This window comes from Carcharhinus amblyrhynchos, chromosome 13, assembly GCF_965287045.1.
Source record: "Carcharhinus amblyrhynchos chromosome 13, sCarAmb.v2.hapA, whole genome shotgun sequence".
In the NCBI taxonomy this organism is placed as follows: Eukaryota; Metazoa; Chordata; class Chondrichthyes; order Carcharhiniformes; family Carcharhinidae; genus Carcharhinus; species Carcharhinus amblyrhynchos.
Genome location: NC_137336.1, coordinates 32,154,489 through 32,219,705, shown reverse-complemented (window position 1 = coordinate 32,219,705; position 65,217 = coordinate 32,154,489). Strand labels below are relative to the sequence as shown.

Here is a 65,217-nt window from a genome sequence, read left to right as displayed (position 1 = left end):
GAAGATAAATCCCCATGACCTGATGAAGTGCAGCCCAAGACATTGTGGGAGTCTTGGGAGGATAGCAGAGATATTGAATCAATGCTAGTCACAGGTGAGGTGCCTGAAGATTGGAGGGTAGCAAATGTTGTGTCTTTGTTTAAAAATGGCTGCAAGGAAAAGCCTGGGAACTACAGGCCAGTGAGCCTCACATCTGTGGTGGATACATTTTTGGAAGGTATTTTGAGATCTACAGGCATTTAGAGATGCAAAGACTGATTAGGGACAGTCAGCATGGCTTTGTGAGTGGAGAATCATGTCTCACATTTGATTGAGTTTTTTGAAAGGGTAACCAAGAAGGTAGATGAGGGCAGTGCAGTTGTTGTTGTCTACATGGACTTTAGCAAGGCTTTTGACAAGGTACCGCATGGGAGGTTGTTGCATAAGGTTAAATCTCACGGGATCCAGGGTGACGTAGCTAAATGGATACAAAATTGGCTTGATGACAGAAGCCAGAGGGTGGCTGTAGAATGATGTTTTTCAAATTGGAGAGCTGTGATCAGTGGTGTGCCTCAGTACTGGGTCTGCTGTTATGTCATTTATATTAAAGATTTGGATGAAAATATAGGAGGTACGGTTACTAAGTTTGCAGATGACACCAAGAATGGTGGCATAGTGAATACTGAAGAAAGTTATCTCTGACTGCAATGGGAACTTGATCAATTGGGCCAGCAGTCTGACAAATGGCAAATGGAGTTTAATTTAGATAAATGCAAAGTGATGCATTTTGGTAGATTGAACCAGGGCAGGACTTATTCAGTTAATGATAGGGCATTGGGAAGAGTTACAGAAGGAAGAGATCTAGGAGTACAGGTTCATAGCTCCTTGAAAGTAGAGTTACAAGTGGACAAAGTGGTGAAGAAGACATTCAGCATGCTAGGTTTCATTGGTCAGAACATTGAATACAGGAGTTGGTACGTCTTGTTGACGTTGTACAAGACATTGGTAAGTCCACACTTGGAATACTGTGTACAGTTCTGGTCACCCTATTATAGAAAGGATATTATTAAACTAGAAAGAGTACAGAATAGATTTACTAAGCTGCTACTGGGACTTGATGGTTTGAGTTATAAGGAGAGGCTGAACAGACTGGGACTTTTTTCTCTGGAGCATAGGAGGCTGAGGGGCAATATTATAGAGGTCTATAAAATAATGGGGGGCATAGATCAGCTAGTCAATATTTTTTCCAAAGATAGGGGAAGCTAGAACCAGAGGGCATAGATTTAAGGGGAGAGATACAAAGTGTCCAGAGGAGAAATTGTTTCATACAGAGAGTCCTGAGTGTCTGGAATAAGCTGACAGGGGTAGTAGTAGAGGCAGGTACAATTTTGTCTTTTAAAAGGCATATAGGGATATGGACCAAATGCGGGCAATTGGGATTAGCTTAGGGGTTTGAAAAAAGGGTGGCATGGACGTTGAGCTTCAGGGCCTGTTTCCATGCTGTTTCTGTCTTCACGGAGGAGGACGTGAATAATTTGCCGGGTGTTAGCGATGGAAAGGTGGTAGGACTGGAGGGTCTTAATGACATTACTGTTACTAGAGAGGTGGTGCGCGACAGACTGGAGGGGCTGATTGTGGACAAGTCCCCAGGACCGGATGGAATGCATCCGAGGGTTCTGAAAGAAATGGCGGAGGTGATAGTGGATGCCTTGGTGGTTATTTTCCAGACGTCGCTGGATTCCGGGGAAGTGCCGGAGGATTGGAAAACGGCTAATGTTACGCCGTTGTTTAAGAAGGGTGCCAGGCAAAAGGCGGGGAATTACAGGCCGGTTAGTTTAACGTCTGTGGTAGGTAAAATGTTAGAATCCGTCATTAAGGAGGAAATTGCGAGGCATCTTGAAGGGAATTGCTTGATAGGGCAGACGCAACACGGTTTCATTAAAGGGAAGTCGTGTCTGACAAATTTACTGGAGTTCTATGAGGATGTGTCTAGGGCGGTGGATAGAGGAGAGCCGGTGGATGTGGTCTTTCTGGATTTTCAGAAGGCGTTTGATAAGGTACCTCACAAGAGGTTACTGCAGAAGGTCAGAGGACATGGAGTTGGGGGTAGGGTGTTAGCGTGGATAGAGGATTGGTTGTCAAATAGGAGGCAGAGAGTGGGGGTCAATGGGTGCTATTCGGATTGGCGGTTGGTGACTAGTGGGGTGCCCCAGGGGTCGGTGCTGGGGCCTCAGCTATTTACCATTTATATAGATGATCTGGAGGAGGGAACCGAGTGTAGGGTGTCGAAATTTGCTGATGACACCAAGCTTGGGGGAAAGGCAAATTGTGCGGAGGGTGTGGAGAGTCTGCAGAAGGATCTAGATAGGCTGGGTGAATGGGCCAGGAAATGGCAAATGGAATTTAATGTTGGCAAGTGTGAGGTGGTCCACTTTGGTAGGAAGAATGGTAGGAAGGACTATTACTTACGTGGCGAAAAACTGCAGCAGGCGACGGTGCAGAGGGACCTCGGGGTCCTTGTGCATGAGTCGCAAAAACCCAGCCTGCAGGTGCAGCAGGTGGTCAGGAAGGCGAATGGGATGCTGGCCTTCATAGCGAGGGGGATTGAATATAAAAGTAGGGAGGTCTTGCTGCAGCTGTATAGGGCATTGGTGAGGCCGCAGCTGGAGTACTGTGTGCAGTTTTGGGCGCCGCACCTGCGCAAGGATATTTTGGCCTTGGAGGGAGTGCAGAGGAGGTTTACTAGGCTGATACCGGAGTTGAGGGGGTTGAGCTATGAGGAGAGGCTGAATAAACTAGGCTTGTACTCGTTAGAGTTTAGAAGAATGAGGGGAGATCTCATTGAGACGTATAAGATGATGAATGGGATGGATAGGATAGAGGTGGAAAGACTCTTCCCGCTCAAAAAAGACAGTAGGACTAGGGGGCACAGCCTCAAGATAAAGGGGGGGCAGTTCAGAACGGAGTTGAGGAGGAACTTCTTCACTCAAAGGGTGGTGAATCTCTGGAATTCTCTGCCCGTTGAAGTGGTGGAGGCTGCCTCGCTAAATATTTTTAAGAAGCGGGTTGATGGGTTTTTGATAAGAGAGGGGATTAAGGGTTATGGGGAGAGGGCGGGAAAGTGGAACTGAGCCACGACAGATCAGCCATGATCTTATTGAATGGCGGGGCAGGCTCGAAGGGCCAGATGGCCTACTCCTGCTCCTATTTCTTATGTTCTTATGTAAACCACTATGACTCTATATATGCCAGGATTGAAGCTTAAATTCTTAATTGCTTCAATTCCTACTCTGACCATACAGAATTCTGGGCTTCTACAACTTATTCAATGTGAGAATGGAATTGTTAAATAGAATAAGTGGCACATTGTCCTTTTATTTTGGAGACCTGGATTGACATCTAGTTGTGACTGAAGCAGTAAACATTTCTCTCTGTAAAAAAATTGGAAATGCTTAACTAGAACATCAGAAATTCAGAGAAAATTTTCTGTAGTACAACATATTTTGGTAGTTCCACTCGAGATCAAACACATTAAAAATAGCCCCATTCCATTTGCCATTGATGCAATGGAATTTTATGAGAACCATTTAGCGCACATATATAGTTCAGTCTTGTTATATTATTCATTAATGGGACATGGGCGTCGCTAGCTGGCCAGCACTTATTGCCCATCCCTAGTTGCCCTTGAAAAGATGATAGTGAGCTGCTTTCTTGAATTGCTACAGTCCATGTGCTGTGGGTTGACCCATATTGCTGTTAAGGAGGGAACTGCAGGATTTTGACCCAGCGACTGTGAAGGAATGGTGATATATTTAAGTCATGATGGGGAATAGCTTGGAGGGAAACTTGTGATCCCGTGTATCTGCTGCCCTTGTCCTTCGAGACGGAAGTGGTCGTGGGTTTGGAAGATGCTGTTTATGGATCTTTGGTGAATTGCTGCAATGCATCTTGTAGATAGTATACACTGCTTGTCGAATGCAAAGCAATTTAAACAAAAATCTACAATAAAAATTACTTACAGAGCTACTTTCTTGTTAATGGGAATTTTAGCTCATTTTCATTTTGCTTTTAATTTTAAATTGTAACAAGTTAGTGAGTGTAACACTTATGAATCTACCAATTGACTGCCAACTGAACCTCTTGATTTAACACTTAACTCGTTCACTGCTATTCAAGTTTTTGCTTTTTCTTTCTAAAGACTATACCAAGATAGAGCATGGTGCAGAAGATTGATGCATAAGGTAACCTGTCAATATCACTAACCATATAATTATTCAGGGTAGGAGTCATACATTACTGATCCAATAATGATCAACAAAACGGTGAGATGAATAGTTTTTCAGTTTGTGTTTGTACAACAAATATGGACTAGTCAGTCACATTACATTGAACGTGAAATGATGTTAGTTGACAATTTTCGGTTGAAGTTTCACTTTTGTCTAAGTTAAAGGTTTGTAGGTTCAAACTCCACTTTGGAGAGGAGTACTGAATCCAGGTTGCCACTACAATGTACCACTAAGGGAGTGATATTTTCATCTTTAGTTAAGACGTTAACTCATGGTGGACATAAAACAACATATGCCACTGGAAGAGTTCAAACATCATGGAAACAGATTATTTGGCAATTTTGGTGATTGGGGTATCTTGTGGTGTACACATTGCATGTCACATTCATCTACAGTACAAATGGGACTACACTTCAAAAATACATAATTGGATGTAGTGTGCTTTGGGTTGTGAGGAATACTTTATAAATGCAAATTCTTTCTTTACAGAGATAATTTCTATTATAATTATCACAACTTGTATGGGACATAAAAACGTAAGAACACAATATAGTAATTTCAAATAGACTGCAAACTACAATTATGATTTCATCCAATTATTCCCTGGCCGCAACTTCTCCTCCAACTGAAGATGGCACTCGGTTTTGTCTTTGCATGCACACAATACTCATTGGAATGCAGTTGGTATGTATAAGCATAGGTCGACGGCAGACATTAACTGCAGAATTTGCTGATTTATTCAATGACACTCAATCATGGGATAAATTCTATATTCAGTGACTTATTGCTTAACCTATTTTGCACATTATTTAGTTTATTAGCCATTACCTAGTAAACACCAAGAAAATGTATTATTCAGTAATAGAAAAAGTTTTACAGAAAGGAAGTTTACATAAGATTCCACTTTACAAGTTGAACATAAATACGATGACGAAAGTATTTTCAAGCAATGATTTCCTTTAATCATGAAGAACAGATAGATTTTTGAAAGTCTTGAAAAAAAAAACAAGGAATTATAAAGTTCTTGTAGTTTTTTTTAAACAAATGAAGCCATGGAAAGATAGCTATAGCAGACATTAAATGAAAATGCAGAATATTTATAGCAAGTTTTATTTTCCTGCATTCCTTGGTGACCAATTTCCTGAAATTTAAAAGTAAAGTAAATATGATTTTCTCCAGGCAACAGTGGACTCAGTCAAGGGAAGCAGCCACTTTAATTTGCAAGAGTTAATGAATAGGAATTCAAATAACTGACAATGAAGCATCATCCAACAGCTGGATACATATGCAACAATGCTGCTGGAGTTGTTAAAGAATTTATCTCAATTTGGGATAATACAATATAAATGGGTTGCACAACTAGATAACAGGACAGCAAAAGAACAGGTTTCAAAACTCAAAAACCTTTTTTCCCTCTATATGGAAAAAGGGCAAATAACAATTTAACGTTGCTGCTCCAAAAATACTTCATCCCAGTTATGGAGTGGTATCAATACAAGTTATGCAAAACAAAAACACCTTGCATTTATAGAAGCATCTTATCTTGTTTTACATACAGAGGTGGAGATGTTGGCATTGATGAACTGGGCACAGTAGGAAGTCTCACAAAACCAGGTTGAAGTCCAACAGGGTTATTTGGAATCACGAGCTTTCAGAGCACTGCTCCTTCATCAGGCAACTCCTGATGGAGGAGCAGTGCTCCGAAAGCTTGAGATTCCAAATAGCCTTGTTGGATTTTAACCTGGTGTTGTGAGTTGTTTTACGTAGAGACACAGTTACCACAACATGCACATTTCAGTCAAAAGCTGGTCGATACGCAATTGTATTTCAAGTGTGGTGAACTGCAGTTGCTGTGACACAAGAGGGTCTAGCTTATCTAATTTTAAAAGTATTTGTTGAAAGAAGAATGTCAGCCAAGGAATTGAAATGGTTCTCTTCTGTTTTAATAGTGCCACAATAGCTTGAACTATAGAATTAGAAATTTTTGGGAGAACTGCGCTCAGAGCCTACGCGTCATCCTGGTGGTAAAAGCAGTGTGATTTCTGCTGGGTGGGTCACCACAGTCCAGATCGCAATCCACCCATACTTAGACCTTTTATTTGGAGCTTGGGTGATTTCCACTGGGAAAGAAATGTGCAGGACCTAAAGCGGTTGGCACAGCTAGCTCCTCAGAGATCAGGGTGCCTTCTTTGAAAGAAATTCCAGCCATGTCCCTGACCACCCAGGACTTTAATGGCCCCCCAGCATGGTCATCACACCTGATCTGCATTTGTGGAGACCAGAAAGGATTCCCCTGGCTTCATGTTGTGATAGCATGAGGGAGAATTGAAGGGGCATGGTGAATTTGGCTTAAAGCTAGACATGTTAATGATTTAAATATGCTAATTTGGTTCACACCCTCTCTGGGCATTAACCAGATTACACGCCGACCAGGGAGAATCTCAAAAGTAGTTGTCCGTGGCACAAATGACATTTGGTCCCACTCGCGGGAGTCGCCGGCTATAATGCGATTCGTGCCTGTGCATATCAGGCTGGAGAATCGCCCCCTATACCTTAGTAATACAGCTCATCTGAATCCGCTAGACTTCTCACAACGTTGATTTTGTGTTTAACTACATGTCAATTCTCAGTGCAATTCACAGTAATTAATTACATTTCTTTGAAATATTTGAGGTACACACCAAGAAAATATAGACAAACCTAAAAGTGCATTTAGTTAAATAATCAGCCTGGCACAGCAAAAAAAAAACTGGTGGCATAGTATTCTATTACAGTTTAGTCCCTTTCGTACATTCTCCATTACTGTATATAGTTATATAAAAGTTGATCTCCTGTTGACCCCAGGTTTTTCAGGGAATTAATCCCAAAAATTTCAGAACCAAAAGAATAATCTTGAAGATGTCGGTGATTTGATTTCATTATTAATGTATAAATACTAATGAAAATGTGCACTGGTAAATAAATGCTTAAAACATCTAAATGTTTAAATTTGTTTTTATTCATGGTTTGTAATGTTCTAAAATAAATAAAATGTTAGTTAATTAATATGAATGTTTTTTGTTTTTTAAATTTTATTCCATAATAATGGTCTTTTTTGAATCTTTTATCCAAATCAAGCACATATCAATCCCTCGAAAGTAATAGCCATGTAAAAGTCTACCCCGGTGACTTTTGGCCTAAAATGTTGGCCTCAAATGTTTGACTTTGATGTATGTGTATACAGCACTTCATAATTCACACTATAATCGCAAATCAATATTTCATACTGTAAGAATGAAAATATTTGTATTGCTATTACTTTACGCTGGATATTAAAAAACAAATGGAGGCAATTAATTACAGAGAGCATGAAAGTTTCAATCACTCAAAAACAAAAGTTCTGATTTTAAGAAAATCTAGCAGCATGCTGAACTTTACTATCTGAATACTGTGGTACATTCCTGCAGAATTGGGATTGAATAAAGATAAACATTTAAAAACAACAATGTATTCTTCAAGTTTATTCTGAGCAGGAATTTTTTTCTTCTCTCTATTGAAGTTCATTCCTCTCAGAATCTGTGTCTAAAACAGCCCCGATTGTTGCAAAATGCATCCTAAAATAATCCACAGTGACAGTTTTTTTTGGCATATAATTCACACAGATTTCATATCAGACAAGTAGATTAGACCAGTCAGTGTGCAGTGGTGTCCAAGCGAATCTGGATTTGAGATATTTGAAGAACTGGAAGCAGGAGCTGGAATGCGTCCTGAATGTAAGTTGCACTGTTGGAAGCCTGGAAAGGAAGTTTAAACATAATATGAAATGCTGCAGCAGAGATTTGCTTTTGGCCAAAAGAATTACTTCCAGATATTCACAAGCATGACAGCAGGATGATAAACACATGAGTTATACAATCCTGCCTCTGCATTTGAGTTACTGGATGAATTTTACTAGCATAATGAGAGCTGAGCTTTTATTGAATGCTGAGGCTTGTTTTGCTTTCTCCTTAGCTTTATTTTACAACTAAACCAGAGTGAAGGATAAACACTGGTGATCAGGCAGCAGAGAAGCTGCAGTTGAGAGAAGACCAGATAAATTAGGAAATTGTGATCAAGCCAAGGATTTTAAAAACGCCAAGGTTGTGACAGATAGCAAACATTGAGGAAGTCGAGAGCTGACAGTTTTACATTCCAAGAGCAGCATTTCACACAACCTGCAGCTACTTTCCACATTTGGTTCTACAAATAATTTGATCTTTTCTCCTATTGACTGGTTTACACAAAGCAGTTGTTTAAATTAGCAGTCTGCTTTTATAGAGCTCTCAAAGAATGACAGAAATGGAAGATGTACATTTCAACTATTCACCAGACTGAAATATTAAAAGTTATAAGCATATAAGCACATTATTTGGTAATCTATTATGAAAGATAGATTTGAAAAACAAAGGGCAATGGACCACTGACAGATAATAGATAATTTTGGATTAATCTGTATATTTCATGCCATATTTCAAAAGTAAATTCTCTGCTTTGGCAAGCTGCTAAAATTTCCTCTGTCTTTTATAGCATTCTATTTGCGCCTGCTGTATGTACGTGTCTTGCTGTAGACAAATATATTTTGTACAGAATGCATTTGCAATATTTTTCTGTAATGGTAACTTAAAAAAAAAAGAACTTTGATTTACGTTGGTTATCTTATTCTTAGGATGTTTAAAACACTTGGGGCAGCACAGTGGTTAACACTGCTACGGACTCAGGTTTGATTCCCAACTTGGGTCGCTGTCTGTGTGGTGCCTGCACGTTCTCCCTGTGTCTGCGTGGATTTCCTCCAGATGCTCAGCTTCTCTCCCACAGTTTGAAAGACATGCTGGTTAGGTGCATTGACCCGAACAGGCACCAGAGTGTGGTGACTAGGGGATTTTCACAGTAACTTCATTGCAGTATTAATGTCAGCCTACTTATGACTGATAAATAGAACTTTAATCCTAGGAACATAGGATTGAGAACAAGAGTAGGCCATTCAGTCCCTAATCTGATAGTAACCACAAATCTGCATCCTGCCTACTCCTGTGCTTCAAGCACTGCTTTGGAATATTTTATTTCCACCTCAGTAGTAGGTGGGGTCTTAATTTGACATTAGCGGAGGTGCTGCCTCACAAAAACAATGTGTCACCCCTTCGGTGCACTGATATGTCACTCTACACTGTGCTCAGGTTCTGAAGTTTGGCTTCAATCCACAATCTTCGGATTCAGAGACAAGACTGCTGTCAGTCAATCTGATGCATATGTAGTGAAACTTATATTTATGTATGATGAGTTTAACTAGTTACAATGCATAAATTGATTTAGATAAAATTTACCTCTAAAAATACTCCAGTAATTAATGGATTAAGAACCTCTACCTTCTCTTTAGCCTGTAAAGAAAACAGAGCAAGATGTTTTGTGTGTGTACACTTGCACAGAAAACCTTCAAAGGTAATTATTGAAAGGACAGTAATAACATATTACAAAAACCAAGTCATAACGAAGAAACAGGTCACATATAACTTGTCTCACCAAATGGAGAGTGTAATCCTGACCATAGGCTTCATCATCACTGCCAAGGAGTGAATGAGCACTTGCTGCAGAATCAGATTAACATTTAATTTTGTTTCTCCTTTCCCAAGTTACGAAATTCCAGTAATGAAGCTCACTTAACAAAACATCCCAAATATGACAAGCTGACCAAATCTCGCTGGATGTAACCCACAGCCATCTGCTTGGGACATTAATGTTGTCATTTCTGTACCACATCTCCAACCACCAACAGATTTTATAGTTCTATTTTAAGTTCTGCATCAGAGGAAGAAACTCAATTCCTTACCCCCATTCTTGTCAAGCAGGAGGTAAATTGTTTAGAAAGAACAGCCACTTCCTTACACAAGGCAACAGTCACTCTGTGAACAGAAAATGGAATTAAAAAATGTTCAACAATTCAAAAGAAATATAAAAACATCTGCCCTTGAAATTTTCCCAGGTCATTCTCCCTTCCTCCTGACCCTAAAAAAGTATTTTATCTTTTTCCACTATGGTCCATTTGGGAGTGAGGGATAATCCAACATAGGGTAATAAATGAGAAGCGTAAGAAGAAAAAAGATGGACATTATCAGTTTGCTTCCAATTGTAAGCTGGAATGCTATTGTGGTACATTCCAGAAATTGTGATGCGGTCGACATTTTAGCATCCCAGGTTGTCTCCGAAAGCATTTGGTCATTCACAAGATGGAAAACGATGCCAAAATTACATTTTTAAAGGTTAAGGGTGGAATTTTACTGTCGTGCCCGCCACGGGAATTGCAGTACGCAGGACATGGACCATGCAAAAGATCCACTGACCTGGGGTGGGATTTTCTTGGAAAAAATCCCACACTTGGAGGTGAGTATGGCCAGAAAATCCCACCCTATGTGTTAAGCCATTTCTGATTTTAGTGCCCTTTCTATAATAGATATTCCAAATTTGCATGCAACACGAAGTGGTTTAACCATCCTTTTGCATAAGTGTTCCACTGTTTCTTTACTTTCTATGTCCCTTTTTATAAAAAATATAACTAATATAAATGACAAATAACAGTGGACCCAGTACTGATCCCTGAGGCACACCACTGGTCACAGGCCTCCAGTCTGAAAAACAACCCTCTACAACCACTTTCTGGCTTCTGTCAAGAAGCCAATTTTGTATCCATTTAGATATCTCACCCAGGATCCTGTGAGATTTAACCTTATGCAACAACCCACTTTGGGTATCTTGTCAAAGACCTTGCTGAAGTCCAGGTAGACAACATCAACTGCATTGCCCTCATCTATCTTCTTGGCTACCCCTTCAAAAAACTCAATCAAATTTGAGAGACATGATTTTCCACTATCAAAGCCATGCTAACTGTCCCTAATCAGTCCTTGCATCTCTAAATGCCTGCAGACCTTGTCTCTCAAAATATATACCAATAACTTACCCACCACAGATGTGAGGCTCACTGGCCTGTTCTTCCCAGGTTTTTCCTTGCAGCCCAACATTTGCCACTCTCCCATCTTCAAGCACCTCACCCATGTCTATCGATGATTCAAATATCTTGGCTAGGGGACCCGCAATTTCCTCCCGAGCTTCCCACAATGCCCTGGGATATGCTTCATCAGGTCCCAGGGATTTATCTACCTTGATGAGCTTTCAGATTTCCAGAACCTCCTTCTGTAATATGTACACTCCTAAGACATCACTATTTATTTCCCCAAGTTCCCTAACATCCATGCTTTTCTCAGCAGTAAATACTGATGAGAAATATTCATTTAGAGGCTCATCCAGCTCTTGTGGATCTGCATACAGATGACCTTGTTGATCCTTAAGAGGCCCTACTCTCTTCTTTGTTACTCTTTTGCCCTTTATTTGTAGAAGCTCTTTGGATTCTCCTTTGCCTGACGTGCCAAAAACAATTTAGTGTTCCTTTCTTTGCCCTCTTGATTTCTCTCTTAACTCTACTTCTACGCTCCCTATACTCTTCAAGGGATTCACTTGATCCCAGCTGCCTTCACACGTCATGTACCTCTTTCTTCTTCTTGACCAGGGCCTCAATATCCCAAGTCATCCAGGGTTACCTACTTCTGCCAGCCTTGCCTTTCACTCTAAGAGGTATGTATTTACCCTGATCCCTGGTTAACACACTTTTGAAAGCCTGCCACTTACCAGATGTCCTTCTGCCTTCCCACAGCCTCCTCCAATTAACTTTTGGAAGTTCCTGCCTGATACCATCAAACTTGACCTTGGCCCTATTCAGAATTTTAACTTTTGGCCAGACCTATCATTCTTCATAGCTACCTTAAAACTAATAAAATTATAGTTACTTGTCCTAAAGTGATCCCTCACTAACACTTCTGTCACCTGCCCTTCCTCATTTCCCAAGAGGTGGTCAATTTTTGCCCCCTTTCTAGTCGGGCCACATACTGAATGAGAAATTCCTCCTGATTATACTCAAATTTCTCTCCATCCAATCCTAATACTATGGCTGTCCCAGTCAATGTTGGGAAAGTTAAATTCTCTGATTATTACTACCCTATTTTTCTTGGAGCTATCTGTAATCTCCTTACATATTTGCTCAATTTCCTGTCAACTATTTGGGGACCTATAGTACAACTCTATCAAAGTGATTTCCCCCTTCTTATTTCTCAGTTCTACCCATATAGACACAGTGGCCGAACCCTTGGATATATCCCATCTCAGTATGGCCAAGATGTTTTCCCTAATCAAAAGTGCAACTTCCCCTCCTCTCTTACCTCCTGTTCTATCTTTCCCATAGCATTTGTACACTGGAACATTGACCTGCCAATCCTGTCCCTCCTTGGCCTTGTTTCAGTAATTGCTATAATATCCGAGTCCCACGTACCCATCCCGTGCCCTGCGTTCATCTGCCTTGCCTATCTGGTTTCTTGCATTGAAATAAATGCAGTTTAATCTGGACTTCCATTGCTCCTCACCAGCACCCCCCCCCCCAAAAAAAAACTAGTTTCCTCCTGAGTGGCTCTAGCACATCTCCCCAATATGTTAGTCCCCCTCCAGTTCAGGTGTAACCCGTCCCTCTTGAACAGGTCAGCCCTTCCCCAGAAAAAATCCCAATGATCCAAAAATCTAAATTCCTGCCCCCTGCACCAGCAGTGCAAAATGCACAACAGCAAATCAACATCACATTTCATACTTTGTCTTTAATAGAAAATTTCAGGCTAAGTATAAATGGGCTGTCAACTAATAACTAGCCAACTTCAGCAATTATGTGTTTGTTTCCTCAGCTCATTCTATTCCTCTACTTCGCTACAGCATCTAGCGACATATCTGGGAATGAAGCTCACAATATTCCATTTGAAATATATGCACTTTAACTTAAAAATACCAAGCACATCTTCTAAACTATCACAACTTTCATATAACAGAAAATTCTAGAAATACTTAGTCAGGAAGTATTTGTGTGGAGAGAAACAGTAAACATTTCAGGTCAATTACCTTTTATCAAAAAACTGGAAATAATTAGAAATGTAATAGATTTGAAGAAGCTGGAAGAGGGGTGGGCTGAAAAAAAAAGGGAAGATCTATGATATGAAAGAAGAGTTGGGTGATGGAAGCTAAAGGGAGTGGTAATGGAACAAGAAACAAAAAGTGTGTCTCGAAGAAACGTGAAAGGGAGAATGATAAAAACTGCTGTCCGAAAACAAAAACAAGAGAAAACAGATGAAAACCAAATGCTACAAAGCAAAAGGGAACAAATTGCGGCAGAGATTGAAATTGTTGAACTCAATGTTGAGTCTGAATGGCTGTAAAGTGTCTAATTGAAAGACGTGCTGTTAGTTCTCAAGTTTGTATTGTGTTTGAACGCTCAATCTGATGTGAACATTGTAGGAGGTCGAGGACAGAGGCTGGCATGAGAGCATAAATTCAGGGTCATGTTTGTGAACTGAAGTGTGGTGTTCTGCAAAACTGTCATCCAATCCATGTGTGGTCTCCCTAAAGTAAAGTCCAACTGCATTTTAAGTAATGAACACAGTACACTAAATTGACAGAAAAACATAAATCACAGTTTCACCTGGAAGGACCATTTGGAGCCTTGACGAGTGATGAGAGAGAGTAGATAATAAGACAGGTGTTGCATCCACTGCTCTTGCATGGAAAGGAGGCATGGAAAGGGACAGAGAGTTTAGAGTGATGAGGGCTGGACCAGGGTCTTATGGAGGACATGGGCTCGTCAGAACACAAAGGAGGAGGAGAGGGAAAGATGTGTTTTGATGTCACAGAAATGGTGGAGGATGACCTGTTCAATATGGAGGCTGGCGGGAATATGGTTCTGGGAGGGATGGGAAGAGGCAAGTAGGAAATGCACGATATAGTTGAGGGTCCCATCAACAATGGCAGAGAGAATTCTAGATTGAACAAAAACAGAAGACATATCAGAAGCACAAGAAAAGATGCGATGGAGATAAAGGAACTGTACTGAAATGGGGTCATTATAGGAAATGAGCCAGAGGATGTGGAATCCCCTAGTTAAATTATCCTTTTTGTAGGGTACCTGGAATATTCCTCATTCCAGTCCTACTCGGAACCCCTTCTCTCCTTTTTTCCCGGTACATCGATGACAGTATTGATACCATTTCCAGCTCTTGCCTTCAACTGGCAAATTTCAACTAATATGCTTCTAATTTCTACACGTTTCTTGCCTCCACATTGAGCACTTGTCTTTCCTTCCTCAACTTTTTTGTCGTGATTTTCGCAGTTATGTCATCAATCAATATTCACTGCAGGCCAAGTGACTCCCACAACTCCTTGACCACACTGCTTCTCACCTTCCTTCCTGTAACGATTATTCGATTCTTTCAGCTATCCATCTCTGTCACACCTATTCTAAGATACAATTATCCATATCAGAACTCTGTATATGCCTTTTATATTCTCAACTAAGGAATCACCCCACCCCATCATGGTTGACAACATGACTGTGTCCATCCCATTTCCAGCAGTTCTGCACTCACCCTTTCTCTTCCTTCTCAGAACCATGTCCTTGCTTTCTTCCCCACCAGGCTCCATATCCAACTGATCATCCTTTGCCATTTTCCAGCACGATGCTACCACTAAATGCATCTTCCCCTTCCCTCCCTTTCCAGCATTTTGAAGGCACTGTTTCCTCCTCAATCCCTCCCAGCTGCACTTTTCCACGCAAGTGCATTTCACTTCATTTTACTTTTTCACTCCTCACTGTCCAAGGCCCCAAATACTCCTTCCAGGTGAAACAATGTTTTGTGTACTTTGTTCAATTTAGTACACCGTATTCATTGCTCACAATGTAATCTATTCTACATAGTGGAGACTACTTTGAGTGCCTGCTTTAATGGTCAACGTGCATTCCTGACTGGAGCTTTCCGTGGTCTTTCATTTTCGTTCTCCATCTTGCTCTCACACAGACTTCGCTGTCCTGGGCCTCCTGCAGAATTCCAGTGAAACTCAACGCAAGTTCGAATAACAACATTTCATTTTTCAGTTAAGTACTTTATAGTCTTTTGGACTCAGCATTAATTTCAACAACTTTACATTGAAATCTCTGCACCAATACCAATACCAGTTGTGGGTGAGGTTGGAGAATCCCAGCTGAAATATTTACTCAGCTTCTCTGTCTCCACAGCTGATGCCAGTCCTGCTGAAAATTTCCTGCATCTTTGGTTGACATTTAGGATTTCTGCAGCATTTTACTTCTGTTAAAGTTAAAATCTCATACTTAGACAGAGTTTTGGCAGAGTCCAGTGCGCCCACATCTTTCTCCTGACTATGAAGAACGAGTACTGCCACTTTATGGAACTGTTCAATGGATTGAGCAGTGAGTTCTGCCAGGCTTCTGACAGCATACGCATGGATATTCTGTGAACCACACAAACAAATGATAAATTTTGAGGTTAGAACAAACACTGTCCTGACTTTTGCCCCGCAATGAATTCAGATATTTAAAAGCAAGAACAGTTAAACCAAAATATGGTTTGCTTATTAGGTAGCAAGATTTAATGACACAGATTCTGATTACAAATCATTGTTTTCCCTGTTGCATACCATGCAGCAGGAAATGGGAAAAGTACCGAATCACATACGTAAATACAATGGATGTTTTTCAAGATGCGTAATTTGTTTGTTTGCAATACAAGGATACTCTGTTGGTGTGTATGTGTTGCAAGACTGCGTGGACAATTAAAGAACTGTTCTGCACATTCTGTCCAACAAATGGTGGCATGGCAATTAGCACTGCTGTCTCAATGCCAGAGTCCCAGGTCCAATTCCAGCCTTGGGTCCCTGTCTATGTGGAGTTTGCACATTCTCCCCATGTGTCTGCGTGGGTTTCATAGAACATTACAGTGCAGTACAGGCCCCTTTCCTCCGGGTGCTCTGGTTTTCTCCCACACTCCAAAGACGTGCGGGTTAAGTTGATTGCCCCTTAGTGTCAAGGGGTTAGCAAGGTAAAGAAGTGAGGTTATGGATGGGATTGTGGTCAGTGCAGACTCAATGGGCCAAATGCACTGTAGAGATTCTATGGTAACATGCTCACTTAATAAGCAATGCATACTGCGTGTGTTTGCTGAATGTATTTCTAAGCACTTGTGTGAACAAAACAATAAATATGCACAGACTTACTTCATTGGGGACATCATCAGCAATGAGTCATTAAGCAGAGCCATTTTCTTGTTACGATATTCAAATACCACTGCATCAATAACCTGCTGACTCCCAATTTATTCAGTAAGCCTGTCTAAGCCAGCAACTATATTGAGCCAGAATTTGCTATCAGCTGGACTCAGACTCTGGTTCAAACATGTTTTCGCCTACAAAGCTGCAGAAAATTCCAAGCTGACAAAGTGACAATGAGAAAAACAGACCATCTTGGATCAGAGTGTGCAGAGCAGCCTCCCCTCAACCAAAGCAATTTCAGGACTGAGAAATAAACACAGGAAAGAACTAGGAGGAGGCAAATTCAATCTCAAAGCAGATACAGAGTCAGAAATGAAGAAAGGGAAACAATGATTAAATTAAAAGACAGGAAAATAAAAAGGAAAAGAAAGAACTTTATTTGTAAAATTTCCTCAAAAATTCAAAACTTGAAGAAAAGAAAGAAACATCACCCTTGTAACAGTTAATTTTCAATGTCAGGAGGTTGACTAACATTAATGCTTATTTCATGAGGAGAGGCTGAATAAACTAGTCTTGTACTCGTTAGAGTTTAGAAGAATGAGGGGAGATCTCATTGAGACGTATAAGATGATGAATGGGATGGATAGGATAGAGGTGGAGAGACTCTTCCCGCTCAAAAAAGACAGTAGGACTAGGGGGCACAGCCTCAAGATAAAAGGGGGGGTGGTTTAGAACGGAGTTGAGGAGGAACTTCTTCACTCAAAGGGTGGTGAATCTCCGGAATTCTCTGCCCGTTGAAGTGGTGGAGGCTGCCTCGCTAAATATTTTTAAGACGTGGGTTGATGGGTTTTTGATAAGAGAGGGGATTAAGGGTTATGGGGAGAGGGCGGGAAAGTGGAACTGAGCCACGACAGATCAGCCATGATCTTATTGAATGGCGGGGCAGGCTCGAAGGGCTAGATGGCCTACTCCTGCTCCTATTTCTTATGTTCTTATGTTCATTAAAAGGATATATTTCTTTTACCCTGCTGTTATTTTGACAGTACAAAATAAGCCAGAATTTATTAACTAGTTGATATCCTCTGGCATTGCTTCTGCTCAAGTTTTTTTAAAAACGTAATTCAACAGACACTGACAGTTCTTATGCAAAAACCAGGTTCTGGGCCAAAATCTTGAACTCAGTAAGTAAATCATTTTTTTAAAAAAAACATGATGATTTTAACCACTTCATTTAGTTACATGTTTGATTACAATCTTTAAGTAGCCAATCGTTTGGACTTAAACTTTCACTTGATATGGATATATACTTTGTGATGTGTCAATTACATTTGATTTATTATTGTCGCAGGTATTAGTATACAGTGAAAAGCATTGTTTCTCACGTGCCTTACAAACAGAACATACCATTCACAGAGAAGGAAACAAGAGAGTGCAGAACGTAGTGTTTCAGTCATAGCTAAGGTGTAGAGAAAGATCAATTTAAGGCACGGTAGGTCCATTCAAAAGTCTGACAGCTGTTCTTGAGTCGGTTGGTACATGGCCTCAGATTTTTGAATCTTTTTCCCAACAGACGGTGAAAGAGAGAATGTCTAGGGTGCGTGGGGGCCTTAATTATGCTGGCTGCTTTGCCAAGGCAGTGGGCCTTGCAGACTTGGGCACAGCAGGAGCCATATTAAGCTGTGACACAACCAGAAAGAATGCTTTCTATGGTGCATCTGTAAAAGTTGGAGAGTTGTAGTTGACATGCCAAATTTCCTTAATCTTCTGAGAAAGTAGAGGCGTTGTTGGGCTTTCTTAACGACAATGTTGGCATGGGGGACCTGGACATGTCATACTGCTAATGACACTATGTAACTCATAGGAAGAGCAATTTTGCAGGTGATTATGTAGTATTACCATAGTCTATTACTTAAACAGGAATACTCAGTCAGTATACTTGGCTTCATATAGCAAGCTGTGACAGAATTGAACTCCTTGGAACCCTGTTCATCATCTGTTTCCTTATATAAAAACACTACAATGTGACGCTTTAACAAAATTCTACAGTGAGATTATGTGCTAATTTGGTAAAGGCTTTTTTTTTAAAACTGCATTCCCTCTAAGGCAGTCTAGGCTGTAGTCTTACTGTGATCATCACCAGTAGCATGCTACAATATGCTAACAAGTGGTACGATCTGAGAAAAGCAATCCTAATTCTGTTACGAATGCTCTCTCCAAGTTTCCTTCCTTTGGCTTCAAAGCCATCATCAGCTTTGAAGCAGATGTACAGTTTTGCTAAAATTTACGAGATGTTGCTTGCTGGGACAATGGAGTTGGAACAACAGGTGGTCACATGGTCTAACTGAGAATCAAATGATCTGCTGCCTCAGCTACTGACCCAAAAAACACATTATGTTTAGTAATAACTGGCAGGCATAGGTATTTGCAAAACATCTTTGGCTCCTATTTTAACCAAGATCTTAACTTAAGCAAGAGCTTAAATTGTGGGTGTGGCCATGCCGTATTCACAGTTAAACATTTTCCTGTAATATTACGGAAACAACTTGGAAGCTCACTAACCTCTTACAGGAATCTAGTTAAGGAAAAAGTAAAAGTAAAGTTTATTTATTGGTCACAGGTAAGGCTTACATTTACACTGCAACGAAGTTACAGTGAAATTCCCCTAGTCACCACGGTTCTCAAAGAATTTAAAGCAGCTTTCATTACCTCAATTGAAAATTTGTGATCTTTGCGTGTGTCTTCAGGCACAGATCCCGCATTCTGCTCTTTCTTCTCTGGGTATTCTGACATCTCTACTGTTTCCACAGGTGAGATAGAATTTACTTCAGTTAAACGATCATGTGCATTCTGTCTGGCCTGAAATAGATACAAGTCATTAATTATTCAACAACTAAAAGAAAGTAGAAAATAACTATTCTTGAGTCTGAAGGTGAAGCAACACATCGAGACAGGGTAGAGGGATCTGATGTACCTATGTTACAGCTGACTCAAGAATGCTTGGTACCTAAAAATGGGGAAGTATTCTCCTCCTCTAAAACCAATATAACCAAAACTGTGCTGATTATTCCTTGGATCATTCAATGGGTCAGTATATTTTCTTGTTTCATAATCTCTATGGCAGAATAAAACAAACAGTGACTAAGACATGTTAAAAGGGTTTCTTGTCTTAAAGAAAAATAATCATTTAAAATGAAGTTACTTTCTCAATATTTAAAAGGTACACATCTCAAAACAAAAACAGATCTGACATTGCAAAGCTGATTCTGATGAAGGGTCTGTTGAATGCTTCCAGTCTACTGTTTTATTTCTGTAACTTTTATTTGCTATTTAAGATACTAATATCTTCTTAGCAATTTAAAATATATTGTTTAAACACAGAATATTCATAGAATTTAGCACTATGGAAATAGGCCATTTATCTCACTGAGTGAGGGGTCAGGTCTTTCCATCCAATCCTTTAAACTTTTATTTTCAAATTTTGCCCATTCCCTTCCAACAGTTTTTGATAGACAATCCAAGTCCTGTCTGCATAAAAAGCTCCTAACCTCTTGTCATTCTTGTGATAATAAATTTATACCTACTAGTTACAGTACAGCGGCACGTGGCAAAGCGGTTAGCACTGCTATCTCTCAGCGCCAGGGAGATGGGTTCAATTCTGGCCTTAAGTCACAGTCTGTGTGGTGTTTGTACATTCTTCCCGTGTCTGCATGGGTTTCCTCTGGATACTCCAGTTTCCTCCCACAGTCCAAAGATGTGCAGGTAAGGTTGATGGGTCAATTTAGCATGGCCATAGTGTTAGGGGGATTAGCGGGATAAACATGTGGGGTTACGGGAATAGGGATTGGGTGGGATTGTGGTCAATGCAGACATGATGGGCTGAATGGCTTCCTTCTGCACTGTAGGGATTCTATGATTCTTATTGACTCCCCAGCCAACATTAATATTCTCCCATATTTAGTGTAGAGATATTTTATAGTTTTGGTTATACCAGATTTTAATCTTGGTAACATAATTAGTTTCGAACACATTGAAATTTGAGTTTTTAATACCCAGGATTTCTTCTGGCTTTCAAAAAGTGTGCTAGCATAATAATAGTACATCCCATAAATAGTTACATGCAATGAACTCTGCAATAGAGGCAAGAAAGGCACATTTGTTCTCCAAAGCATAAAAGAACAAACCTGCACTGAACCATTTCAAAAACTGAAAACCCCACTGTGTACACTGGCAAGAATGTCATTGCTGGATCATCACTCCATAGTATTTGAAGAAATACATCTCATGAAAAAGTACAGATTAAGTTAAATGGTTTTGATGATGCAGTCATATCAATATATACTCACTTTGGCTAGTTTGTCAGATGTTGCAGTGATACTTAGCTCCGATAATAACTCAGTCAGTTCTTTCACAAATCCAGACCCATCATTCCCTGCAAGGCCAAAGAAATTGTTGCAATTGGTAAATCTATCTTAAAAAAATTATTAGGGCAACACAGGAAAGGCAGTGTTGAACGTGCATTCCTATTTGCTCCAAGGGCATTAAAGGATCAATGCATTAAATGGCACTGAGATCGAGGGACTCCACTCACATTATCACGATCCCAGTTGGTGTCACTATTGCGCAGGAAGATCCCAGAATGGAGCCCTGGTTCAAAAGATTGTAACTTTTACTTTTTCTTAGAAAATATGGAGGAACAGAGTCAGACAACCGCTAATTAGTTTTAACAACAAGTAAAAAAATGATTGAACGTGAAAAGTTTGATTATGATAGAATACTCCTTTACTCTCCTTTAGGTTCACAAATGCACACAATTTGCAAAGAGAACACCCACTCTGAAACCAAATGGCCAATGCCACTTAACCAACCTGTGGAATTTCTTCTCACAATAAGATGATTGTCACAAGTATTTCCAAACTCCACTCAAAATTAAAACGTGCTTTAAAATATTATTTCAAGCAATGCTTTCTATTAGCTGTTTGCATTAAAAATCTGCTTCAGGTTTTCCAATTATCCTTTCAAACAAACCCCCACTCCACTTTTAACAAAGGAACCCAGCACCAAGTTTATTATTATTGCTTCAAACACTGGAAATAAGGATACCAAGCCTTACGACTGCTTCAGATATGTGGCTTGTTTGTAGCCAACCTCATCAGCTCTTCTTTTCCCAGGTCTGACTTTAACTTTCATAAACAGTATCTTGTTCCCAAAGGCTGTTTCCTCTGTTCCTTTAACTTCAGACTTCTTGTAAACTTCTCTTTATTTCTCTAGTTTGCTCATTGGTTGTTCAGTAAGTTTCCTGCACTTGTTTTGTTCACCATCCATGGTATGGCTTTTGTTCTCACAAAGCTGAGAGAGATGTGCGCTCTCTAGCTTTCTAAAATCAACTGCTATAAATTCAGTTAAAAACACAATCACAAAAGCTTTGCAACCCTACAGGTGCTCCTGTTGTTAACAATGACTTTGTTTCTCCCAGCCTATTTTCTTTTCATGTCAAAATACTAAGCACAGTTTGAACTAAAATCAAAACCTCCACTTGTACAAACATTGTTGTCTAGTATGAATCTAACTATCTAAGTTTACCGTTCCTTACACAGCAACATTAAATTAAACCCATTATACCATATTCCTAATATAATACGAATATAGATAACTTAAAGCTGCCTTGGTTTTCCTGACATTCGTGTATCAGGTCTCAAATCACATTAGCCAGACCAAATGGGGGCAGTAAGTCCTTTCTTGAAAGGCAAATCAAATTGTTGGGTTTTTATAATATTTCAGTGATCTTCAAGGTCACTTTTTGCTGTTGCTGACCCATAACTACTTGATTTAATTAATTCAGTTTCACAAGTTTCCATGGTATGATATAAACTCATGCACTGTAAAACCAGGCATTTGCCTGCTAAGGCTACATGCAGCAAAACAACTTTAACAAGCCACCAGGTCCAAATGGAATACATCCTAGGTTGCTGAGGGCAACAAGAATAACAAAAAAAAAACTTGCACCAGAATCTTCTCCTTGGCTATGAGTGGTACTAGAGGACTGGAGAATTACAGAAATTACACCCTTTTCAAAACAGAAGGGAAGAGTAAACCTAGTAACTGCAGGTTGCCAGTCTGATGTCAGTAACAGGAAAACCATTAGTGACTAGCACAGATTTGCTAATTGCAAATTGTGTCTGACTAACCTGATTGAGTTATTTGACAAAGTAACAATGAAAGTTTAAGTTTATTTATTGTCACAAGTAGACTTACATTAACACTGCAATGAAGTTACTGTGAAAGTTGATGAAAGTATAGGAGCAGTGACTATGAAAAGCACAGGAAGATTATGCTAAACTTTTACAAATTCCTGGTTAGACTGCAACTGGAGTATTGTAGTCATCACACTCTTGCAAAGATGTCTAAACCTTGTAAAAGGTACAGAGGAGATGTAATAGTGTGATTCTAGGGACAAGAGATGTCAATTACATGAAAGATTGGTGAAGCTGCAATTGTCTCCTTTGGAGAAAAGAAAGTGGAGGAGGAATTTGTTAGAGGTATTCAAAATTGAAGGATTTTAATAGAACAAGTATCTCTGACAAGGAGGTCAGTGACCAGAGTCATGGGGTATAAAATAATTCAACAAGAATGATAGACGGAAGGAGGAAAAATTATGAATTTTTATGAAAAAAAGATGTGAAATACAATACCTGAAAGGGTGGTGAAAGCAGATTACACAGCAACTCTCAAAAGGAGCATGTACTTGAAGAGGACTATTTTTCAGGGGTTAAAAGCTGGGGAATGGGCCTAAGTTGGGCAGCTCTTTCACACATCAGGCATAAATAGACTTTCTGTACTACAACCCTGGCTCCCAAGCTGCAATTTTTGCCATTATTTAAGCAGTTCCTTCTATAATTCTTTTATTATTGGTGTGCGTTACACTATTATAATTTACTTTCAGAAGAAAGTGAAAGCCCAGTAATAAACAATTAACAACAAGAAGTAAAGTTATGATTGCTCACATTTAAGAGTGAAAGGTTACTCAGAACAAACACAGAAAACCATCCCATTTTATTCTCTTAAATGAGGTTATCCTAACCTAATGTTAAAAAGTTACAAAAGGAGTTTATCAGGAATGTATAGTCAGCAACCAAATAAAAAGTTAGAAGTCATTAATAATAACAAAAACAGAAAATGGAGGAAATACCCAGCAGACCAGGCAGAAACAAAAGAGCAATCTGAAACTTAACCCTGCCTCTCCCCACCGAGTATTCCCACATCTTCAGCTTCCCAGAGCATTTTGTTTTTGATACAGAAATTATTTTTCTTTTCACCTTTGTTCTCTTCTTCAGCCTCATCATCAAATTCAGCCAAACAAAAGGCTTCTTTTATGGCTGCCAACTCTTCCTTCAATTTTTCCAAATCTTCTCCAGACAGGGCACTCAGTACCGATTTAACCTACAGGATATAATGGACAGTCACACATGCATGGTGAGTAGATGCTGCCTAAGAATTCAAGTCAGCACTGGATAACCAAAACCAATTTCCATGTTTTCATGTTAATTTTAGAAAATTAACATCCATGTATATAATGTAAAGACATTGAAGGCACAGTCCAGACTAAGATATATTTATTAAGTACAGTGTAAAATAATACATAAAAACTTGGAGACTTTTATCACAAAATATACCATTATTGCAAGCTGGGTGATCCAGATTTCTAATAAAATATAATTCTCTAAATTAGGGATCTGGATGCAGGATTAAAGCAAATTCCAGGCAATAACACTGACGATACTTGCAAAAAGTATTAGTTGAATTTTCTTGTTCCTTATTTACCTTTACTTCACTCTCATTTGACAAAATTTCCAAAGCTTCCAGATGAGAAAGACCTTGATATTCGTCAAATAACATTCCATAGTGAGCCTTTTTTTCTGTATCCACAGAAATCTCATCAGCTGTTTGTTGTTGTTCTCTTTCTTTGGCCTCTCGCAGAACCTACAGAGAAAAATAAATCAACTTCGAGATGCAAAAAAGTGGGTTGTAGAGTGATTTAAGGGTTTAGCTGTAATTTTCTCCATTTTACCCCTGTTCTAATTTTAATCAAGAGACAAACGAGAGGAATTTACTCAAGGAACCTTTAAATATAATAATTTGATGGTATTTCTAAACAGTTCCTCACAGGCATAAAAATCCATTTTAAACCTGTTTTGGGGAGGTGGTGACGTAATGGCATTGTCACAGACTAGTAATCCAGATGTCTAAAGTAATGGTCTGGGGACCTGAGTTCAAATCCCACCCAGCGAATGGTAAAATTTATACTCAGTAAAAGTTTGGAATTTGGACTGTTGTGAAAACCCATCTGGTACATTAATGTCCTTTAGGAAAGTAAATCTGCCATCCTTACATGGTCTGGCCTACGTGCGATTCCAGATCCACAGCAATATGGTTGACTCTTAAATGCCCTTCAGATCAAAGGCAATAAATGCCAGCCCAGCCAGTGATACCCACATCCCATGAATGAATAAAAAAACTGCAGTACTTCAATAACCAATTTAACTCAAAACTTAGAATTTTGTAATTTACCCAAGTCTGTCTGTCAATCAGGAAGAAATGCAAAAATATAATTTAAATAAAACCTATTTAAATTATTAACATTTTTATTGCCCTGCACTGTCCCACTACACAACCCTCTGCACTCGAACACGCTAGATCCCAGAACTTTAGTTTCCAACGGGGTTTGCACCCTGGGGTAGCCCAGATGATGTGCTAGGGTTCACCCTTAAAGTCCCAATTCAAGGACTGCAAGGCGATTGATGAGAAGTTTAAACTTCCAACGAGCAATTATCCTGCACTTTAAACCATCCAATACTCCAATTTAAATCAGAGACTTTGAGTGATTCCAACTGTCTTTCCAGAATTGTTACCCAGGAAAAATTAAAAGAATTAAAAACACTTCTACTCATGGGTACCTATAGTACTCAACCCACCTGACCCTCCGTGGACCCCTTCTACTGACTACCTTCCTGACTACCACCCCAATCCCCTGACTACCCTCCTGATCAGACAAATACCGCCACCTCCCCCATGACAAATCCCGACCCCTACAACTACCCCTCCGACCCCCTGCCCTACACAACGGCAGACCACCTGACCAACTGAAAAGCTGACTGCCCAACCAACTTGCTGACTACCTTCCTGATTGACCACAGCTAGTGCTGTAAAAAAGGGGGCATGGCCTCATTTCCACTGACGTTGTTGACCTGCACTGAAGGCCTTATGAACCTTCTGGCCTGCACATTTCTCACTCAGCCTGCATCAGAAGGTAGAGCAAGAAAGATGCAGCTCCTGACTAAACGCAAGTACAAAAAAAGCTAACTGTGATCATCACTTCTTTAAATCCTAAAATTCCCTCCTGCTACTGTAAAATTTCAAGATCATCTGTCCAAACATTTAGAGAATACCTGAGATAACGTAGTTGTCCTGTACATCAATCCCCTTGTCTTTTTGAACCCAGGATCGCCTTCTGCAATAACATCCATGGTCTTTTTCCCAATAAACTCAAGCGCATCCAAACCACCACTTAGTACAGTTTTCCCCTGGAAATAAAGTGATGTATATTTATATCATATCAGATGAACATATACAGTAAAGGCCTGTAGTCAAATGAACAAGGGCAGAGAAACTAGGCCCAACATAAAATTGGACACTTTAAATTAATACAGCTAAAACTGCTTCTATGAGGTTACCACAGGTCAAAAGCCAACAGGGATAAATATGAACAGGAAGTCATCATGAGCTGAAAGCAGAATCCAGACTTTTTACGTACTGAATAGAAAGGCTCAAACTTAACAACGAATAGCTGGTATATCCAGAAACCCATCAAAAGGTGATTAGCCAGAAGACGTAATGATTGTGTATTCAGCCAGACTCCTTGCTAATAAAGAGATATGTATAACTAGCATGACTTGGCCTAACCTCATTGCGTGTTGTGACCCTGCACGCATCACCCCATTGGCCAAAAACTACCAAAAATTCAGAGGAAGGAGAATTTCAAGACAAACTCTAATGAAGACTCCACCAAATCTACTGTGCCCTGGGAGGATGCAAGGTGTGCAAGATCCATCTTCATGCTAAGGCTGCCCTGAGTTCATCGGTTGCTGTGAGCTCAGCGAATTGAATCCAACAGCCCAACTGATTTCACCAGACTGGGTAATAGCTATTTCTCGAGCAATTAGCCTAGTTGGAGAAAGTTAACTTAATACATTGTGTAAGAATTGTTTCTTCAATCCATGAAGGATTTTGATAAAGCTAAGTTTGATCCAACCCTTTGTCTATCTCAAAGTAAAAAGGTACTCAAACTGAATGTAATAAACTGGTTGAAGTGTTTATATAAAATATTTCATAAACCACACAATGAACATAAAGCATCAGTATGCTTTTAACTTTGGAATGTTTATACTGCTAAATATGAAATTCATTTACCTATCTAGTCAATTACATGAGATGGTACTCTGAAATTTCAACACATATCTTTGATAATTATTCCAGTGCGAAGTTCTAGTATTAAATGACTGTAAAACTATATTTTAAAAATCCAAAACACAGCTCTTTTTAAGTTGCATTTTAGGCAAATTTTGTTTTGTTACTTGGACAATTGTAAACAGATAAACCGACAGTACAGTTGGAAAGGCAGGATGATCACAGATGAGCAGTCCATCTGCTGCACATTCGATGTCATTTATTATTGTCAAATATTAGTATGCAGTGAAAAGTATTGCTTTTTGCACGCTATACAGACAAAACATACCATGCATAGAGAAGGAAAAGAGAAAGTGCAGATTTTAGTGTTAATGTCATAGCAAGGGTATAGAGAAAGATAAAGAATCAGAATAAAGTTTTAGAAGCATAGAATGAGAGTAAAAGGTAGAATTAGAGGGTATGCTAGGCACAGCTTGCAAGAAGTCATCAGGCGCTCGCTGAGTCTTCATTTTTAAGGCTGAGGTAGATAGATTCTTGGTTAGCAAGGGGATGATGCAAATCTGAGGTTACTATCAGATCAGTTGCAATCTTATTAAATTGTGAAGCAGGCTCGAAGGGCTGAATAACCTACTCTTGCACATTTGTGCAACAATGTACTTTTTGGGAGCAGTTTGGTTAAACCAGAGTTCTGAGAAAAGATTAGTCACATGGTGTGACATGGACAAAAATGGATAATGCTTTCCTGATTTAAGTATAACAGTTTTCTCTAAGCAAGTTAATATCTGAATATTAAACATTGACTTTCATGTAAAGGGCATTATCCATCAGTTGAATAAAAGATATACTCACAGTGCTTTGTACTGCACTAGTAATGGTAGAAAACATCCCAAATGCTCCACCAGTTGGAGAAGAAGTTACACCGTCAGCTTTCGGGCTGTCTTCACAGTTCTCTAATTTTACTGTTTCCAAAGAAGAAATAAGTTTGCAATCTTAGAATTATTTATTCAAATCAAAAAACTGCATGAATGTCATTATGTGACGTGCAAAGAACTCAATTCTACAGAGATATTACTGCCTTTTTAAAGAAAAAATCTCCTTTAAGAGGTTTCTTAAAACAGTCTTCTTTGATCAAACTTTCAGTCATCGGTCTTAAAACCTTCTTAAACAAAAGCAAAAAAAGTGTGTAGATGCTGTAAGTTACGGAAAATCCCACAAATACCAAGTCTGGGAGCATCTCATTTAAGATTGAATGTTCTTCATCAAACACTACCCGACCTGTGGAGGGCTTCTAGCATTTTCTGCTTTTATTTGTAAAATCTCTTTGTGGCTAAGCATCCAATTTTGAAAATGCTCCAGTGAATGAGCTGTTTTACCATGTTAAAGGTACTATATAAATGCAAGTTGTTCTTATTGTTGCTTTTGATGTCGTGAAACATCCTAAAGCATTTCACAGGAACTAAGTCAGACAAATACATTTAAACATAATTTTAATAAGCTTTCCTGTTAGTTTGTTACCAAACAGTACATTTTTATATTAATTTTGTGCACACATTATTTTTGGCCTCAAGAGTCAAAAAGTGATCAGATTCAAGTGGCATTACCCTTACACTCACATGGTGAAATCTGAAAGAAAGTTTTATATCATAACCTCTTAAAATCTTGAGTGATTGAATATTATAGAATCTTAAAGTTTCAATTGCAGTTTGCTGTCCAAACGTCCTCTGCAAAGGACATGTTTCTAGCAAAGTCTGATAAGATTAAACCTCATGACCCGTATGTAAATCATGAAAAGGTTTTTGAAGTGATCTGACTGCCCAGGCTCCTTCACATGCATAAAGACTGGGAGAGCTTCCCAGTACCTTGATTAGCTTGAGAAGGAAGAGAACAAAAGAAAAGGTGGCTCTGAATAGCACAGACAAGAGGCTGCCAACACCAGTTGCAGAAATCAGCTTCGTCTATCCATTTGCCCTGAAATTGGTAAACAGCCCTCACCTGTTTTTCCTCTACGTAGCTCATGGATCATATCTGAATTGCTTCTTAATAAATTCTAAAATCTCTTATTTGCTTAATTCCCTTCGAGCTTAAATTTGATAGAACATCTCGATGCTCGCCGCTGCTGGGTGTGCAAACTTCAAGCCATGAATTATGGCCACTTAGGTAAAATACCAGAGCCCATGGGGCCAAAATGCAACAAGAAATCGATATATTGTATACAAGAGGGAAGACGTAAAAGCTTGCTATCAATATACTGCAAAAACAGAGCATACCATACCATAAGTAAAGAGTGCAAAATCATTCTGATTAAGGTGACAAACCTTCAAGATTTACTATATTTGCAGATTGCATTTCAATGTTTCTTAAAGCATCTCCATCTTTAACCCTAAAAGAAGTGTAATCGATGACAAAGGCTAACTTTTATCATCACCTTTGCCTCCATTTGACACATCCACTTCTGCTGAAACTTCTATGGGGCTGGGAATCCCAAGAGAGGACTCAGCTTTTTCAATCACGTGGGAAATCCCATGACCTGTAGCAATAAAAAGTTAAAGACAGAAAGCCATGAGAAGAATGAGTTAACAAAGCAAGCCATTCACTGTCACCAAATTATGAGGTAAATTCGTATTACTAACCAAATTATCAGGGATGCATAGTGGGTGGGGGGAATCTATTCTGCTTTGGAACTATAAACATTCCAATTTCTCTGGATTTTAGTTTATTTTGGACAAGCTGAATATTAGGACATTAGGATCTTCTACTGTAGAATTTGGGATATGAATCAAAAGCTGCCATCAAATGTATCTTCCTTCTGCAAAGAATCAATCTTCCATTTGCTTTCTATTCACCACATTAAAATGGTGCCAATGTGGAACAGGCCATTAAACCCAATGCAACCATTTGACTGTGCAACAAACTGGATTACTGGATTCTAAGAATCAGTAATAAACAACATTAAGATTACAGCTGGGAGAAAGTACAAGCTCATGGGCTGAAACACAAACTCCAGAATGAAGAAATCTTTAAGTCAGAAGAATTTTCATAAGCACATACAGTAAAATCTTTATTATCTGACATGTGTGGGGATTGGGATAATCAAAAATGCCAGTTAACAGAAAGTTCCTTTTTCCTTTAGGAGTAGCATGGTGGCACAATGGTTAGCACTACTGCCTCACAGCGCCGGGTTCAATTCTGGCCTTGGGTCACTGCCTACGTGAACTTTGCACATTCTCCCTGTTTCTGTGTGGGTTTCCTCAGGGTGCTCCAGTTTCCTCCCACAGTCCAAAGATGTGAAGGTTAGATTGATTGGCGATGGTAAATTATCTTTTGGTGTCGGGGGACTGGCAGAGTAAATACATGGGGTTATGAAGACAGGGCCTGGATGGGATTGTTGCTAGTGCAGGCTCAATGGGCCAAATGGCCTCCTTCTGCACTGCAGAGATTTTATTATGACAATGGGTTATGCCACCACATTTTTAGCATGGATTTTATGATATGCAAGTACTCAAAAAGAGCCGTATTATTTTTACTTCTAATCTTCGACAGTTTATAAACATAAAAATTAAAATATAATACAGTATACAGATAGTCAAGAGAACTAATTCTCAGCATCTCTTACAACTGTCTCTGAAAATGTAGGTAATTTAGGAGATTAGGGCTCTATTAGAAGCTTTTATTGAATATCAATTTGCCTTTTCTGCAAAAAAGCAGAGTGCAGAATGTGACCATGTGCACCATTTGTCCGGCTTTGATAAAGGATCATCTGGACTCGAAACACCAGCTCTTTACTCTCCTTACAGATGCTGCCAGACCTGCTGAGGTTTTCCATCATTTTCTCTTTTGGTTTCAGGTTCCAGCATCTGCAGTAATTTGCTTTTATCCAGAGTTTAACTCACTGCCACTTCTCTTCCAGGAATGACTACCCTGAAGTACTGCTCTTCTCTCAGTGTTGAGCAAGGTATTTACCAAGACTCGCTTCCACAGCCACATTTCCTTCCTCAGTGACTGTCTTTGTCTCCAATTACCCTACATGGATTTCAACTTAAATTCCACCCCGCATGTAACCTCTAGGATTACAGGTATCTCCAGTATATGCAACATTCTTTGAACTGCTGTTCTCGCCGCATCCTGAAAGCCACACTCAATGCCATGCGCTTCCACATGAAGATACTCAACATCTCTCTCCAGCAACACAGTCTTACTCTCTGTCAAAGCTGTCCCTGTCCCTAGTTTCATTTCACCCTCCGCATCATTTGATGTCTTAACAAAAAATTTTTCCTGTTTCTTGCAGGTGTAAAGGAACGCAACCTTCAACAGCTTAACCCTATTGCCCATCCCAGGCCCTCCACCGGTCCCAATCCCTCGAACTCCATCTCTTTTAGCCCCAGCTCTTGCCCTTCAGACCTTCCCTTCTCAGAAGGTGAGCATGCTGGTCTCAGAAAAGGATTTAGCTTGGTACCCTTATTTCTAGATTTGACAAAGGGCCATCTGGACTCGAAACATCAGTTCTTTTCTCTCCTTACAGATGCTCCCAGACCTGCTGAGATTTTCCAGCATTTTCTCTTCGGGTGTAGAATGTCCACTTGCATAACAAGTCTGCCTTTCAGCAAACGTAAATTGATCAAAAGCTGAAGCAGCATTAGCCTCAGTTATTTTCTCCTCTTTAGAGTCTTTTTCAGCTCTTCAGGACCACTAGACTCACCATAATTTCTGTATCACAGAATGCTTACTTGTCAGCTTCAACCTATTCTTCTATATCACTTTTGCAAAGTTTGCTGTTAGACTTGTAGAAAAAATTTCATTCACTATTTCTATAATTTCAGATAGTTTAAGGCAGAGAAAATATATATTAAAAATCTTCTTCAAAACAGCTTTCTACAAACATAACACTAGACAATAATTTACCCCAAGCCCTGCTCAATATTGCACTGATTTCCAGGCACATGATAGCATAAAAAGATGCATTTTTTAAATCTATAAACAGATTGAAAGTACAGCGTCTTCATGACTGATTAACTTTATCATTGAAATATCTTCTGTAATAGCATTTCACATTCTGGATGGCATCCTGGTCCATCGGTTGAATTAATGAGAATGGGAGGTAGAAGGTGGATTATTTGGGAACCTGCATGTTCAATAGCTTTTTCGAAATACCCAGTCATTCAAATGGATTGCATTCAGAGCCAAGAACAGTGTTCAAAATTGTTTGTGTATAATTTTACAAATGAAATTGAGGGTAAACAACCCACCCAGTTTTGTTCTATTCTGTTCAACATCAGAATAAATAAGGCCAGCCTGTTGTCATGCATCTCCGCCCCCGCACGACTGTCTAACTGACTGTACAATTTGTATTTATTATTACATACAGAAAAGCAATCCCAAAGTGCTTCATAATTTCCCTGACAGCATTTTTGATCAATTTCAAATTATTTGCGAAGGATGCAAGACACTATTTTTCAACTAAACTTAATAAATCAATATTAAATTTTTTAAATGAGGTGTTGAGGATTGGTTAGTGCATTGGCCTATCACGTGTGAGACTCAATATTTGAATTGAACTCATACTGATAGATGCTTGATCCTATCTGCTGTTGCGAAGGTTGTGCGTGGAAAAGTGCAAGGGCAGTCTTAACCAGTACCTGTAGGCATCAGGTAATTTAACACAATTTAGAAATCTTGCATGGAGAAACCACAGGATATGAGCAGTGGAACATGTCACACTGGTGAGAACAAAGGTGGCTCAAGCGAAGTTTAGACAGAAATTTGCTTATGTATAAATCATATATAACTATAGCTGGGTATGCCATACATGTCTAGAAGGAACATGACACAGTCACCTAATACCTTAAATTTGTGAAGTGTCTATGATAAGTCATAGTGAATGGAAAACTAGCTTCCCCATATTAGAGCCATAGAATCCCTAAAATGCAGGAAATCAAGCAGCCCAAGAAGTTTGCATTGACTCTGAAAGAGCATCATACCCAGGCCCACTTCCCTGCCCTATCCCTGGAACCTTGCACACTTAACATGGCTGAGCCACCTAATTTACACATGTTCGGATCCTACGGGGCAATTTGAACATGGCCAACATACCTAACCTGCACATCTTTTGGACTGTGGGAGGAACCTGCAGCACCCAGAGGAAACCCACACAGACATGAGGAAATTGTGCAAACTCCACACAGTCACCCAAAGACCAGAATCGAACCTGGGTCCCTGGCACTATGAGACAGCAGTTTTAACCATTGTGCCCCTGTGCCACCATGTATTCTGTTGATTTTGAAGCAAAATAGTTCAAAAATTAAGGCAATGAAAATACAAACCAGCCAGCAAGAAACATTCATGTGTTTTCATTTTAGAAAATCCCACACTCTAATTTTTGTTATGTCCTTATTTTGACAAGGAAGGTTTGGAAGATTTATGAATAAATACAGCAATGTTTTGTTATTGGGTGTAGATTTCTTTTCTTCTTTCTGCAGGAGGAATAATTATCCAGCCACTGTGTAATTGACAAGAATACAGGCCATAACACATTTCACAATAATTGCAGGTTTATGCAATGAATCATATCATGTATTATAATATTCTAATAGTTATAACTTGGAACATCAGCGCAGGAGTCAGTCATCCAACCCAATCTCCTGCTTCCTGCAAACAGATTAAGGTTGATCTGTACCTCAACTCAAGTTACCTGTCTTAGCTCTGCATTGCATGAGCTTACCTAACAACAAATTTATAATAGTCTCTTACCAGGCTAACATTTTACACTCAGTATCCTGATGCAACTACTTCATTTCATTTATCAAATCTGTTTTATAAGATAAACTATTCAGCAATAAACTATTCACTAATATGTTTAAGAGCAGCAGTAAACTCACCAACAGATGCAACTGTGGCTGTTGCAGTAGTAAGCAGTGACTTTCCCCAATTTCCCCAGTAGCCCCAACTTCCTGTCTCTTGGCTAGAGAGCTCTCGTGTCTGCAAATGTATCAGTAAAGGTTATTGTGGGAATTACATGCTGAACTATATTTTTAAATTTTAGTCATTGATGCATATGGCTAAGTTTTCACTTTCAAGTGCAGCTTGAATACTGAAGCACGTCAAACACAAGAAACATCAAGATTTGTAGGGTAAATTAATAGTTCCTGAAAATCATCATGAACATTCAACCTCTAACGTTGCTTACCTTGTCAGCAACTCCTAAGGGTTGTTGTTCAGTTAAACCAGGCTGGCTGGAGCCCTTTGACTCTGGTCTCTTTCTTGTCATGCTGACTGGCTCCCTCCCTTTGCTTGTACTGCTTTCATGAATGCCATCAGCGGGACCACAGCCCTCATTTTGGGTATTGTCTGTAGTGTGTTTGCCAGTTTCAGTCTCAGAATGCTGTTCTAATTCAACACCTTCTTTGCACTCTTTTTCCCTAATTGCTGTAACATTAATAGAACTTCCTTCTGGAGCCACAGGTTGTCCATCCACCTCAGTCATTCCTGTATCCTCCACTTTTGAAATACCTATAAATAAATGAATAATCACTCATAAGAGCATGCACAAGAACAGAAATAGTTCATTTGGCCCAGCAAGCCAGCTCTACTATTAAACAGGATCATGGCTGAACTTCTACCTCAACTCACTTTCCTCGGCCCCCACCCATCAGATATCTCTAGATTCCCACAGTGTCTAAAAATCTATCACACAATTTTGAATATCTTCGTCGATTAAGCATCTAAACTCCCAATGTAGAAAATTCAAGATTCACAACTCTTGAGGGAAGAAATTTCTCCTTCTCACACCAAGGTTGCAAACAAGCTGGCTTAATCTCGGGCTGTTGCCACAGAGAGGGATGGAGTCAGCAGCTAGGAAAAAAAGTTTGTAGTAATCACTGAAAACAATGGCTTCTGTCTTTACAGTAAACAGAAGTTGGAGAAAGATAATGTGATCAAGTGTCAAAGACTGCAGGTAGTTCAAGAAGGATAGGAAGGGAAAGTTTACCTTTGTCACCATCAATTAGGATGCAATTTATGAATTTGCTAACAGCCATTTCAGCACTGTGGCAGGAACAGAAACCTGATTGGAGAGATTCAAACATGGAGGCTAAAATTTTCAAGCTGTCTGTGCTGGTAGGATTCTTTGGTCCTGCTGGCAGCATATTGCCTGTCATGGGTTTCCTGGCAGCATGGATTGGCTTCCATGGGAATTTCCACCAACAGCACCAGCAAACAGCGCTCTGCCTTCCACACTAAGAAAAACACAGAGGAGACTACAAAATCTCATCCGGAGTTCTGGGAAAGATGGGAATGGATTTGGGGAGCAACACCACATTCAAGAACTTCCAAAACAATTTTAATTCTGTGGGCTGCATTACCATGGCAATTTTCACATGAGAAAAGTTCATGGTGAAAGTCTGTCTATTAGAATTTGGCGATTGAAGCATGGTTTGATGCATTGAGCATTAAAGCTCATTTCTATAACAAGTAGTCATTTACTTTTGGAGAACGTGTTCCCCATGCCCAAAACTTAACCTGAATCCCAATAACAGCAATATTAAATAGTAGCATTTTGTACGAACTTCAAAAGCTTGTGGGAGTCTCAAAGTGCTACTTGATGGGGCTTTCCTCAGTCCACTTGTGCTTCCCTACTAACTTAGGTCTCATAAGATACTTACATAATGGTTCTATTGAGGCATCAGACATTGCTCAGTCAGTAGCATTCTTGTCTCAGAATCAGAAAGTTGTGTGTTCAACACTAAAACATGACCCCAAACCTAGGCTGTGCCATCAATGTACCAATGAAGTGCTGCAATGTTGAAGGTACCATCTTTCAGGGTGAGAAATGAAACCAAGGCACATCAGCCCTTTTACATGGACATAAATTATTAATTTGAACCAATAGATAGGGAAGTGGTACTCAATAAACTATTGATTGAAGGCAGACAAGTTCCCAGGACCTGATGGCATTAAAGAAAATGGCAGTAGAAATAGTGGATCTATTGGTTTTACTACTTCAAAATTCCCTGGATGCACAAAAGGTTCCAGTGGATTGGAAAAATGCTAATGTAATGCCCTTATTCAAAAGGGGGAGGCAAAAAGTAGGAAACTAATGATCAGCTAGTTTAACATCTGTTGTAGGGAAATTGTTAGAATCTATTAAGGAAATAATACAGGACATTTGGAAAGTCAAAACACAATCAGAGTCAGCATGGTTTTATGAAGGGTAAATCATGTTTGACTAATTGGCTAGAGTTCTTCAAAGATGTAACAAATGGGGATCTTGTAAGTATGGAATATCTGGACTTCAGGAAGACATTTGATGAGATGCCACACAGACAGTTAATACACAAAGTAAGATCACAAGGGTTAGAGGTAATGTATTCGTTTGGATACAAGACTGGCTAACTCACAGAAGGCAGAGTGTTGGGATAAAAGGGCCGTTTTTCTGGTTGGCAAAAAGTAACTAGTGGGATGCCACAGGGTTCAGTCCTTGGGCCCCAATATTTACAATCTATATTAATGACTTGCATACAGGAAAAGAAGGTGCTATAGCCAAATTTCCAGATGATGCTAAAATAGGTGGGATAGTAAGTTGCAAAGAGGAAATAAGGAATTATAAATTGATATAGTTAGGTTCAGTGAGTGGGTCAAAATTTGGCAGGTCAAGTTTAACGTGGATAAGTGTGAGGTTATCCATCTTGGTCAGAAAAATGGAAAGACAACTTGTTATCTAAATGGAGAAAGACTTCAGGGTGCTTTGCAGGAGAGACATCCAGGTGTCCTGGTGCAAGAGTTGCAGAAAACTAGTATGGAGATACAACTGGTAACAAGGAAAGCAAATAGAATTTTAGCATTTATAGCTAAAGAGAGTATAAAAGTAAGGAAGTGTTGCTAGAATTATTCAAGCCATTGGTGAGAGCGCACCTGGGGTGTTGTGTACAGTTTTGGTTCCCTTATTTGAAGAAGGATGTCGTGGTATTAGAGGCAGTTTGGAGGGGGTTCACTAGATTGATTCCAGAGATGAGGGAAAAAAGACTGAGCAGCTTAGGTCTATACTGTCTGGAGTTTAGAAGAACGAGGGGAGATCTAATTAAGGTATATAAGATGATAAAAGGTATTGGCAAAGTAGACGGAGTGCATGCTTCACGTTGTGGGGAAATCTAGAACAAAAGGTCATGGTTTTAGGATAAAACAGACATGAGGAGAAACTACTTCATTCCAAGGGTTGAAAATGTGTGGAATTCACTACCTAGGGATACGGTGGATACCAAGACATTGAATTTTATCAAGGAGCCCACAAATTTTAATTAGTAATGATTGAAGGGTTATGGAGAATGGGCAGAAAAGTGGAGTTGAGGACAAGATCAGCCATGATTGTACTGAACGAAGAGCAGATTCGAGGGAATTAATTGCCTACTCTTGCTCCTATTTCTTCTGGAAGTATCTGTAAGAACAGGAGAGTTATTTCTATGGTCCAAGTCACCACTTCCTCTAAATTTTTTATGTTACTGGGCAGGCTACCAACTTCATTGAATGTCTCATTCAGCCTATCGAGCGGCACTGACAACAATTCCACCCAGGCACTATTCCTGCAACCTTGCTAATCCCACTAAATTATGCATCCCAGGACAGTAAGGGGCAATTTTAGCATGGCCAATCAACCTAACTCATACATCTTTGGACTGTGGGAGGAAACCAGAGCACCTAGAGAAACCCCACTGACACAGGGAGAAAATGCAAACTCCACACAGACAGTAACCCAAGCTGGGAATCAAACCCAGGTCCTTGGAGCTGTGCTGGAGTACTGTGCGCAGTTTTGGGCGCCGTAATTGCGCAAGGATATTTTAGCCTTGGAGGGAGTGCAGAGGAGGTTTACTAGGCTGATTCCAGAGTTGAGGGGGTTGAGCTATGAGGAGAGGCTGAATAGATCAGGCTTGTACTCGTTAGAGTTTAGAAGAATGAGGGGAGATCTCATTGAGACGTATAAGATGATGAATGGGATGGATAGGATAGAGGTGGAGAGACTCTTCCCGCTCAGAAAGGACAGTAGGACTAGGGGGCACAGCCTCAAGATAAAGGCGGGGGGGGGGTTGCGGTTTAGAATGGAGTTGAGGAGGAACTTCTTCACTCAAAGGATGGTGAATCTCTGGAATTCTCTGCCTGTTGAAGCGGTGGAGGCTGCCTCGCTAAATATTTTTAAGACGCGGGTTGATGGGTTTTTGATAAGAGAGGGGATTAAGGGTTATGGGGAGAGGGCGGGAATGTGGAACTGAGCCACGACAGATCAGCCATGATCTTATTGAATGGCGGGGCAGGCTCGAAGGGCTAGTTGGCCTACTCCTGCTCCTATTTCTTATGTTCTTATGTGAGGCAACACCGTGCTACTCCATACTTCTGAGTACTACTATTTGTCCATGGCCAGTTTGCTTTTCAAAAGTCATGACTTAGATCATGCTAAAAATTCCTTTTGGACTAAAAATTGCTTTAACACAGCATGTTCCAGATTGCTACATGATCAAACGTACTCATTTTTAAGAGGAAACATCGGCTCTGACTACTGGCCTATTTTTATCTTTCAGCATCACTGAAATACTTTTATCCAGTCATTATAACAATGCATTTTATTGGACCTAGTTGTGCAAATTGGCTGTTGCATTTCCTATATTACCACAGTGTCAGCACTGCAGCCAAATAAAAGCCTTTTCAGAAGTGCTTTGGGACATTGAGGTCATGAAAGGCCAGTCTTTATTTTACAATTCCTCCAGTTGGAAATGGATAATTACCAAAACAAGTAGGTTTACTCCGGAGGAGGGAAGAGTTTCAGTAGTGTAGCACATTCATTAGGCAAAGTCCACACGTTTAAAAAGATGCAATAAAGCACAAAGCCATGACACCCAACTTATTGAGGTCATTTCATAGAGCACGTGATCAAACTGAAACAGCAACAAAGATAAAGCAGATAAACTCAACATTGGCTCAATAAAGGGATCCACACTGTCAGAACGGACCCACAGTTTAAAGTTTATTTATTAGCGTCACAAGTAGGCTTACATTAACACTGCCACGAAGTCACTGTGAAAATCCCCTTGTCGCCACACTCCTGTTCAGGTACACGGAGGGAGAATTTAGCATGACCAGTGTACCTAACCAGCACAACCAGAGACACACAGGCACGGAAAGAATGTGCAGACTCCGCATAGACATTGATCCAAGCCAGGAATTGAACCCGGGACCCTGGCACTGTGAGGCAGCAGTGCTAACCACTGTGCCATCCCAAGTCCCTCTGAGATGGCCAAGTCAGACAGACCAGGAGCGCACTTCGATCAGCCGCACACCCAAGTACCTCATAGACCCAGCCCCCCCTCTCACCTGCAACTTTCCAACATCAAACTCCGCGGCCACGTCACTCACCTTTGACCCAGGAAATTGTAGTTGGTCTTCAGCCGACTGCGCCTGCGCCGAGGCGGGGCTCAGTTGACAGTTGTGAGTGTGGACTTGGCTGATGTGGGAGAGCACACTTAAACGTTCAACCTAGGGGATAATAAATTCAACATGCTGATTTTGAGATCATAGGACTGGCAGTAGGCATATACAATAAATTATGTCCCCGTTCAAATTTAAGGCCATAACTATGTTTTATCGTTAAAGTAGAGAATGTTGTTTTAGTGCCTCCTATGGAAAGGCAAAGACACGAGGGTCATCGGTATTCTGTGTGCAGGCTCCACGGTACCTCCCATACATGGGCGGACTGTAAACACGGCTCAGTGCGCATGCTCCACAGTATCCTCCGCCCAGAGCGCCCTCTATGACGGGACGGACTGTAAACACGGCACAGTGCGCATGCTCCACAGAAATCTCCACGCACACGGCCCTCTGTGACGGGGCGGACCTTAAACTCGGCTCTGCGCATTGCTCCACAGTATCCTCCCCGCATAGTGCCCTCTGTGGCGGGGCGGACCTTAAACTCGGCTCAGCGCATTGCTCCACAGTATCCTCCCCGCATAGCGCCCTTTGTGGCGGGGTGGACCGTAAACACGGTTCAGTGCGCATGTGCCAGCCGCTGGCTCCAGTGAGGAGAAAAACAATGGAGTTGGAGGTCAGTTGGTTAGAAGCTGTACTGAATGATGGATTCGTGTTATTTTGGGATGTTTGGATATATAGTAACGTAATTTATCGCGGTGAGGTGAGATCGAGTAAATGTGGTCTACAGCCAGAGCAGTGGAATTGCTCTTCCTCTATTAGTTTCGCTGCCGCTCTCAGTGCAACGTAGGAAATTGTCGATGGACTCATTAAACTGTTTTTATTTAATTTGGGTTTCCAGGTTCAGTAATTCACGTTCAGCTGGTTTGAGCATTTGTCTTTTGCAGCTGAGTACATTGGACTGAATGTTAAGTTTCCTTTGCGAGGGACGTTTATTACTCCAAAGGTCTGTAGGGCTGCAGCGATAATTAGTACAGCTTTTTGACATTTTCTTTTTAAGTCTTTCCTATTTCGCATTAAAATGGCGGTTTGGGGATACGATTGATTCAGAGTTTCCAAATATTTATTTTTAGGGATAATGTTTATTAGCCCAGGGAGTTAAAACAACTGTACCACAAATATAAATCTGCCAATTGATGTGGCAGGTGGGTGTCTCCATGATTTTTGTGATCATATTAACAGCTCAGGAAACAAGGGTATGTTTTTGATATACCATATACCTAATTAAAATTGTTAACAAATTCCTTATCTTAAGAACTAGAAAATGATTTTCAAGTGTTGGTCATCGCACACAAGCTAATCTGTGCTAATGTAATGGAATAGAAATGTGCAAAGATATGTTTTCAAAAATAATATTGGCAGTTAGAAAAACTGACTTATTTAAAAAGTGATTGAGGTGTGAAAGACACTATGAATCTGTATTATGTGTCTTTCTGTTTATCATTCATTTAAAAAATCAATATTGTTAGTTTTGTGTATCCAGAAACCTTAGGGCAGAATATCATAAAAAAGGATGATAAACCAACTAATAACGTTTAACCAAATTACTGTTTTAAAACCATGTATTATTCTCACAGGAGGGTGAGAGAAGAAGACAGATATTTAGTTAATGTCTTTCACACACTCAGGACACAAGTGCTCTACAGCTATTTAAACTGTTGCAATCTAGGAAATGTGGCAGCCGGTTTATGCGCAACATGGTCCGACCAGCTAGGGGATAACCTGTTTTAGTGATAGCAGTTGGGGAGTAAATATTGACCAGGACACTGGTGAGAATTCCCCAGCTCCTGTTCAGATTAGTGTCATTATGCCCCCCTGATGGGCAGAAGTAATCCTTACTTTAATCTGTCAGAAATAACAGATGGAATTTTCTGGTCCCTCTGTGGTGTGTTCTCTGACATCAGAGGTGGCTCACCATTGACCGCCAGGAGGATCTTCCAATCCTGTCACTGTCTGTGGTGTCTTGCATGGTTCATCTGTCCCATAACCAGGGAACCCACCACCGGGGAACCAGCCATGGATTGCTTTCGATTGGACCGAAAAATCCTACCAGTGGGAAGGGCTGAAAAATCCCATCTAACATCTTCAACAATGCAATGGTCCCTCAATATTGCACTGAAGAGTAGGACAGGATTATGTGCCGAAGTTTCTGGAATGGAACTTGAACCATGGACTTTCTTACCCAGGCAAGAGTTCTACAAACTGAACCATGTTTGAAATAATACCAATGGAGTAACAATGATCTCACTGCAATTCCTGTTGAGGGTAGGCAGATAAGTGACCAATGCAGTTCAAGGTAGAAAATATGAAGAAAGATTGGAAGGAAATACATAGAAATACTTAAAGTAGGTTAGAAGAGCAGAAGTACTTCAAAGTGCAGATTCACAGAGTGTGACTTCTGGTGGCAAACACAGTAAGAAGTCTCACAACACCAGGTTAAAGTCCAACAGGTTTATTTGGTAGCAAAAGCAGCTTTTGCTACCAAATAAACCTGTTGGACTTTAACCTGGTGTTTGTTGTGAGACTTCTTACTGTGTTTACCCCAGTCCAACACTGGCATCTCCACATTCTGGTGGCAACATCGGGGGGACAGCACCAAAAAACAGAAATGCCATCCTTGCATTTGTACCTAAAGATATGAATACAAAACTAAGAAGTTAACCTTTACCTTGTTCAAAGCGTTAGGCAGTTGTTAGCACATTGTGGACAGAATTGGGAAGGATGTGAAATAAATAGTCATGGTGTCACATCAATTCATTATAATGTTGCCAGTGCAAGAATGGGGATTGTTGGAAAGAAAGTGTTGAGTTGGTGTTTTTTTTCAAAACAGAGTTTAAGGATGATCTGATAGAGATCTTTAAGATTGTGAGGAGATAAATGGTGATAATCATTTCCACTACTAATGAAAATGCACAGAACTAAAGCAATGCTAAAGAAAAGGGGAAGTTTGAAGAAAAATATAGAATATTGTTCAGATGAGACGTTAAACCAAGGCCTCATTTAGTTGTGGACATGCGACTAGGAAATTCTTTTAGGGTGCTGACATTCATCACTGACCTTGTTTTGTATAAGTTATTTCCCATGCTTACCTATAAACATCAGTGACTACTATTCACGGTGCAACATTTTGGAATATCCCAAGAATATGAAAGACACTTTAAAATTCTTTGCTACTTTGTAACTAGGAAAAGCAGAAAATTAACTAGCAAGGGACTTGAGAAAAGTGAGATTAGACAAGGTGACAGCAGACGTGGAGAAAAATTCCTGTGCTGATTTAATGTACCACCTTTCTTTTTAAGCTGCATTATACCTAGATGCATTAAAAAAAACACTGGTGTTGTCCTGAATTAATTGAGACTTAAACTGTCACAATTATTAATCAACAGGAATATAATGTCATTCAAAGAGTTTGTTTGCTATGTGTAGTTGGATGTGAAGTTAGCCAGCTGATCTACTTCCCTGCTTGTACACCAACTTTTAACTTTGGTGTAACACTTAAGTTGATGTGTGAACCCAACAGCTGCTTTATAGGTCCTCTGAAAATTACAGCTCCAAAGGAAATTCTCGTTTATATTCATTCATATAGTGTCACTGGCAAGGGCAGCATTTATTATCCTTGAAAATGTGGTGGTGAGCTGCCCTCTTGAACCTCCTGCATTCTGTGTGGCGAAAGTAGTTCAACATTGTTCTGAAGACAATTTCCAGAATTTTGACCCGGAAATGATGAATGAAGCACAATTCCAAGTCAGGCTTGAAGACAAGCATGCTGCTCCTACCCTTGTCATTCTAGATGGTAAAAATCACGGGTTTGGCTGCTGCTATCGAAGAAAACTTGGCGTGTTACTGCAGTGCATCTTCTAAATGGTACACAATGAGTCATGGTGCACTGGTGGTGGAGGGAGTGAATGTTTCAGGTTGTGGGTGGAATGTCTATCAACAGGTTGCTTCGACTTGGAAGCTGTCAAGCTTTTTGATTGTAGGAGCAGCATTTATCAGGGACTTGTGCCTTTAGATGGTGGGAAGGCTTTGAGAAGGAGAGGTGGTAAATCATTCACTATAGAATACCCAACCTCATTTTGTAGCCACAGTAATTGTTAGGTTGGTCCAGGTGGAAGATTCAGTGATAATATCGCTGTTGAATGTCAAGGGGAGATTTTTAGATTTTTTTTGTTGGAAAGATCATTTAACAGTTGTTTTGGACCACTTATCAGCCCAGCCTGAATGTTGTATAGGCCTGGGCAGCTCTTTAGTCTTAGGTGTTGTGAATGAAATTGAACACTGTGGAGTCATCAGTGAGCATTCCCAACTCTAACCAATGATGGAGGGAAGATCATGGAAGCAGTTAAAGATGGTTGGGCCCATTGCTCTGAGGAACTCCTGCAGCCTCCAACAACTGAAATCATCTTCCTTTGGTATCATTTCTATCCTTGTGTAAGAAATTGTTTGGATATCATTATCAGTTAAATGCTACCATTATCAGTTAAATGCTAACCTGTGTGTTTTATTGAATCATATAGTATTAACATCACAAGTATCTCACTTTACAGAATTTAGTTTTTTTTCATAGTTTATTTCAATATGAATGCAGGTTCAAAATCACACTGTCATTGTAGAGTCATGTAATGGTCTTTCCCTTTTTTAAATAAGGGAAAATACGTGGAGTAAACACAAGCGTGATAGCAAATGTCTTTAAAAGTTAGATTTCCATTTCACTTCTCTTAGCTCATTTGTGAACTATTCATCCAGCATCATTTGTAAGGGAAAACTAGTTTTTCAGTGAATGCGCTTTATCATTTTGTTGTAATTACGAAAGGAATATAATGTGAATGAGCTCAGGTATGTCACCATGCAATTACCTGATGAAAAGCCGCTTTGTTATACGTATGTCTTCATGGATTTCTGTTTACATTGCAGATTTTTAATTGAGCGTGGAAGAACATGCGAGAATCTGGTCTGGGCTCCGTGTGGATGCCACAAAACTGGCAAGCATTATGAACTGACTGTTGGAAAGTCAGACATCCCCATGAAACTTCTATCATATTGCATTGGATTCACAGTAGATTTACAGAAGTACTTAGACTTGCTTGTTTCACTCTTTTCCAATGAAGTACTCAGGTTTAACACTAGTGTTGTTTTTCAACTGCTGCACATTTGTTTGCACATTATATCATGGTGCAAATCACAGTTATGTCAGCACAGGAAAGGTCAGTTCTGTGGCAAATGCAGGATCTCTGTCAAGTCTACCAGCACACCATGACCTAATCGTGAAGGAAGGGACCAGCGTGTTAATTGAATGCAATGTGAACAGCAGCCATTTGCATAACATTCTGTGGTACAACTCAAAGGGAGATCTGTTGGAAGAAACCGGAGAGACAGGTAGAGTGAAGTTTAGATCATTCAACTACAAATTATTGAGCACTTTCTTTTTGAACAAATGCATAATATGTGATCTATTACTTTAAACACAAAATAATATCAAGAATTATGTTATTAGAAGAATTGTACTTAAAAATGAATTCTGTCCTATAAAAGTGAGAGTTGTTAGTTTTGGAGAAGGCAACATATTTCAGTTGCAGACATGCAATGCTGGTATTGGTTTTTGCAAGTCAGTACTACTGTGGAGTAAAGTTGTACTTCCTAATTTAGGTAGAGCACCCTGTTCTGGAAATGTTTTAAATTGGGTTGAGCTAAAGTTTGTAGAATGGACAGCACAAGCTATAGTGCAACACCATCATTTTCTACTGTTGGTGAATTAAAAAATACTTTCATGTTTTGCAAAGCACATCCAGTGGCACGAACCTTTAAAAATGGGCAAGTTATTGCATAATACTTCAGAATTACACTGGTCGATTAATTTTTAGAAAATGCCTGAGAACTTGGAATATTTGGAATATGAGAAGCATGGTGTTACAAAGAACAAAGATCAACCCAGCACGGGAAACAGGCCCTTCAGCCCAACGAGCCTGCGCCGCCGCATCCCCCTACACCTACCCTGCCCTGTGTGTATGTGAGTGGAACCCCCTAACTTAGCCAGATTCAGGGGAGAATAGTGTCAATTTGGTACACCAATCAGCCTAAGAGCACATCTTTGGGGTGTGGGAGGAAACCGGAGCACCCGGAGGAAACCCACGCAACCACAGGGAGAATGCGCAAACTCCCACAGACACAGGCCCAAATCCATGTATCTGCACAGCTAGCAGTGCTAGTCACCGAGCTGTTGTGGCGCCCGTCTACTGGTCCAGGATCAAGCACACACACCGACACGAAGTACTAGGCCACTCCCGGAACCTCCAAGAGCAGCCCACGCACGACCCACTGTGTGCATGCCCCTTGTTTGACAACAAGGTGGACCGACACCTGTGGCATAAAAAGACAAAAACGTTAACATGTAAGTCTACATTTCCGGTGTCGTCCCGAGGCTCTGACCCTATTTAATACCCTCTACTATAACCCTCCATCCTTGTTTCGCTCAGGTGTCTATCTGAGTAAACCCTAAACAAGTCCAACGTGCCTGCCTCCACCACCCTACTCGGTAGCGCGTTCCATACCCCCACGACCCTCTGTGTGAAGAACCTTCCTCTCATATCCAAATTATACTTCTCCCCCCTCACCCTTAGATCGTGACCTCTCGTAATTGTCCCCAATCTAGGGAACAGCCTACCACTATTGACTCTATCTATTCCCTTCAATATTTTATATACCTCTATCATGTCCCCCCTTAATCTCCGTCTTTCCAAGGGGAAGAGTCCCAGTTTCTCCAACCTTTCCTCGTAACTCAGTCCTTCCATGCCAGGCAACATCCTGGTAAACCTCCTCTGCACCCTCTCCAGAGTCTCCATGTCCTTCCGGTAGTAAGGTGACCAGAACTGGACGCAGTACTCCAAATGCGGTCTAACCAACGTTCTGTACAACTGAAGCATTAGACGGCAGCTCCTATACTCTATACCCCTTCCTATAAAGGCTAGCATTCCATAAGCTTTCCTCACAACCTTCTCTACTTGTGTCGCCACCTTCATAGACTTGTGAACCTGCACTCCCAGGTCCCTCTGTATTTCTGTACTCCTAATCGGTCTACCTTTTATCACGTAGCTCCTCTCTGCATTATTCCTTCCAAAATGCATCACCTCGCATTTGTCAGGATTAAATTCCATCTGCCATCTATCTGCCCAATGTACCAACCTATCTATATCCTGCTGTGTCACCTGACATTCCTCCTCGGTATCCACCAATCCTGCCATCTTGGTGTCATCAGCAAACTTGCTGATCACACTACGTACGCGCTCTTCCAAGTCGTTTATATATACTACAAAGAGGAGAGGTCCTAGTACTGAGCCCTGCGGCACACCACTGGTCACTGGCCTCCAGCCCGAAAAGGTCCCCTCGACAACTACTCTCTGTTTCCTATTGCCCAGCCAGTTTTCAATCTGGTTAGCACTGCTGCCAGGGACCTGGGTTCAATTCCGGCATTGGGTGACTCTGTGGATTTTGCACATTCTCCCTGTGTCTGCATGGGTTTCCTCCGGGTGCTCTGGTTTCCTCCCACAGTCCAAAGATGTGCGGGTTACATGGATTGGCCATACTGAATTGTCCCTTAGTGTCCCAAGATACGTAGCTTAACGGAATTTGTGAGATAAATGCGTGTGGTTACAGGAATAGGGTGGAATGTTCCATCAAAGATTTGGTGCAGATTCGGGTCAAATGGCCTGCTTCTACACTGTGTGGATTCCATGATTTTCAGATAACACACTGGTGCAGGGTCTATCAAAAAATACAGGGAAAAGAATGAACAAGGGAATAATGGGGAAAAAGAGACAGTATGATGATAGATTAGCAACAGAGAGAGTGCTACATGCTGCGGTGCCCTCCTTCAGATGAAATGTTAAATCAAGAGCTTGTCTACCCTATCAGGTGCCCCTATTTCAGAAAAGAGCAATGGAGTTATCCCCAGCATTGTGGCAATATTTTTAGCTCAACCGGCATCGCAGAAATGGTTATCTGGTCACTGTGAAGTTTCCGTTTGTGGGTACTTGCTATGCTATGGTTGGCTGCCTCGCTTACTGCATTATAGTAGTGATTACGCTTCAGAATTGCTTTATTGGCTGTGAAGTGCTTTGGGATGTCCAGTGGTTGTGAAAGGCACTATATAAATAAAAGTCTTTTTTTCTTTTAGTGGATAACATAAAAGTGAATTCATAACGCCATTTATAAACAGTAAATGGATAGTCAATGGCAGCGCGAAGCCAATTAGGGACCAGAAAGGAGATCCTCTCTCTGATGGATACATAGGGCATGGTAGAGGTACTAAATGAGTACTTTGCTTTCATATTTGTTGAATACATCAGTACTCTCCAAATTTTCTGAGACCTCAGCCTTGATAAAGCCTATCTCCCTCCATGTAAAGCATTTAAATGTGCTTGAAATGACACTAGTTTTAAAGCTAGGGGATTATTGCACAACATAGAAGGTAAACTGAAATTTCACCCATGGACAGGGACTTTCAGCCATGTCGAGTGAATTCTTTGCATGCACCAGTCACTATTATCAACTTGTGGTATAGTTGATTAGAGAAAATTTTATGTTGCATTTCATCAGTCATTGCATTATATCTTTCACAATGTTTATTCCTGAAAGGATTTTCAACTGTGATATTAATGACCATAATGTCCCATGTTTTCACACATGTCTTTGAACTCATCATTGGCAAATTTCTTATCACTGTCAGTCAGAAACTTCACTGGTGTCCTAAGTCAAGTCCCTACCCATTTCTCCATGAATTTGTCTATAATCATCCTTTTGCCCTTGGTAAAATCATAGAAAGGCAAAATCTTGTTGCCAGGTGTGCAAAATGTAGAATGAAAATACTTCTATCTTTGCCCCATACCTTCTATGATATACCTTTACAAAATCTGATTTCCCCTTCTTTATTATACAGATGGAAAATGGCTTATTTTAGACAGTGGAGGATTAAACATCACCAGTATTACGTTTGCCGATCGAGGACGTTACACATGCGTCGCAAGAAGCTCTCATGGCACCTTGAATTACACAGTCACCCTGCGTGTTGTCTTCACGACAGGCGACATGGGTGTTTATTACATGATAGTTTGCCTCATTGCTTTCACAATTGTTATGATATTGAACATCACTCGCCTCTGTATGATGAGCAGTCACCTCAGGAAAACTGAAAAAGCAATCAACGACTTCTTCAAAATGGAAGGAGCAGAAAAATTACAGAAGGCATTTGAAATTGCAAAACGCATTCCTATCATTACCTCTGCAAAGACTCTTGAATTGGCAAAAGTAACTCAGTTTAAGACAATGGAGTTTGCCAGGTACATTGAAGAACTTGCTCGTAGCATTCCTCTGCCACCTCTTATCTTGAACTGCAGAGCCTTTGTGGAGGATATCATTGAGGCTGTGTGGATGGAGGATGCGGAGCAGGCCACAAGTGAAGAAAATAAAGATGGTCAGGCAGTTGGTGGCACTGAGGAGATTTACATTATTGATACTGAAATACAACGCAGCAGTTCACCTGCAGGAGAATCAGATGACTCGTATGTGCATGCGGAGTGCCAAGAGATTGCCGTTCAAGTTTCAGTACACTCTCAATCAGAAAAACAGAGCATTGACACACTATCCCAAGGAAGCAGTCAACTTGAACAAAGTGAAGAGAATCTGCCCAAGATACAGATAAACAAAGCAGATGGCACAGTGTATGAAAGTCATATATAAATTCAGTAAGCTATCTTTGATTTGGATTGAAACTGAGGGAATTATTCAGTGAGTAAAGACAAACTTAAAATGCAGCAAAACAGTTTTTAAGAATTTATAAATGGACCAAGCAGCAATTATATCCAACCCACATCAAACTTGTATATAATTGACACCATGATGTCAGTTTTAATAGGAATATATATGTAGTTTGTGGTCACTTGCAGACTGTCACTAAAGAGGCTAATAGCCGTTTGTATCTAGAAAATACAAGGTGCAAATTGTAAACCTTTTTTTAAGATCATATGTAGCTGTCATTTGATAATCGTGCTGTATTTAATGTACATAAAGATGATTTAACTAAATTTATTGAGAAAATTAAAGGGGCGTAATGTAGAAAATGACCCATTAACATTGCAATGTCATCTTAGAAATTTCATTTTAACATATCATCCGGGATACATTTGAATGAAAAATATTACAATAGGATTATATTATTAACCTTGTCACAGGGACTGATTAAAGATCTCAAGATTTCTAGCCACTCTTGAAATTCACTAAGATTCAATCAAACCTTGAGGATAGGGCCTGCCCAAGTATAGTATAAAATAAGTCTTTGGGCATTGACTCATTATTTGCCAAACAAACTTCATCCACAAATCATTCGCTGCAACCCTGAAAAAAATGATGCCAGCCCATGATTGTTCAGTAGACCCATGTAATAAGGTTACATCTTGTTGGTAACAGTTGTATATTATTGTTCTTGAAACACCAACAAGGATTAAGCTACAACATTGTTTCTTTCCTGTCCTAAAATATATTTTTTCATATACATTGTGTGATCTTTATTCTGTTATACTGGGGTGTGGAAGGATTTTTGCTGCCGATAGAAGGCATGAATTGTATGTTCAAATGCATGATTCTCTTCTCATGTCTCCTTAAGCAATGAAGTTATTGAGTTAATTATTTTCTACATGATGCATGCAACACTTTGTTACTCTTCTTGTATCCTATGTATTTACCTCAAATGTTCAATGAATTGAGTCTTCTAGATATTCCTTCTTAACTATATTTAGGAGTGATTTGTTACACAGCTGTATTAATAGTGTTAATGACGTGGCAAGTAGCAATCTCTTACAAATGCAGTGGTGCTTTGAATTGAATACTCAGTAAACTGCATAAGATGACTGACTCAATACCTCATCTATATTCACTTTACCTTTTTGAATGAATTATTATTGTTTTATTTCTTCAGTTAGTTTAGTCATATTTAAAACTCTTCCATATATATGTGTGATGTTTAAACTCATTAGCAGCATAGAATAATCCAAGGACCAAACTGGTCTTAACGACCGCTCACAGCATTACGCTTTTTGTTTCTCTTATGTTACCTTAAATGAAAGATAATTATAACTCAGAAAATTAGGTCCATGAAATTTCTACGTTATTCAGTTTTGAGATGTTAGTCACCTATACTCTTTATTTAAAGCCAAAGTAAATATTCTTTAGTCTTGTAATTTCAACTTGAGTTCTGTAGTACTGCTTTTTTATGGAATAAAATTTGTTAGTATCTGATGCTATCATTATTTCCATGGTTTATTATTATTCCACGGTCTGTTATTAAACAATGTGTTCCATATACATTCCAATCTACCATCCATTGTATCCTGTCACTTATTACTATAAAAGATGAAATATCTTAAAGGAATCTTCCTGCATATGTTTATTTATTTTCATATTTTATAGACATTTGGTAATATAGTGTGTAACTCCTTTTGGATTATCTGTTCAATGTTGACACCATATTGGTAGTAATTATGACTTAAGCAAGAATTAACACAGTGTTTAACCAGTGGTTTGCAGAATAAAGTTGAGAATTACATTGCCTAATTTTCCTTTAGTTAGAGGCTGAAGCTTTGTTCCAGTGACCCTATACAGTTTCACCTTTGCTCAGTCTCTACCTGGTGTTAATTTTGAGTTGCTTACCAATTCCCTGAAGATTCCTGACCACCGTTTTGTCATATCACCCTCAATACTGTTATTACTCCTTTGCTCCTTTGCTTTGTGGGGAGGATTCCTGTACTCCCCTGGGTTACACATCCCTGAGCAGTAGCTGTATTCTCCAGATTACACATGTGGCTCCACTTCCTGGATTGCGTGTCTCTGTTTCGTGACTGTATCCCCTGGATTACATGTACCCATTATATGGCTGCATCCTGCTGGATTGCATGTGTCTGACATGGTTGTATCTCCTAGATTACACATCCAACGTATGTCTGTGTTGCCCTTGATTACACGTACCTGATGTGTGGCCATACCTACTGATTTATGCGTACCTGATGTGTGTCCGTATTGCATATCATGGACATATGTCTGTATTTTCCTGGATTGCACATCTCTAACATGTGACTATGTCTCCTGGATTATACATCCCTGTTAAATGTACATGTACCGGATACATGGCTATACCTCTTGGATTATGTGTATCTGGCATGTGTCCATATCTCCTGGATTACATGTTGCTGGCATGCAGCCTATCTCCTGGATTACACATCACAGGCATATGTCTGTATCCCCTGGATTATGCGTACCTGATCAGTAACTGTGTTCCCCCTATTATACGTATCTGGCACATGGCAGTATCTCATCTATCTAATGATCGGTGACTGTTCAATTGACCTTTATAGTTCTTAAAACACTAGGATACAAGATGAGATGCCAACAGTAAATTTTGGTTGCAAATCTTAATGCTCTATTGAGTAAAAATTCAATGTACAAAATTTAGACAGTTTCCCACTTAGGGTCTGAAGAAGCTTGGTCTTCTATTGGTGAAGTAGTAGAGTTGGTGACCAGCCTAATTTCTCTTGCCTTTGTCTTATTTCTTCTGATAGAAACATAGAAAATAGCAGCCTGAGGAGGCATTTTGCCTTTGGGCCTGCTCCGTCATTCATTATGATCACGGTTGAAAGTCCCAGTCCATGGGTGACACAGTTGTACAGTGGTTAGCACTGCTGCCATACAGCACCAGGGACCCGAGTTCAATTCAAGCCCAAGGTCACTGTGTGGAGATTGCACATTGCCTCCATGTCTGCGTGGGATTCCTCCAGGTGCTCTGCTTTCCTCCCACAGTTCAAAGATGTGTGGATTACGTTGATTGACCATGCTAAATTGATCCTAGTGTCAGGGATTAGCAAGGTAATAAGTGGGATTGCGGGAATAGGCCCTGGGTAGGATTGTGGTTGGTGCAGATTCAAGGGATCAAATGGCCTTCTGTAGGGATTCTATGAACTCAATAGCTTGATTCCAACCAATCTCCGCACCCCCCCATCCTTTCATCCCCTTTGCCCCAAGAGCTGTCTAACTTCTTAACATAATGTTTTGGCATCAACTGCTTTCTGCGATAGCGAATTCCACAGGCTTACCACTTTCTGGGTGAAGAAATTTCTCCTCATCTTCTACAAGATTTACACCATAGCCTTAGACTATGATCCCTGGTTCTGGACACCTCCACCATTGGAACCATCCTGCGTCCATCTACCCAGTCTAGTCCTGTTAGAATTTTATGGATTTCTGAGATTGCCCTTCATGCTTCTAATCTCCAGCAAATAAATATACTCCTAACTGACTCAATCTCTCCTCATATGTCAATCTCACCTTTGCAGGTATCAGTCTGGTAAATCTTCTCTGCACTCCCTCTATAGCAAGAACATCTTCCTCAGATAAGGAGATCAAAACTGTACACAATATTCCAGGTGTGGCCTCATAAGGCTCTTTGTAATTGCAGCAAGACATCCCTCCTCCTGTACTCAAATCCTCGCTATGGAAGTTATCATTTGGCTTCTTTACCACTTCCATGCTTACATTCAGTGACTTGTACGAGAGCAGTCAAGTCTCATTGAACATTGCCTCTCTTAATTTATAGCCACTCAGATTATAATCTGCCTTCCTGTTATTTTCCTGCCAAAATGGATAACCTCACATTTATCCACATGATATTGCATCTGCCATGCATATGTCCACTCACTTAGCTTGTCCAGATTGCACTGAAGCATCCTTCTCGCAGCTCACCCTCCCACCTAGCTTTGTGTCATCCGCAAATCTGGAAATGTTACATTTAGTTCCCTCATCTAAATCCTTAATATATATTGGGAATAACTGGGGTTCTTGCTCAGATCCCAACAGTACCTTATAAGTTACCACCTGCCATGCTAATCTCATATGTGGGACTTTGTCAAAAGGTTTCTGTAAATCCAGTTAATCCACATCCACTGGCTCCCCCTCATCAAGTCTACTTGTTACATCCTCCAAGAATTCCAGTAGATTTGTCAAGCATGATTTCCTTTTCATAAATCCATGCTGACTACCACTGTTTACGAAGAGTTTTACTGTAAAATATTTGATAACGGATTCCAGCATTTTCCCCACTACTGACATCAGGCTGACTAATCTATTGTTTTACCTCTACCTCCCTTTTTTAATAGTGGGGTTACATTAGCTACCCTCCAATCTGTAGGAACTCTTTCAGAGTTTATAGAATCTTGGAAGATGACCAGCAATGCAGCCACCATTTCTAGGGCCACTTCCTTAACTACTCTAGGGTGTAGATTATCAGGCCTGGGGATTTATCGACCCTCAATCCCATCTGTTTCCCCAATATCATTTCTCTACTCATACTGATTTCCTTTAGCTTATCCCTTTCATTAAAGTCTGTGTTCCGCAACATTTCTGATGTGTTATTTGTTTCCTATTTTGTGAAGACAGAACCAAGTATGTATTTAGTTGGTCAGCCATTCCTTTGTTCCCCATTATAAATTCCCCTGTTTCTGACTGGTGAAGACAAATGTATGTCCCTTACAATCTTCTTCACACACCTACAGAAACTTGTCAGTTTTTATGTTTCTTCAAGCTTACTCTTACAGCGTATTTTCCACTTCTTAATCAATCCTTTGGTTCTCCTTTGCTGAATTTTAAATTGCTCCCAATTGTCCTGATTTTTTTTCTTCTGGCTAATTTGTATGCCTCTTCCTTGGATCTAATACTGTCTCTAATTTCCTTTTGTAAGCCATGGTTTGACCACTTTTCCAATTTTACTTTTGCGGCAGACAGGAATAAACAATTGTTGCGATTCACCCATGTGCTGTTTGAATATTGGCCATTGCCTATCCACCATCATCCCTTTGAGTAACGTTTCCCAATCCATCATAACTAATTTGTGTCTCATTCAATTATAGTGTCCTTTACTAAGATTAAGGATGCTCCTCTTAGACTGAACTATGTTACTCTCCATCTTGATGAAATCTGGTACCACATTATAGTTACACCCCAAAGGGTCTTGCATTACTAGACTGCCAATTGTTCCTTTCTCATTAGACGATACCCAGTGTAGGATGGCTTGTCTCTAGCTGTTCCTCAATGTATTGATCCACAAAGCCATTCTGTATACACACCAGGAATTCATCTTCTATGGCATTGTGATAATTTGATTTGCCCAATTTATATACAATTAAAGTCACCCATAATTACAGATTTTCTTTTATTGCATGCATCTCTAATTCCCTGTTCAATGTCATTCCCTACATCAACATCTATATTCAATCCCCACAAAAGTTTTTTGCCCCTTAGTATTTCTCAGTTCTACCAATACAGATTCCACATGGAATCCATAGAATCCCTACAGTGCAGAAGGAGGCCATTTGGTCCATTGAGTCTGCACTGACAACAATCCCACCCAGGCCCTATTCCCCCGCAATCCCACATATTTACTCTGCTAACCCCTCTAACCTACACATCCTGGGACTCTAAGGGACAATTTAGCATAGCCAATGCACCTAACCAGCACATCTTTGGACTATGGGAGGAAACTGGAGCACCCGGTTTCACACAGCCATGGGGAGAATGGGCAAACTCCGCACAGATAGTGACCCAAGCTGGGAATTGAGCCCAGGTCCCTGGCGCTGTCAAAACTAATCTTGTGTTAATTTTCTCCTTAACCAGCAATGCAACTCTACCACCTTTTCCTTTCTGAATGTCCTTCCCAAATACTGAATACCCCTGAATGTTCAGTTCCTGTCCCTGGTCACCGTGCAGCAATATTTCCGTAATCCTAACTAATTCATACCCATTTACACCTATTTGTGCTTGTTAAATCCTTTAGCCAGAGCCTTTTTTTTCCCAGAGTCAAAGTTCCTTCTGCAGTTTGCTGAGGTCAGCTGAATTGTCCTCAGGTTTAAATAGTTCATAAATATAGTTATGAATTGATTAAAAATACAGTGATCTCCTACACCATAAGAATGAAGAACAGCTCTTGATGCAAACTTCCACATTTGGCATCTTAGCGCATGAGTATTGCTAAAGCATGATGAAAATAGCATTATTAACAATGTAGAAATCTCACAACACCAGGTTAAAGTTCAGCAGGTTTATTTGGTATCACAAGCTTTTGGAGCACTGTTACTTCATCATGTGAGTGTTGGACTCTAACTTGGTGCTGTGAAACTTCTTACTATGCTTACCCCAGTCCAATGCTGGCATCTCTACATCATTATTGACAGTGGTATAGCCCATGTGTTCTTACCATTTTAAACAACAGTACTTCCCTAATTCTGGAGTGAATAGAATTGTAGGATCCCTGCAATGCAGAAGGAGGCCATTCAGCCCATCGAGTCTGCACTGACCACAATACCACCCAGCCCTATTCCTGTAACCCCACATATTTACCCTGCTAATCCCCTGTCACTAAGGGACAATTTAGCATAGCCAATCAACTTAACCTGCACATCTTTGGACTGTGGCAGGAAACTGAAGCATCCAGAGAAAACCCATGTAGACATAGGGAGAATGTGCAAACTCCACACAGACAGTGACCAGAGGCTGGAATTGAACCCGGGTCCCTGGCACTGGGAGGCAGCAGTGCTAACCACTGTACCACCGTAGAGGCTTGGTCAGACTTGTATCTTTGGATATATTCATCCTGTAGACTTTTAAACTAACAAAAATTCTAACTCAAGATATCTTTGCCTGGACATCATTCTCTTTGCTAATTCTAAAAAAACGAATCATGAGTCAGTTGTCCTGATATAATATTAAGCTTTGCTAGAATGAATGTTAATATTGGAAAATGATTGAAAAGGAATTATAATTCCACTAATACTAATTTGTGAGGAGAATTGTATGACAAGTTTGGGAGACACGGTGATACAGTGGTTAGCGCTGCTGCCTCACAGCGCCAAGGAGCTGGGTTCAATTCCCTACTTGGGTCACTGTCGGTGTGGAGTCTGTAGGTTCCATACATGTCTGCTTGGTGCTTCCTCCAGGTGCTCCGGTTTCCTCCCACACTCCAAAGGTGTGAGAGTTAGGTTGATTGGCCATGCTTAGTGTCAGGGAGATTCGCAGGGTACATACGTGGTGTTAAGCGGATAGAGCCTGGGTGAGATTGTTATCAGTGTAGATTCAATGGGCCAAATGGCCTCCTTCTACACTAAGGATTCTATTACATCCCTGCAGCCATTTCAGTTGTTCTGTTTCTGTAGTGACGTGCTTGTATGTGAACTGGACAAACAAATTACAGAGAAATGCTTTCCAATTTCCAACCTTTCATAACAGTAACTATAAGTTCATAAAAACAAAAAAAAATCTGATCTGTTATATTGAATAAGTAAGATGTGCCAGCAGAAATATGATTTTTAATATCCAGAGTGCTGCACATTAAATAGAATGTATTAAGAATATATTGAATTTTTTTACATTTTGACATTGTGAATTTATATGCAACACTTCCATTCCCAGTATGTTTTGTGTATTAAGCTTTTAACTTTGGATAATGGATTGACTGGACAACTAATCATCTGCAACAGATAAAACTGCAAGCACTTTCTTTCACAGTCCAATCTGTTTATCTTGTGAATGATCAATACCACGTTTCCTACTGCAAGGGTGCTGCAGTGTTAGAGATCTACCCTCTGAAGGTGTCGTTAAACTGAGATTGGCTTTGACCGTTCCTGTGGAATTTGAATATTCTGACTTTGTGTCCCCAGCAGGCAGGGCTTGGGCGTCAAAAATTGAACAATTACCCTGAAAGTTGCAATATGAAGATGGCAAGGTTTGAGTGTTTAGGAACAGTAAAGCTGAATGGATCAGAAAATGTTCTAATCTGCACCTGTCTTAAATAAAAGAAGTGGTGCTGAACAACATTTAATTGCACTCAATAGCACTTTAAGTATTGAAGAGGTTTTTGCAGTTTTCAAAATTGCCTTTGCACTTATATCCCTTATCTCTTATTATTATCTAGTATGTAATAATCCTCAGTATTTGTCTGCCTGACTGTTCTGATTGGTCAAAAGGGACACATCTGCTTGTGGGTTTATTTGGTGGCTGATGCATGGAGAGGACTGGAGTGCGTGATGCGCATGTGGCTGCTGACAATTGATGGCAGCAGATTGCAGGGGAGGTGGGTGGGGACCAAAGCAAGAGAAATGTATGGGGGAGCCCAACATCAGTTAGCCTGGCTGAAGAGATTGTTTCCATGAGGGCTGGGGTAGCATTGATGGGAGGGACAGAGTTAGCATAGGTGGGAGGAGATGACATGAACAGCAGATGAGATGATGAAATTAGTTAAGTGGCAAAAAGTGTGGCAGAGTTAAAGTGTGGCAGAGTTAAAATGTTGCTATGAAACTTGAATCCTAAACAAAGACGTTGTCAAATTTAATACGCAAGATCCTGCAACGTATCAACAGCTGAGAGGATGTTGCCCTTTGTGGAGAGACTGGAACTATGAAATATGGTTTAAAAATAAGGGGTCCCCCATTTAAGATGGAGCCGGAAAAAAATGTTTTCTCTCAGAGGGTCATGAGTCTGCAACCCTCTTCCCCAGAAAGCAGTGGAGGCAGAGTCATTGGACCTTATTAAGGTAGATGTAAATAGAGTCTAGTCTTACAGGAAATGAAAGGTTACTGGTGGTACCCATGATCTTATTGAATGGCAAGGGGCCAAATGGCCTATTCCCTGCTCCTAATTTGTATGTTCATATGTATCATGGAACAAGATTGGAAATTCGGAGGCTGATTCTTTCAATGATAGCTGCTGAAACTACAACAGACAGATTGCAAGGAAAGAGCATTTATTCTCTGAATAATATTGAGGCCATCAGATGTAAAGCTGCTTTTGAACTCAGGAGAGAACAATTAGGCATTTATATTCTATGCCTATAAATGAGTTACACAGCCAGACTCTTTACAAGGTTTGTGCTTCTGTTCCTAGGCCTGCTATTAGGACCAAGGAATCTCTACAGTGCAGAAGAGGTCATTCAGCCCATCGAATCTGTACTGACTTACTGATAGAGTATCATACCCAGGCCTTCTCCCTCACCCTATCTCTGTAAGCCTACACATTTACCAAGGCTAATTCCAACTAACCTACACATCTTGAGACACAAAGGGGCAATTTAGCACATCCAATCCACCTCATCTGCTCATCTTTGGATTGGAGGAAGAAACCTGAGCCCCTTCCTGGAGGAAGGAATCCCACACAGACACAGGGAGAACATGCAAACTCACACAGTCACCCAAGGCCGGAATTGAACCCGGGTCTCTGGAGCTGCGCAGTGTTAACCACTGTGCCACTGAGGCGCCCTGCATTACATATGAACGGCTCGATGTAATTTATTTCCAGAGAGATTCTGTTCAAATCTTTGGTGAAAGAATAACTAGAAATCCATATTTAAGGAAATGTTGCAGTAATGAGACTAATTTCAACACAAATGATTTGCGGATCACTGCTGGTATACAATTATTTTCTTCTATTGAACATTAAAAATTTTGTTGTTAGATAGTTGGTATAATTCCAAGAATGAACTTGCTTTATTGAATGCTAATTTTCAATGCTAAAAGACTGCTGTGGTCTCTGAATCCTGGTGCTATTATTGTAAAGAAATGTGGAATTGAAAACTGAACTCCAGTCAATTTGGCTAAATTTCCCAATTACCAAGGTATCTTTGCTGCTACTTTATCACCGTTAAATTTATCTGATTTATTACATTGGGTTGTATGGTTGCAAGTAAAGATGTAACAATGCCATAGATTTATGGTTAGTAGTTACATCTAATGAGCACAAGAGGGAGCTTGTTTCTTGCCGTAGGCTTATTCGAGTCTTGGACATGATTTTACACTCCCCGGTCAGTGTGTTCGAAAGCCTGATGCCCATTTACACTACAGAAGGAGGTCATATTCAGATCACCGAATCTGTGCTGGCTCACCAGTCCTATTCCCCCACTCCATCCCTGGAGCTCTGCAAGTTTATTTCACTGAAGCACAAATCCAACTTCCTTCTGAAAGATCATCTTTGCATCTACCATCTTCGCAGGTAATGAGTTCCAGGTCATTAGCAATCGCTGCGTAATAAAGTTCTTCCTCATATTCTCCCTGTATCCCTTGGCCAAAACTTTGTATCTGTATCCTCTAGTCCTTGCATCATCAACTAGTTGTCTCCCTCATCCAAACCTGTCATGACCTTGTACACTTCTATCTCCTTCACTCACCAGTCAGCAATCACAGCTTCTCCAACCTACCCTTGCAGCTAAAATCCCTCATCCTTGGAACCATTCTGGTAAATTGCTTCTGCACCCTCTCAGTCTCATCTTCATTCCAACAGCTGAAAGTTGCAATAGAATTTCCAAGCCATCTGTTTTTAAACCCTGCACTTGGTTTTAACTCCCTCTGCCACTTCAGAATAGGGACAAGAACTGTGTAAATCACAATGCTACCCTAAGTGCCTGGTTTCCATCCTGATTTGCCTGTTGCCATTTTGATGGGGTCTTTCATGAGGGCAGCCAAGAACGTACCTATCTAGCTAGTCTTAAGATTTCAATTGCACCCAGACTATTTTCATTGAAAGAAACAGACATAATGCGCAGTGGTGTTACTGTCTAATAATCATTGGAAATTTGCAATTCACCTAGTTCGATATTTAATGAGTTTCAGCCATTGCAAATCGTGGTTTTTCTGCTTCAGGTTCTAGGGGGCTCAACGTGAGAGTCATTCTGACTGAAAAAAAGAGAAGGATGAAGTGCAGCAGTAGAAGCTAGCGGAACACCAGAGAGTTTTAATTGAGTTTCGTAGGAGACCGTGAAGAAAGGGGATTGTGCTCAGAGTAAAAGAGTCCACCATTTCCAGCCTTCTGAGGAGCAGTAGGGAAAACCTTTCAAATAGTCCCTTTATTTGACCATGAATTCTTTCAAATCCTTTTCATGATTCTTTGTGATTAGCTGCCTTGAAGCACAATTTTAAAAGCTACATTGATAGTATATTGATTGTGGCACCTTTGCCCCTGAATAAGAAGGGCAAGAGTTCAAGATCTACTCCAGCAAGTGGAGGATGAAATCCCTGCTGATGCTCTAGTACAATACTGAGGGCGAGCTGCACCATCAGAGGTGTGGGGCTAGTTTTCCTTCCTCTGTTGTGATGAAATATGGGGCAGAGACTCTCAAATTTTGCTGTGGGATTCAGGGGGTGATTTTGAAGACGGGACCAAATTGGTGGCTGTCTCATGAGGCCCGTCCAATTAAGGACTGTACGTCTGGAGGTGGGAGCTGCAGAGGGAAATGGGAAGGGACAAATGAGGTAAGACGACCAAGGAGAGTTCAGGCCTTCAGACATCAGGCGTCAAGGCTTCCATGGTAATGGGCACTGCTGATGTTGTAGCTGATTTTCAGAGCAGTGCCTTCAATATAGATTCCTGCCTCTGGCTTTGATGCTTGCTGTTGGGAGGCTGCCACATCTTTGTGGATGGCTCCTCGTGTGACAGCTGTCCTGTGCGCTGGATTTAAAAATAAAGCCTCAAGGGGCTTAATCTGCCAAATTCCGGCGGGTGGCCCATATACATGACACCACCTTTTCAAAATTCACTGCAGGGGTCGGGATGGCAGGGCGGGTGGATGGTGGCGGGGGAAGGGGGTGGTGCTTTGGAAACGTGGCACGTTGCTCAGAAACATTAAACTTGGGCCTTGGCTGCCTCCAGCCCTGCTTCCTCAGCCAGATGAATATTCAGCCTGTTTTCCTTTGGATGAGCAATAAAAGTGCCATCCTGAGTAAATGTAAAAGATCCTACTTCACAGACCAGCAGGTACCCTGGCCAACAATTATTCCTCATCACTGTGAGATTATTGCTGTTTGTGGAAGGTTGCCATGCTGCAATAGAGAAATGTTCCACAAGTACTTCATCCTTCAGGTCACCCCCATGGTCATGATGCAGATCTGATTTTCCATTGGTAGGGAAAAGGAACACAAACTTAATTCATGTGGAATATGGGCAATGCTGGCTGGCTCAGCATTTAATACCCAATCCTGAGGACATTTCAAGAATCACTACTATACCCGATTAGTGACAATTAATAATGGCTTCAGAATTTTTTAATTGAATTCAATAGGGTGGCATTGTGGCATGGTGGTTAGCACTGCTGCCTCATAGCATCAGGGACCCCGGTTCAATTTCCAGCTTGGGTCACTGTCTGTGGAGAGTCTGCACATTCTCCCCATGTCTGGCCGGGTTTCCTCCGGGGTGCTCTGGTTTCCTCCCACACTCCAAAGCAGATTAAGTGGATTGGCCATGTTAAATTGCCCCTTAGTGTCAGGGGGACCAGCTAGGTTAAATGCATGGGGTTATGGGGCTAGGACCTGGTTGGGCTTGTCATTGGTGCTGACTCGATAGGCCAAATGGCCTCCTACTGCATTGTAGGGATTCAATAATTCAAACTTCACCATAGATCAGAGTCCCCAGAACATAACCATGTGTTTCCAAATTGCCAGTACAATGATAACACTGCTACAGAACTATACAATAAAGTATACCTAGCGGTACGTTAAAGATATTAACTACCCTATTTTCTGGTGTATATGTCGATGTGTGGTATAATTCAGATTGCTTCAATTTCTGATTTTCTGAACTCCATTTACATACAAGTTGAAGCAGGGTGTAAAACGAACCATGTTTCTGCCGTTTTCTTCATATTTCACTGCCTCCAGCTTGAACGCTATCGTACAGGATTGACGTGACTTGACTGGAGGCATTTTGGTATGAGGCATGGGGTTTGCTCGGATTATTTATGCTCACAATTCAGAGTCAGAATGGGAGAAAAAGTCACAGCTCATAAGCACATTACTGCTGTAGCCAGGGAAGTGTGACTTTGTCAGTCACAGGAAGTCAGGTGGGAGAATTCATTCAGTGGATCCTCCACCCAGGAACAGCGTGGGGATCTAAAATCCACTTAGATACAAGTCAGCTCTGACTAATCAAGTAATCAACAGATAAGTCTAAGTACTGTAGAAGATGAGGCCTGATTGTCTGGTGAGAAAGATCATGTCTTATACACCACAAAAATGGAATTCGGAGGTAACTTTGAGATCCTCTGTTCTCTACAAGCACAGTCCACCTCTGGGATAGCAGGTCAAAAAACTGGGCTGCCAATCATACTCTGAAAGGAATTCCCTGTAAGCACAGGACCCGACTGGAAGTGTAAGATTGCTAAATAATCCTGAGCATTCACAAATAAAACTTCAAACACAAACTTTGATATATTTTTTAAAAATCTTTTAAGTTTGACAGCCATTTATAATTTGCTATCTGAGATATTTGATACTTTGTGTATTTATGTTATGTTTTAATATGTCTGCTTGTGAGTAAAATGTAACCATTTGTGGTGTGGAGGAGCGTGCGGAGCTCAAAGCCTGGTGGTAGGAACATGGAGTGTGGAGTGTTATAATCCAGGTCAGAAACTCCAAGGTATTTTATGAAGTCAGCCTAGACCATAAGTTTTGAATTTGGCACGGGTAAGCATAAGATGTTTCATTCAGGCATGATTCAAATGACCCACTAGGGAGCTTTAATCAAATAAAATTTATTTAGGAGCACAGCCAAAATAATATAAGACAATAAACAATAGCTTTCAGCAATTACAAACAGGAAAAAACAACCATGACATTATATAAACCTTAACAGTCAAATATACTATTCCAACACAAACATCCCTACATTCATACACCACCCCTCCCCCCCAATTCTAGGCATAGCATAGAAAGAAAGTATGCTCATGTGATGCTAGATCTTGCAGCTTTGCAACACCTGTTGTGAATTAGTCCTTTGGATATGGAATTGAAATGCTGAGGCTTTCATCCTCTGGAACTTTCAGCACACTTTGAGTCACTACTTGCCTCTAGCTTCTAGCTAGCCAGCCACCAAGAGCTGATTTTCCAATATCAGGGAAGTAATGGAGCAAACCCCATGCCTCATACCAAATTGCCCCCAGTCAAGTTATGTCAATCCTATATGACAACATTTAAGCAGGAAGCTGTGAAATATGAAAAAGATGGCAGAAACATGGTTTGTTTTACCCACCGCTTCAACATAAATAGAGTTCAGAAAATCAGAAATCTAATCAATTTGACTTATACCCCATATCGACATATACACCAGAAAATAGGGTAGTTAAAATCTTTAACATACCACTAAGTATAATTAGTCCACTGAATGAATTCTTTCGCATGTTGTAAGTATATATTGTTGCTTAGTGGGTTAAAAAAGATTTTCCGCATAAATGAAATTGTATCCAAAGTTTGCTTCGTGCCATTAGTACTCAGTACAGAGTTCAGATCTTAGAGGGATGTACAACCCCCTGTTTGAGTTTATAACAGATTCAATTCAGCAAAAATGCTACCGAATGTACAACACAAACTCATTCAAACAATTGTTTACAGCTAGCTCATGAATATAACAAAATTCTACTGCTTAGCTGGGACTTTGATCTGCTATCCAGTATTGAACCTGATGCAAAAGATAGAAACAGAAGTGGGACAGTCAACCCCTGAGCCTGTTCAGCTGTTCAGATCCTGATGTGGAGATGCTGGCACTGGACCGGGGTAAGCACAGTTAGAAGTCTCACAACACCAGCTCAGTTGAAGAAGGAGCGAGACACTGAAAGCTTGTGCTACCAAATAAACCTGTTAGACTTTAACCTGGTGTTGTGAGACTTCTTACTGCAATTAGATCTTGGCAAATCTGTATCTTTAACTCCATTTATCTACTTTACTCCCATATGTTTCAGTGTTGGAATGCAACATTACAGAGCTGTGCTGGGGTGAGTGGGTGGGCACTGGTTATGGAAGCTTCAAGTAAACAGGATTTACTCAAGGTGAGAAACAGGCTCAGCAGCAGATAGGTACTGCATCTTGTGTCAGCTAGTTTCACTGGATAACTCAGAGATTTTGTAACCTTATGTTGCTTAATGTTAATTGAAAGATTAATATGAAGCTTTTGTTTCAGGCAGGCATTTCTGCCACCCAATTCTCTTGCAGTATTAGTCATTAGTTTTTAAGTCTCTGAATCCAGAGAGAATCAAGTAATGGTTAGAACAGAATAGAATAGAATAGAATCCCTATAGTGCAGAAGGAGGCATTTTGGCCCATCGAGCCTGCACCGACTACAATCCCACTGAGGCCCTATTCCTGTAACCTCTCATGTTTACCCTGCTAATCCCCTGACACTAGGGTAAATTTAGCATGGTCAATGCACCTAACCCGCACATCTTTGGACTGTCGGAGGAAACTGGAGCACCCAGAGGAAACCCACGCAGACATGGGCAGAACCTGCCGACTCCGCACAGACAGTGATCCGAGGCTGGAATTGAACCTGGATCCCTGTGGATCACTGTGCCACCATGCCGCTCCAAACTCCTTTTCCGGGTACTGTCAGTAAACTTTGCAGCTCCTTGTCGGTTGGCACACAACGACATCATACATGTAAGGTTAATTAAGCCAAGCAGGAAGACTACAGACAGGGATCATGATCATAGAAGCAACTTTCCAAGGATAGTCATTGAATTGGAGTGGAACATCCAAGGGGAAACAATGCTGCAGTAAACCAACTTAACAAAATGAAGAAATTAAATGTTCCATGCTCCGTGTACAGAGGAAATTGCTGCATGCGGAAACTTAAGTGGCTTGTTGAATACTAAATTCTATATATACATGAGGTGTAAACTCAACTTCTGTTACATCGCGTTGCAGTCTTTAACAATTAGGTCTGCAATATTGTTAAGTGAAATCCTGTTAGACTGAGATTGTGGTACATTTAAGAAACAAGTGGATGAATTTCCCTGCTCATCTGCCATCATTCTAGTGCAATA

At 40.4% G+C, this 65,217-nt stretch overlaps 2 protein-coding genes across 2 annotated transcripts; one reads left to right on the top strand and one right to left on the bottom strand.

Annotated features, from left to right (window-relative positions):
- Nucleotides 1-5,999: 5,999 nt before the first annotated feature.
- On the bottom strand, nt 6,000-39,273 carry fam114a2 (family with sequence similarity 114 member A2). The gene is made up of 14 exons (XM_080201484.1): nt 39,228-39,273; nt 34,060-34,382; nt 33,752-33,851; nt 29,305-29,406; nt 27,729-27,838; nt 25,862-25,996; nt 24,237-24,395; nt 23,732-23,855; nt 20,762-20,847; nt 19,125-19,274; nt 15,523-15,662; nt 10,108-10,180; nt 9,605-9,658; nt 6,000-8,038 (listed from the first exon to the last, which is right to left on the bottom strand). Exons 2-14 carry the CDS (start codon nt 34,354-34,356, stop codon nt 7,937-7,939), a joined length of 1,632 nt encoding a protein of 543 aa, XP_080057610.1. The 5' UTR covers nt 34,357-34,382; nt 39,228-39,273; the 3' UTR covers nt 6,000-7,936.
- Nucleotides 39,274-39,901: 628 nt separating this feature from the next.
- LOC145351816 (microfibril-associated glycoprotein 3-like) lies at nt 39,902-50,715 on the top strand. The gene is made up of 3 exons (XM_080201483.1): nt 39,902-39,954; nt 44,253-44,714; nt 48,271-50,715. The coding sequence occupies exons 2-3, from the start codon at nt 44,441-44,443 to the stop codon at nt 49,068-49,070; spliced, it is 1,074 nt and encodes a 357-aa protein (XP_080057609.1). The 5' UTR covers nt 39,902-39,954; nt 44,253-44,440; the 3' UTR covers nt 49,071-50,715.
- The last annotated feature ends 14,502 nt before the right edge of the window (nt 50,716-65,217 follow it).

Excerpts from the sequence above, each read along its gene's own strand:
- fam114a2 (XM_080201484.1), bottom strand. The coding sequence starts at position 34,356 with ATGACTGAGGTGGATGGACAACCTGTGGCTCCAGAAGGAAGTTCTATT. Across the intron at positions 25,997-27,728 it reads CTAGTGCAGTACAAAGCACT|GGGAAAACTGTACTAAGTGG; the intron begins GTGAGTATATCT and ends CTTTATTTCCAG. Across the intron at positions 24,396-25,861 it reads GGACAACTACGTTATCTCAG|GTTCTGCGAGAGGCCAAAGA; the intron begins GTATTCTCTAAA and ends TTTTCTCTGTAG.
- LOC145351816 (XM_080201483.1), top strand. The coding sequence starts at position 44,441 with ATGAAGTACTCAGGTTTAACACTAGTGTTGTTTTTCAACTGCTGCACA. Across the intron at positions 44,715-48,270 it reads GGAAGAAACCGGAGAGACAG|ATGGAAAATGGCTTATTTTA; the intron begins GTAGAGTGAAGT and ends TTTATTATACAG.